Source organism: Heterocephalus glaber, unplaced genomic scaffold, assembly GCF_053883595.1.
Source record: "Heterocephalus glaber isolate CG9 unplaced genomic scaffold, H.glaber_assembly_v1.0 deba00000943, whole genome shotgun sequence".
Classification (NCBI taxonomy): Eukaryota; Metazoa; Chordata; class Mammalia; order Rodentia; family Bathyergidae; genus Heterocephalus; species Heterocephalus glaber.
The window spans coordinates 1,330,766-1,397,343 of record NW_028258175.1 but is presented as its reverse complement, the minus strand read 5'-3'; the positions used below and the strand labels follow the sequence as shown (position 1 = coordinate 1,397,343).

Here is a 66,578-nt window from a genome sequence, read left to right as displayed (position 1 = left end):
ATAGGTAAAGCTCTTGATGACATAGGTACAGGCAAGGACTTTCTGAACAGAACCCCAGTGGCACAGCAGGTAACACCAAGAATCAGCACCTGGGGTTGCATTAGGCTCAAAAGCTTCTGCACAGCAAAGGAGCCACCAACAGAGCGAAGGGACAGCCCATAGAGTGGGGAAAAATTTTCCCAGCTACTCCTCAAAGGACTGATATCTAGAATATGTAAAGAACTAAAAAAAAATCAGACCCCCCCAAATTTAAAGAGCCACTCAAAAAATGGATCTGAAATGAATAGACACTCTTCAGATGAAGTACAAATGGCCAATAAATACATGAAAAAATGTTCAATAACTCCAGCCATTCAAGAAATGCAAATTAAAACAACACTGAGATCCTATCTCACTCCAGAAAGAATGCCCATCACCAAGAAATCAAATCATAATAAATGCTGGTGGGGCTGCAGGGAGGGAGGGGCTTCTACATTGTTGGTGGGAATGTAAATTAGTACAACTGCCATGGAAATCAGTATGGAGATTCCTCAAAAAACTGAAACTAGACAGAAATTCCATTTGACCCAGATATTCCCTTTCCAGGTATCTTCCCAAAAGAATTAAAGACAATATTACAGTGATCCATGCATATCTATGTTTACAGCAGCACAATTCACAATAACTAAGTTTGGAAGCAGCCTATATGTCCATCAACAGATAAATGGACAAAGAAAATGTGGTGTTTACACACAGTGGAGTACTACTCTGCCATAAAGAAGAATAAATTTGAGTCATTTGTAGGAAAGTGGTTGTACCTTAAGACCATAATATCAATGGGCCAGGGATTTAGCTTAGTGGTGCCCCCGCCTGCCTTGAAAGTGCAAGTTCCTGTATTTGATCCCCAGTATCACCCCCAAGAAAGCAGGCCATAATATCAAGTGAAGTAAGTCAGACACACAAGTTTAAATACACCATGGTTTCTCTTATATGAGAAAGCTAATATATAAATAGAGTGCAAAATAAAAGACAGACAGTAAGGAAAAGAGAAAAACATTATTGTAATCCAGCATGACCAATGTATCTAAGAGTGTACCTCGATTTAATGTAATTGTTTTATATGTTTTTTGGCCCGTTAGTCTGGCTGTTAATCTGTGTTTATGATAATTAACTTGATAAAGACTTATAAAATAAATAAATAAATCTGATGCTGCCAAAAGAAAAAAAATTTAAAAACAGGCATGGTGGTGCACACCTGTGACCCCAGCACTTGGGAGGCTGACGCAGGACTGCCTCGAGTTCGCCAGCCTGGAGTACATAGGGAGACCTTGTCTGAAACAAACAAACAAACGAGGGTGGGGAGAATTGGCAAGTGCTGTGTACATGTGGCAATTCCCCACAGTGAATGTCATCATTATGTACTGCAAATATGCACTAATAAAAAAATTTTAAATCATAAAAGATAAATAAAATGGGCTGAGGCTGTAGCTCAGTACAAAAGCCCTGAATTCAATCCCCATTACTTGGCAAGGGGAAGGGAGGCAGGGAGGCAGGGAGGCAGGGAGGTTGCTCAGTGAAAGCCCCTACTTCCTGTCACCTGACCTTCCTGGGGACACACTTCCTGCTGCCCGTGTTTTGGCTGTAAGGCAGGATGGGGAACAGACTCAGAGCTTCCACTCCAGAAGTTCACTTTGAGATGGACCCGCAAGCTGCCCGGGGACCAGGGCGGGAGCAGGGCCAGGGCCACCATCCGGGAGACCAAGAGGAGGCCTGGACAGGCTGATGGAACTCAGGATGGAAGCCTTCAGATGCTGAATTTTTTTTTTGTTTCAATACTGGGGATGGAGCCCTGGAGCCCCAAGCGTGCAAAGCAAGCACTCGACCACGGAGCTGCAACCCAGCCCTTCTCTTTATTCGGCGACAGGGTCTTCTAGGTCAAGTCGCTGAGGGCGGCCTCCATCCTCCGGGCCCAGCCCACTGAGAAGATGGGATCACAGGCGGGCGCCTCCTTGCCCAACCTGCTATCTTCTGAAGGCAAAACGCAGCAGGTTTCGTAACAAGCTGGATGTGGAGGTGAGCGAGAGAGAGGAGGAGGACACTATCAGGCTCACGGCCAGGCGCTGTAAGAGTGAAACTGCTCTTTTCTGATACGGGCGGCCGCAGGGAAGCAGGCTTGAGGGAGCAGATAAAGAGTTCGTCTGGGGCTGTGCTAGGTTCCACAGGCTCCTTAGTTTGGTTTTTGTTCTCTTTGTGATGTTGGGGGCCAAACCCAGGGGCTTGCGAGTGCTGGCAGAGCTGCACCCCAGGGCCCTGAACAACTGACGGAGCCCGAGAATCAGCACAATGGGACGTGAGGGTCGGTGTCGCCGGCTGCTGTCTGAAGCAAAGGTGATGGTGCTGTCCTCCCTAGACTGCTATAAAGTTCAACAAGAAAATATCACTCACCAGGCCTTGCATAGAGCTTAACTTTTCTTTCCTGGCTCAGCCTTCAAGACCTCAGCAAACCCCTCTCAGAAGTCCCGGGTCCCCCCCCCCCCCCCCAGGGTGGCTCGGTCCCAGGGTGGCTCGGTTTGTGTCCCCCCTAGGAAGTAGTTTCCGACAGCACTGCTCGGGGCCGTGTGCTTCCGGGGCCCTTTGGGATTTGTCCCCTCCCAGGCCTCTTCTCTGCCCTGTCACGGCTGATGGAGAATGTCCCCCAAGTCCCTGAGCAGGAAGAGGACCGGACCAAGCCGACTGTGAGCCAAGGAGGCCTGGTCAGAAGCGGCCCCTGCTGGGCCCGACCGGAAGGTTTCTCTCCCTCCGCGGCTCCTCTCTTTGCTCTGCTTCCTGTCTTCAAGCCCGCCGGCCATGGATTGAAACTTCTGAACTGTGAGTCAGAGGAAGCCCCTCTCCTTTGCAGTCGCAGGTGTCACGGACTGTGCCAGCAAGAGGCACGTGACTGCGACGGATCCCTAGCACCACACACATTAGAAAGACAGAAGCCCTGAACGATGAGGTTTCCAGTCGGCGCGGTGAGGCCCCGGGAGAAATCCCCGCAGAGGCTCCGGGGCCGCGGGCACGCAGCTGTTACAGAAGTGTCGGGGCTGAGGCCCAGCACACAGTGGAAGTGGGGGAGATACCGGTTATGCCCATCTCAGGCTCTTTGAATTTGTTTTTTAACAACTGCATTGTTCATTTAAAAAATAAAAATAAAAATCGTTCTAAAAGGTGTTTGCTACTAAAGCCAAGTTCAGAAACAACTGTTTTGAGGAGGAAACTTACGGTTTGCCTGAGGGGGGACCAGTGCATGCAGGGGGCTGCTCTTCACTTACGCAACGCCCCCCTGGGCCGCAGTCCCCTCGTCCCCACCAAGACACGAAGGCCGCTCGCATCTTCCTTCCCGAGGGGAGAAGCTGCACTGAAGGGGGAGACAGAAGGGCGGGCCGCGTAGGGGCTGGAGACCGGCGGCGGAGGCACAGGCGGGCACAGGCGGGCGCAGGCGGGCACAGGTGGCGGGCACAGGCGGCTCCCACCCCGCACGGGGGCAGGAAGAGGCTCGCGGAGACCCCAGAGCCCGAGTCCCTGTGTCCTGGGCCCCCGGCCCGGCTGTGGGTTTCCCTCTGTGTCATCTGTGTGCTGAGATCGTGGGGCTCCTCGCAGCCTGGTCCTGTCTCCTGGCCGCCCGCCACCCCAGCACGTCTGGGCCTTTGAGCACAGAGCACTTCCTCTGTGCTGGGCACCGGGCTCGCTGCCGGATTTCTGTCCGTCCCTGGTCCCCGGTCCCCGTGAAGCACACTGCAGCCACGGGTAGGGAGACGAGGGGCGAAGCGCAGGAGCTATGGGCCCCTAACCAGAGTTCCTACCCGAATGTGGGTCAAAAGAGGCTTCCTGCTGGCCTAGTGGCACACACCCATTATCCCAGCACTTGGAAGGCTGAAGCAGAAGGATCGCCCTGAGTTTCGAGGCCATCCATGGTTACATAGTGAGTTCAAGGCCAGCCTGAACTACACAATTAGACCCCGTCTCAAAACAGGCAAAAAAGGCTTCCTGTCCCAGCACTAAGGGAGGCTGAGGCAGGAGGATCCCAAGTTCAAGGTCAGCATCGGTAACTTAGCAACTTAACAAGACCCTGTCTCAAAATAAAAAGGGCTGGGGATGTAGCTCAGTGTAAAGATCCTGGGTTCAATCTCCAGTACCATAAAAATAAGGAAATTTAAAAAGAAAGTCTTCTGAAGAAAAAGATGCCTATGGTTGCCCCAGAGGGTGAACAGCATCGAGAGAGGACAGAGCACCAGGAGAAGGGAAGCGATTCAGGATGCAGCGCAGGACAGTGGCCAGGGAGCGGGAAGCGGAGGCCTGCAGCCTTGTCAGGAAAGCAGGCTGCAGAGCTGCCGAGCTCAAGCTCGAGCCGGCCAGCTGGGTCTTGGGACACCCACGGAGGGCAGGCCCAGCAGTGACACAAGTACAGTGGCCCGTGTGAATGACTGAGCCATCTCTGTACATCCCTGCTCTCGGTAAACAGCTGCCAGTGCAAGCAACCCCGCCAGGGTCCCCAGCCGAGTCACCCTGGCCACTCCTTCTGGGAAGCCCAGAAGGCCCCATGGTCCACTGTGGAGCACTAGTACTGGCCCCAGAGTTATCACGAGGTCCCGTGTATATACAGTTCAGCCTGGTTAGGGGCCTGGGATGTAGCTCAGTGGCACAGCACCTGCCTGGCAAGCAGGAGGTCCTGAGTTTGATCCCCAGTACCAAAAACCAAAACCAAAAACAGCCTGTTTAGCTGGGGGAGGTAGTACATGGCTGAAATCCCAGCACTGGGGAGGCTGAGGCAGGAGGATCACCATGAGTTCAAGGCCAACCTGGAATACATAGGAGACCCTGTCTCAAAAAATAAAACAAAACCAGGGCCAGGGATTTAGCTCAGTGGTTCTGCCGCCTGCCTCACATGCGCAAGGGCCCAAGTTCGATCCCCCGTACCAAAAAATAAAAAAATAAAAAAAAATAAAACAAAACCAAAGTTTAGCCTGGAGTCTAAGTGCACATTACAGATCCTTAATGAATGTTACGTATTAGCATCAGCAAGGCAATTTCAGGAAGATCAGAGCAGAGCCCGCTGCCCGGAGACGAAGTCCCGTGATCTAAACCTTCCCCGATCCTGCCTCCAGCCCACAGTACAGGACATAGGGAACGGTGCCCCCTGCTGACCACCGCGGGAACTTCAGGGACCTCTGTGGGAAACCGCGGGACCCTCACCCCAGCTCCACGCCCCTGACCCTGGCACTGCGGGGCGGGGGTGGGGGGGGTGGAGCTCAGTGTAAGCAAATGCTCACTGCGGCTTCCACCAGAGTGCAGTGCGGGGCCCAGATATACTCACCTGCGTGAAATAAGTGCCTTTCAAACGCTAGACCAGGCGTGCAGGGCAAGAGAAATAAGCAAGGAGGACCTAGCACTGCTCCACTCACTGCCTCACTTGCTAAATTCTCTACATTGGGCTCGAACTTGGAACCCTCCTGCCTCAGCCTCCCAGAGTGCTGGGTTTATAGGTGTGCACCACCATGCCTAAGTAATATTCTTTTAAATAAGAAGATGCTGAGCGTAGCAGCATACTCCTGTAATCCCAGGACTTGGGAGGCTGAGGCAGGAGAATCTCCACAAGTTCGAGGCCAGCCTGGGGTACACAGTGAGTTCAAGGCCAGCCTGAGCCACACAGTGAGACCCTGTCTCAAAAGCAAGAAGTTTTAAAAAGGGCTGAGTGTTTAGCTCAGTGCTAGAGGACCACTGGGTTCAATGCCAGACACACACACACACAAACACACACACACACACACACTCACACTCAAAGTTTAAATGGCAGGGTGCAGGCTGAGGAGGATTCTAGAGTTGAAAAGTACAATAATGAATTGAAAAACTTAAAGATGGATCAATAGAAACTATCCAATCTGAGAAAAAAAATACAAGAGGGGAAAAGGCAAAGAAAAATAGATAAAGACTTGGAGGCCTGTGGGACAACAATGCAAGTATAACAGGGATCCCAAAAGGGAAAGAAGGAACGAAAAAGGCAGGAGAAACATTTGACAAAGTAATGGCAAAAATCCTTCTAAAAAAAAAAATCCTTCTCAAGGGGAACAGGGAGGAGGGAGGGAGACAGGAAGGAAGTGACAAGAAAAAAAGTGAAAACAGAAGGAAAAAATGGAAACAGCTTTTGTACATAGGAAGGGGAGGGGGCTTGAGGGGGCAGATGGGATAAAATAAAATGTATTTTAAAAATCCTCCCCAGATTTGTGGTTTACATAAGGCAACTTTCAGAGTTTTGGGGAGTAGGAAGGGTTCGCTCTCAGCCGTCATCATTACCTTGCTGAGGACCCTGGTGAAGTCAATCGAATTCCGTCACATTCTCCCCAAATCTGAGGCAATCAATAGAAATACGCAGGGAAAAGCCAAACTTTCCTGTGAAGAAAGCTCCAGATGCTGTTTATTCATTTGTTTCTTTGATGGTCCTGAAGTGTTTCTCAGGTTTGAACTTTGCAGACCTCACTGTCCGGGCCAAGGTGGCGCTGGAGACCGAAGCGCCGGCTGAGAGCTCGGAGTCCCGCCCAGGGCGCCGCGGAAGCAGGCCTCACACCCCGGCTTCTTCCTCGCCCCCACCCGGCTGACCTGACGGCTGGGCTGCCTCCAGGTGGAAGGAAAGAAGCCTTCCTCCCCCTTTCTGTTTGCGAAAGAAACAGTAGCAATTCAGCCGAGCAAGGGGGCGCACACCTGTGATCCCAGCACTGCGGAGGCTGAGGCAGGAGGGTCACAAGTTCATATCCAGCCTCGGCCACTTAGCAACTGAGCAGGACCCTGTCTCAAAATAAAAAGACTGGCATGTAGCTTGGTGTGAAACCCTTGAGTTCAATCTGCAGTACTGAAAAAGAAAAAAAAAGAGGAAAAGAAAGGAAGGACAGAAAAGAAGGGAAAGGAAGAAAGAGAAAAAAGACAATTTAAAAAATGAAGACTGGGCCGGGGATTTAGCTCAGTGGTTCTGCTGCCTGCCTTGCAAGTGCAAGGACCTGAGTTCAATCCCTGGTACCAAAAAAAAAAAAAAAAAAAAAAGGTAGACACAAAAAAATGAAGACAAGTCATTGAGAGAAAATATTTGCAAAAGGCTATCTGATCCAAAAAAGCTTATATCTGAGGTATATAAAAGTCTCTTAAAACTCATTAAGAAGACAATGCAATTTTTTTTTTTTTTTTGGTACCAGGGATCGAACTCAGGTCCTAGTGCTTGGGAGACAGGCAGTGGAACCACTGAGCTAAATCCCCGGCCCAAAAGACAATCCAATTTTTTAAATAGGCAAAAAATATAGATACTTCACCAAAACGTCCATGTCGGAGCCACACAGACCCGGGTTGAACCTGGCCTTCACTACTTCAGGCTGTGCGTCCTTGGGTAGTTTGCATGGGCTCACTTCTCAGCAGGATGGGGGAAACGTGTGACTGGGCAGGAAGAGGAAACCAGGTGTTCTCACCTGATTCGGGTCCTTAATAAATACCAGGACTCCCCTCTTCCCGCTCTATAACGGATGGGTTTGGGTTCTAATCCTAAAAGGCTGGGCCAGGTCAGAGGCAGCAGCTCCCAAAACCTGAGAGCAGATGTGGAGGCATGACTTGGTGGAGACAGAAATGTGTCCAAAACGGGGTGGGCAGCCGAGCATAGTGGCGCACACCTGTAATCCCAGCACTCAGGAGGCTGAGGCAGGAAGACTGCAGCGAGTTTGAGGCCAGCCTGGGCTACATGGGGAGTTCAAGGCCAATCTTAACTACATAGTTACCCGGTCTCAAAACACACGCACGCACGGGCTCACGCGCGCGCGCAGAGAAAGAAAACGACTGGCAGGGCAGCCTGCCGGTGGCCTGGGATGCTGAAGAACCAGGAAAGCAGACCTGTCCAGGGCGATTTCACAGCCTGGCGAGCAGGGCCACGGCTTGTACCCTATCACAGCGGTTCCCGCAGCAGGAGACCCTGCCAGCTGAGGGGCACGGCGGGATGGCCCTGGAGGGGCCTCCCCAGAGCACAGCCAATCTGCTCCCCGGTCCTGGAATCAGGTGAGGCTGGGGCCTCCTGGTGTGGGCGGGGACAGAGTGGAGGCTGCATGGCTCAGCCTCCCCGCTGCCTGGAGCCAGGGTTTGGAGCACCGCTGGCCACTCTGCACGGGAAGGGGCAGCTTGTCCACGGCCCTCTGCCCTCTGCCATGTCTTTCACCTTCCGCTGGTCTTCTCCACCCCGTGTCTCCCCGTGACCCCCCAGACTCCCAGGCCTCAGCCCTGCCTTCCTCTCTCGGCCCCACTCCTCCTCTGGAGTGACCTGGCCAAGGCAAGAAGCTGCATTTCAGAAGGCCAGGTGAGTGGGCCTGGTGACACACACCTATAATGCCAGCATGCTGGGAGGCTGAGGCAGGAGGGCTGCAAGTTCAAACACAGCCTGGGTAATTTACTGACTTAGCAAGAACTTGTCTCAAAATAAAAATTATTAAGGGCTGGAGATGCAGCTCCTTGCATTGTACTGGGTTCAGTCCTCAGCATCCGCCCTCCAAATGCACATAAAGTCAGCTGCAGCCTTGGCTTTGAGCCCTGCCTGGAAATTTACCGTGGCTTGGTGATAAACCCTGGAGTTAGAATGACCCTGATGATCCCTCAGCCCTCCCCTGGAAACACGTATACCACCCTTTCAGGCCACTCAGTGTCCTCTGGTGGGAGGAACAGCCCTGCAAGCCCTCACTCTGTGCTGAGAGCCCTCTTCTCTGGCTGAGAAGTGGCTGTCCCTCGATGCAGGAGCAAGACGCATCGCTTGCGTCCTCACGTGGTCATCAGCACGCCTGTCAGGCTGAGCAGCAGGAGGCGGTGCTGTAGGTGCTGGGTCACATGGCTGGAGGGGCTCCAGAAGCAATGTGGAAGCTGGGAAGTGGGGACCTGGTTTTAAGTAGAAGGCAAAGGACTTCACCTCTGTGGTCGTTCTCCCCAAATCCCAGGTCTAGATCTGAGAAGGGTATTAGACAAACCTAAATTGTAAGAATTTTCTACTATAGACAACAGTGGTACAACCACTGTAGAAATCAGTATGGAGATACCTCAAAAGACTAGGATTAGAGGCCCCATTTGACCCAGCTATCCCCCTGCTGGGTATCTTCCCCAAAGAATTAAAAGAATCATACCACAGTGATATATGTGCACCCGTGTTCACAGCAGCACAGTTTGTAATAGCTAAAGCTTGGAAACAGCCCAAGTGCCCATCAACTGGAGACTGGATAAAGATGTGTGTTTTAAATAAAATAGAGTACTTCTCAGCCATAAAGAATGATAGAGACATCCATAACTAAATGGATGCACATTGAGGCCATACTCTTAAGTGAAATAAATAGGACACACGTGTGTAAATACTGAATAGTTTCTCTGGTGTGAGAAACTGAAAGTGTAAATGAAGATCAAAATGTATAACAGGTAATGTGAAAAAGGAAGTAAAGGTCCAAAGGGGAAGGGGAAGTGGGAGGGGTAGGGGAAAGAAAAGGAAAAAGTGAGAAAAGGAAACAAATCTTTGTAAATAGGGAGGGGTGGAGGGGTTGAAGGGAAGGCAGGGGAAGGGGGAAAAAAACAAGAACCTGGGGCCGGGGATTTAGTTCGGTGGTTTTGCTGCCTGGTGCCCAAGCCCAAGGACCTGAGTTCGATCCCCAGTACCAAAAAAAAAACAGAACAAAAAAACAAGAACCAAGATACATCATGTAAAGGTACAAATTCTCAATGATGAATATCATCATATTGTACCTAAAATATACCAATAAACTTAATGAATTAAAAAAAAAGTTCTATGAAATACCAAACCGACACAAAACTGTTAGGGCCAGCTGGCCATGGTGCCACTCACATGTACCTGTCTGTAACCAGCTACTCAGGAGGCTGGTGAAATAGTATGAAAGTCTGAGGCCAACCTGGGCAACTTATCAAGATGCTGTCTCAATATTAACAATAAAAAGGAGGGCTGGGGATTTAGCTCAGTGGCACCTTGTCTGCCTCAAAAGTGCAAGGTCCTGAGAACAGAAACAAAACTGTTGTGTCTGAGAAACTGTCAGACCAGAGGAAACTAAAGAGGAGTAACAACCGTGTAAGGTGATATTCTAAAACAGAATTAGTAAAATCGAGGAAATAGATTCACTAATTCTAAAACAGAATTAGTAAAATTCTTCTGCAGAAGAATTAGTAAAATCTGGAGTGTGAAATTTAAATGTAATATACTATAGACTATGACTTTAAAAATATAGTGAATACTTACAAATTTTTAAAATTACAGTAAAAGATTCATTGCTGTTAATCCCACTCAAAATGGTCCCACTTTGAACACACTTATTTCATCATCCCTGCCTTTCTAAAGCAGCTCTGGAAGTGCTGTCTCCCCTCAGTTGTGCTGTTGTGGCTGCTTCAACATCCTGCATCAATTCGAAACACTTGACTTTCATGGTCATTTTTGACTCTGAGGAAGAGCTGGAAGTTGCAGGACGCCAAATCCAGTGACTAAGGTGGCTGAGGAGCACCGTGTTTTTACAAGCCTGTCTTCTTTTTGGTACCGGGGATCGAACTTGGGACCTTGCGCTTGCGCAGCAGGTGCTGGAACCACTGAGCTAAATCCCCGGCCCTGTCATTGTATTCTTGATCACCTAAAATCACTCGTGAAAGAGGACTCCAGAACTGCTTCAGGAAGCGGCTAGAGCAAGGGGTAGCACTCTGAGGGGAGCAACAGCAGTGTCTCCTACTGTGAGGGATGTTTTAAACTCACTGTATATTCGTCACCCCATTACACAATACCCTAGAGATGAACCTTCAAAACACCGTACTAAGTGGAAGTAGGCAGACACACAAGATTCCATTCATAAATGAAATGACCGAACAGGCAAACCTAGTGACAGGAAGCAGATAGAGACTTCCAGGGCTGGAGGACTGGGAGGGAAGAGCAACTACTGGTGCAGCAGGTATCTTTTATGGTACAAAACAAACTTCTAAATCTACACTGTAGTGAAAACTGCACAATCTTGTGAACATGCAAAAAGCCACTGCAGTGTTCACTTTAAAATAGACTCTTTTTAGCTCAAAGCAAAACTCTCATTGGCCTGGATGTGCAGCAGCTCAGGGCTAACATTTACTGAGTAAGTACGAGGCCTGCACTACACACACACACACACACACACACACACGCACACAGAATTTTAAAATGACGTTTTTGGGTCTACTCACTGCGGCAAACATACCACTGCTAACAATAAGGAAAACTAAAAGCTGGGTGTGGTGATGCACACTCATAATCTCAGCACTCAGGAGGCTGAGGCAGGAGGATCACAGAGTTCGAGGCTAGCCTGGGCTACATAGTGAGTTTGAGGCTGGCCTAAAATAGTGAGACACTGTCTCAAAAAATAAAATAAAATAAAAAACCACCAAAAAATAAAGGAAACTGAATTCTATACTAGCGTGAACTTTCTATAAACCTAGAAAACGATTCTAAACCATAAGCAGCTCAATGGAGCTGGATGTGGCAGTACATGCACGTAGCCCTCAGGAGGCTGAGGCAGAAAAATAACTAGAGCTGAGGAGTTCAAGACCACCCTGAGCAACATGGCAAGTCTCCACCTCAGAGAGGGGGAAAGAAAGCTTACTCAAGGACCGGGTTGTAGCTCAGTGGTGCTGCTGCCTGCCTCATAAGCATTAAGTTCCCAAGTCAATCCCAGGTATCAAAAAAAAAGAAAGCTTGCTGGGGATTTAGCTTAGTGGTTTTGTCACCTGCTGCGCAAGCGCAAGGACCCAAGTTCGATCCCCGGTACTAAAAAAAAAAAAAGCTTACTCAAATAAAATTACGTATTCTAGATATTAACATGTATTAGCTTTATCTAATACATAAACAAAAACTCAAAGAAATGCTGTTTTTAGGTGTGCTGTGAAGACCACTGCAGCAAGAGGCTGTCACACCAAGCAAGGGGTTAGGGAACAGGCCATGGCCACAGGGAGATGAGCGCGCCTGGGGTCAAGGCGGGGCACTCAGGGCTGTGCGTGTTCCATGCCTACAGGAGCTGTATTGAATGATCACAAACTCAAGAGCCTCGAAACAACACAAATTTATTATCTTACAATTCTTGAGGCCAGAATACAAAATGGCTTTGCTGGCTGGCGTCACGTCGGGGCTTTATGTCTTTGCAGGACCCCATTCCTGCCTTTCCCAGCCTCTCCAGGCCAGCCACACCCCGGCACATGCTGCCCTCCATCTGCATGGCCAGTGGCACAAAGCCCTCCATCCCACTCACTGCCGGGATGAAGCTGGGCCACCTCAGCAACCAGCAGCCTCCCCCTGAACTTTCTCACATCTGCAGGGGCTCCTCTGCCCGGGAAGGCAGCTTTCACAGGCTCTGGGGCTCAGGATGGGGCCTCACTCAGGATGCAGGCGGAGCTGGTCAGCTCTGAGGTGCTTGTGGAGCTGCCTGCGGAGAGACAGCCCCTGGGGCGCTCCAGGTGAACACTGCATTTCACTCCAACAGAGGCCTGCTTCCACCTCTGGGCATTTCTGAGATCAAGTGCATCTTTTAACCCCTGACATCTTAAGAACTCTAACTGGCAGGGTTCTTCTCTGTAAGCCAGGCCCCTTACTTAGCACTGATGGCGTCTTGGAGTGGTGAAGTCAGGTGTGGGCCAGCTCCAGAGTGGGTTTAGTTACAACAGTAATCGGAGGCCTCACAAGAGTGTCAAGAAAGCCCACCTGGCCTGGCCCTCACCTTTCCCAGTTCCCAGCTTGGCTCCAGTGTGCTCAGATCCCTTCGAGGAATGGACTCACCAGAGCCACACACACTCAGCTCTGCTTTCCTGGTGGGACCCAGAAACGTCCTCCCCAGATGTGCCGCAGCCACGGGCGCCGGCCCAGGGGTTCAGCCAGCTGCACACTAGAACACCTGAGGAGCTTGTGAAACACCCATCGCCCTGGCTAGTGGCCAATCACAGCTCTCCAGGAGACCTGGGCAGGCAGGACTGAAGAGCCAGAGAGCCCTCCAAGTTAGTTCGTACAGTAAGACGGCAGGTGGTGGAGGGTGGAGTTAGGCGCAGCTGTCAGCTTACACCTGCTTGCCTCCACGACCCCTCCATCCGACTCAGAATGCTGAAGCGGACCAGCCCAGCTGTCCATTCTCCCAAGGCCCTGGGCCCATGCCAGACACACACGGGAGCTTCAAAGAGCAAACAGAAAAAGCTTTATGCCAAGAGAGGACTGGGCAAGGAGTCCATGGGCCTGGGCCAGCACTGATTCCCTGGCTGACCTGTGCAGCCACTCCCCTTGGTGCTGTTCACAGCACAGTGCCAACACGGCCTCGGATGCCGTCCAAGTGGCAACACTGAGTCTACTTCACCCAAGGTCCGTGGGAACTGCTGCTCAGGACAGGGAGGAACCAGACTGGAAGACACTGGCTCAGGCTGCATGGGACTCTGGAGGACCTTTGCCCACCCATCCCTGCTCACCCTCAACAGGGTACCCAAAAGATATCCCAGCCCTTCCAGATATAAAATCTCCATTTCTGAGGTGCTATACCCCAGGGCCTGCAAGGACAGAGGATCTGAGACCCTAAAAGTCAAATCCTAAGAACAGCACAACAAGAAAACCCAGAGAAGACAGAAGAGGGTGTGAGGGAGGGATTTTTACATAGCCACCGGCATCCAAGCAGAGAGGCCACAAGATACCTGACAGGCCCTGGCTACTCCACTGAGGGTGGAAAAGCAAGGCAAGGCAGCCCAAGATACCCGAGAGAAACTCCAAGAAGGAACTTCATGGCAGTGGAGCCAAAGACTGAGGGCTGTGGAACAGGCCCCTCACTTCTGGCCATCAGCATAGCTAAAGCCCTAACGCATACCCAGGCTTTTATTGGGAAAAGGAAAACTGATTGAAAAGTGGCCTGAGGGCAGCTGGGGCGGCCCCAACCAAAGTCCAGGAAAGTAGGGGCTGCCATATTGGGCATGCAGCAGGCTCAGGTGTAGAGGTCGAAGTCAATGCGTTTGGAGTTGTAGAACTGACCACCAGGAGGGTCCAGCTTCCGGCAATAAACACCATCTGGGAAGTAGCCTTCACTCACCCAGGTCTGCAGGAGGAAAGGGCGGAACAGAGAAGGTGACGGGAGACAGGGAAGGAACGAGGCAGAAGGAAGCAGAAAGGGCCTTACCTGCATCTGGGCGCTGGTGAAGGGCCCATACAGCTCAGCATCCCCCGTGTTCTCCCACTTATACTCCCACATCACATCCACCAGACCATCTCCTGGTGACTCTGCTCCTAAAATAACAGGCAAAGCCATTTGGGCCTCCAGTGCCCTGCTTCCTTCCCAGAGCGCCCCTCCTCCGGCCTCTGTGCTCACCTCCTCTCTGGGCAGGGGTAGGGGTCTCCAGCTCCCCCTCTGATACTTCCTCAGCAAACATATCCAGGGAGGGTGCTGGTGTGGGATCCTGGGGTCCCTGGGTCCGGCAACCCAAACCCTTCAGCCGCATAGCCAACCGTTCCCTGGTCTCCTGGTATACACCAAGGTTGCCTCGGGCCACCATCTGGTCAGCCAACCCAGACAGCCGGTCCAGGCGCTGGGGGGAATTGGGCCGCCTGGGCCCTTTGCTACCCTCTTTGCTTCCTCCTCCTCGGGCCCCCAGACGCCTCAGTGCTCCAGCTACTGTCTCTCTCGGCAACAGCAGCTCCACAAGTCCCTCAAGGAGGGCTTGGGGACTCATTGGTGTCTGGCCCAAGCTGTCCTCCTCCTCTGAAGCCTGGCGCTGATCAGGTGGCCGCTCCTTGATCTTCACCTGCAATGGGAGGACAGGAGAATTACTTCCTTCAAACTGGCACAGGGACCCAGTCCAGCACTTGCCACCCCCAGGCCTCAGCCAGGCCAGCCCCAGGCCACACCCAGTCGATGTTGTCCAGCCAGCTGTCTCGGATCTGAGCATCCCGGTTTAGGAAGTAGTTGCCATCAGCATCAAAGTGGCCTTCCTCCATCTCTTCCTGAAGGTTGAAGGGTGTAATTCGCACACCCCCCTCACTGGGAAGTGTGGCCGCTTCCTGACCTGCAAAGACATGGCTTTCCCCCGGTAGGTATGCACGCAGACCGGAGCTTCCTGAGCTCCACACCCTGAGGGCCCTACCTGCCCCTCCAGCAGAGCAATGCTTGAACGTAGCTCACCTTCCACATCCTCTGAGGCCAGGATGTCGTATTTGCTGGACCCCTCCTCCTCCTCATCATCCTCCTCATCACTGTCCAGAGAGTGTTTGCCTTTGAAGCGGCTCCCTGGACCCCCAGCCACAGAGTCTACCAGCTACGCACAGAAACCAGTACATAAGAAATGCAGATTACTAGCTACTTCCCAAAGTACTCCAGGATGTAGAGCCAAACTAAAAAAGCTTGTCTTTTTGTTTTGTTTTTTGAGTCAGAGTCTTGCTTTGTAATTCAGGCTAGCCTTGAACTCACCAAGATCCTCCTTCCTCAGTCTCCTGAGTGCTGGGACCACAGGGGCACACCACCACACCCAGCACCATACTAAAAATCTTCCAAGCCCATTCCTCAGAAAAAACTAACTCTTTCTTTGCCCCTCCCTTCTTCCTTTAAAGCTTCTAGGTCCTTTCCTCTTACTCGTCCTCAAAATAAAGGAGTCTACCCTCACCTTCTTCTTGGGGACACTGACTTCATCCTCATCAGTCTCATCTCCCACGCCTTGGAAGGTCACTTTCCTCTTTGGCATGATTGGCCAGAGGTGTCTTCCTCAAGCTGAGCCCAGAAAAAGGATGCAGAGAAAGGAAATTGGGTGCCAAGGGACTCATGAGAAAGGGCTGCTGGTACAACAGACTTTCCCTGGTATGTGTCAGGTCCAGTTTGGGAGGGGAGAGAGCACAGGATCGGGGGCTGAAAGGGCAGTTGGCCGCCAGGACATCCCCTGGGCTCGGTCTGGCATCTGAAAGTTAATGACGTGGGGAAAGAGGGGTGGATGCGCGGAGTCCCCCGTGGACACCACCCTGGGGGAAACGCTTCCCCACGTGATCACCCCCTCCCCACACGCGCCGAGGCGACCGGGGTCGGCGGGCTGACACCGCTCCTCAGCTCCCGCGCCCTCAGAACCGCCGGGCAGGGGCGAATCTAGGACCGGACGCCCTGGCCGCGCCGCTCATCCTCGCGCCAAACTCATAATTCAATGTGATGACCCCTTGCCAACTGTCCCGGGCTTCGTGTACAAATTAGGGGGGCAACGGGGGCACGGGGACCTGGGCACTCCTACCCGCGCGCGCTCACCTGGGGATCCAGGAAGAGGCGGGGAAGAAAGCAAAAAAGACGCTTTCGCCAGAGCTACATCCGGGGCATCCGGCCGCCATCACCCGGAAGAGGTCTGACTAAGGCGCCAGGAAAGCCGGAAGCGACTTCACTCCTGCCAGGGGACTAACTTCTATAATGGGTGGAAGTACACGAGAATGCGTGAAGACCGTCTTTCTGGACGGAAGTGACGTAACGCGTGGGCCTACGAAGACCGGAAAGGTGTTGTATGAAGGCGTAGTCGCTGGTGGAGCGCGGAAGTAGTTCTGTTCCCTCGTACTACAGTCAAGGCTTTGGAGGAGGGTGGAGCGCATTGTACTAAAAAGGGGCGCCGGGCTGCGGATTTAGCTCGGTGGTTTGGTCGCCTCCCTGGCAAGTGCAAGGTCCTGAGTCCGATCCCTGGTACAAAAAAGAAAGTTCTCACACATAAAAAGGGGCGCCTAGGGTCGGGATAGAAGGCAGAGTCCGTGCGGGGCCAGTGGTTTTCCTTCCCGCTTTACAGGCAGAGTTGGTCGGCCTACCCCCGGATGGGCCAAGGCCTTTGAGCCTCTCGCCCTTTCGTTAGAAAGCCTGCGTTCCGGCGCCAGACAAGTTGCCAGCCCTCTACTAGCGGAGAAGTGAAGCCTTCCTGATGGCCCGCCGAGAGGATAGGGGACTGACCCGCGAGCGCGCTTTCGAAACTAGCTCTCTCTAGGACCCGGGGACGTCGTCTGCCCAACGCCTATTCCTAGGCTAGTTCCTGTTTTCTGAGGCTGGAGAGGCGGCCCTGGCCCGGGTGCCGCACCCAGACCAGAAAACCCTCGCACCCCGCGATCAGGTAGGCCTGTAAAAGGGCAGCGGCGTGCCCCTCCAACTACAGCTGCAGGCGCCCGCCCCGGTGATGCAGCCTGGCCAGGCAGAGGTGGGGGCCGCCCCGGCTGGGAGCTCCGCCGGCTCCTGAGGACACTTGGAGCCTGAATCCCGCAGGCCGAGACTGCCCAGGCGTCGCCTGCAGAAGCTAAGGGTAGCAGGTGTCCCCCCAGCCCAACCAGACGGACTTCTCTCCCCAGGCTTTCTTCCCGTACGGGACCGCCATGAGACTGCATCGAAAGTCGGTGCTGTTTCTTTCACGGGTACAGAACACAGGCGCCAGACCAGGAGGGCACCCTGCTGAAGAAGGGAGCCCGAAACGGCAGCTACCAGCGCCGCTGGTTCGTCCTTCGGGGAAACCGCCTCTTCTACCTGGAGCACCAGGCGGACCGCACCCCCCTGGGGCTCATTCTGCTGGAGAACTGCCAGGTGGAGCCCTGCCGCAAGGCCACAGCACCCTACGCCTTCACCATCCTGACCGCCCGGCTGGAGGGCACAGGTGGGCGGGCCTACGAGCTGGCTGCGGAGAACCAGGAAGAGCTGAGGACTTGGCTGTGCGCGCTGGCTGGGGTGAGCTGGACGCGGCTGGCTGTGCTGCTGCCCGCCCTGGAAGCCCAGTACCGGGAGCTGTGCCGAGCGGCTGGCCAAGAGCCCAGCCCTCCCCCGAAAGGCTGTGGCTTTCTAGCCACGCTCAGTGCCACATCCAGCTTCCAAGAGTTGCATGAGCGTTTAGGGAAGGAGGTCCGGGTGCTGCTGGCAGTGAATAGAGGGTTCCAGGGGGCCAGTGACCATAGAGGCAGCGGTTCCCAGGCAGAGGGAACAAGAGTTCAACCAGGGATTGTTGATGAGTGACTGAGGGATGGACTGGCCAGTCATGGCGGCACACACCTGTTTTCCTGGCACTCAGGAGGCTGAGGCAGGAGGATCAAGAACTCAAGGCCAGCCAGGACTACAGTTCAGGGCCAGCCTGATCTACATAGCAAGACCCTGTCTCAACCCCCCCCCAAAAAAAGAGGGTAGATGGACCAAGGGCTGAGATCATCTAGCTGCCACAACATCGGACTGGACTGCTTCAACAGAGCCCAGCTCTCTCCCTCCCTAGTTCTTGCTCCCAAATCCCCCTCATCAAATAACAAGGCAGGAGACAGGCCCAGGTACAACAGCAGGTTCTTTTTCTGGTTCCTCAAAGCGCCGCACAGGATGGGGGCTGAGACAAGAGAATGTAAACATCAGATTCCACCCCTGGAGCTCAGGGGAAGACCCCTTACTCAGAGAGGGGCTTGGGGTTGGAAGGGGACAAGATGAACAGTAGGGGAGCTGGTGAGACAAAGCAGAGGAGGCCTGAGAACACAGTGAGATGGATGGGGGGAAGTGGGGCACATTTCCCATTTCAGTGCATGTCCCCTTAAATAAACTGGAGGGCAGGAATACTGGGAAGAGAACCAAAGACACCAAGCCCCCCCCCCCCCCAGGCCAGCCTGGTCCCCTATGTAATTACAACAGAGATGTCCAGAAGTGGCGAGAGGAAAGCCTTTGCCTTCAGAAAGGAGGGGACCAGGAAGGGCCACCGAAGGGAAAAGAACCCAGCTCCACCTGTGGGTAAGGGGACCCATTGGAGTGGAAGAATCTGCAGACTGCCATTGCCAAGAGTCACCTGGTGACAAGAGGGCCAATCAGGACAGCCCTGGGAGGGACCCCAGTTGGGCCTCACAGAGGCAAGAGGCTCCAGACTCAGGCACCACTGCCCCAGGCCCTGTGGCTATCCTGGCCATGTAGGGAGCAGCAGGTGGCAAGGAGATGGGAGATGGAGCCACTTTCCTCAGAGAGGGACAGCCTGCCAGCGGAGCACCTGGGCCGGCCTGCTCTGGGCTGAGGGAAGAGAGGAGGCCATGCACTCCAACCCCAGGCAGAGGTCAGAAGTAAGCGTCCTGCCGGGCCTCAGCTGTCGAGGACCTGTCCCCACCATCATGGGGTGCTGGGGGCCCATCTGCCTTTCGATGTAAGGAAAGCTTCCGGCTTTGGCTCTTCTTCTCCTGCTTCTGCCGCTCTTTCTCCTGTTTCTGCCGCTCCTTCTCCTGCTTCTGCTGTTCTTTCTCTTGCTCTTTCTCCTGCCTCTCCCGCTCTTTTTCCTGCTTCTGCCGCTCTTTCTCCTGTTTCTGCCGCTCCTTCTGCCGCCGGGTCTCCTTGCTGGGACCCAGAGGGGTGCTGTTGCCAGTAGGTGAGGGCAGGGAAGGGTGCAGTCCCTCGGCAGTGACCACAGGCCCTGGAGCAGGACCGGTGCTGGCTCTTCGGGCAGGAGGGGGTGGCGACGGGGCCCCTCCAGCTGCCCGGGAGCTTCGGCTTTTAAGGCCAGGGAGACTGAGGAGGCTGGAGGAGGGGCCCAGGGGTGGCTGCTGCCGCCGTCGCTCCTCATGGATGGCCCGGGAGCCATGCAGTCGCCGTGAGGGCCGATACTGCAGTTCGCCCCGGGTTTCCCGCCATTTCTTCAGCTGGGCTGCATTCTCCCGCTCAATCAGGGCTTCTGTCACTGGCAGGTTGGTCACCTAGATGGAGAGGAAATTGGTACCGAGGTACAGAGCAGAGGAATGGGCTGAGGCAGGTGGGGGTGGCCCAAGGTCTACCTACCTCATGCACCAGGAAGTCCTCCTGCATGCACTGCTGGGGGAGGTTGCGCAGCTGCTCCATGGTCTCATACATGCCTTGGCAGGAACGAAGCTTCTCCACGGACCCCAGTGTGTGTCGCAGCAAGACCAGGGCCACCCGGAAGATGATCTTAACACCTGCGAGGGTGGAAAGGAGAGCATGGGGGGATCAAGCCTGAGACCCTAAGCCTATCCCAGTTAGGTGGAGCCCATAGCCCTTGTCCCTATCTACCGCCAACCAAACAGATGAGGAAACAGACCTTAGGAAGACAAATGAGTTACTGTGGGTTTCAGGTTCCTGGGAGGGAGAGAAGGCTCTAGGCTGGTGGCTGAACTAAGACCAGGCCTGTTTTTCCACCTGTGGGTTGCTGGCAGTGAAGCTCTGGCCCAAGAAATACTTCCTGTCCATGGCCACTGCGGACTCCTTGCCCTTGTGGCCCAGGGGCACAGAATACCTTCACAGAAAAACATGTCCCAGACACGTAGCACCGAGGCCCAGGGCAGGGTGCGGGCGAAGATGCACATGAACCACTCCGTCATGTAGAGCACGGGGTCGATACGCTGTCGCCGCAGGTGCCGATGTGCCAGCGGGGATGCCCGGCGCAGCAGTGCGAAGAAGATCTCTCCATCCAGCTGAATGGCCTCCTGTGGTGGGAAGCACCATAAGAGGCCCGGCTGCTGTGGCCCTCGCAGTAGAATCAGCCCTCACAGGGGACCCTCGCCTCCACGGGGAGAGGCCCAGGGCAGAGGGGCCGGGGTGGGGGGCCGGTACTCCCTGCAGCTTCCAGGAGTCAGTCCCAGTGCACTCGTGCCTCTAGACACTCACCAGCCCTGCGCTGTAGTAACCCGGGAGGTATTTGTCACAGATCTGGACCAGGCACCAAAAGGCTTGCTGAGAAGGGCAAGAACAGGAGGGGCGAGGCCTGAGAAGCAGGGAGCAGGCAGCTCCGCATCTCTGCAGGCCAGGGTCCTCCCACCTCCTCACCCACCCAGGACCGTGTGCTGACCTCAGCAGGCATGTGCATGAGCAGCACTGCAGCCACGGGGGCCTGAGCCTGGCAGTAGCCCTCATCAGGCCGGTAGATGGTGTAGGCCTTCAGGATTCGGTACAGGTCCTGCTGCCTGTGGGGATTACAGAGTTGGGAGTGTGCCACCTCACACCAAATCCACCCCCACAAGCCCAGCCCAGGCCTCGCCTACATCCAGTTCTGAATTAACCCAAGTTTCACCACCACACTCCTCCGTCCATCTTCACAGTCCTGCTTCAAGCTTAAACCAAAGGCTCAGGGCACAATGAAAGCATCAAAGGCCTAGCCTCCAAGCCATTCCCTAGCACAGGCCACACCCTTTCCAGCCTTCACCTGCCATCCCATAAACGTTCAAGGTCATTTTCTCTAAGGAGCTTTCCCCATCTTGAACACTGAACATTACTGCCCCAGAGCAGGGCTCTCCAGGGCAGGGCCTGCCTTATGGGTCTCACTAGATCTCATCAGCCCTGACCGCCACTCCAGTGGGTCCAGGATCAGCCCCACCGCACCTTTCCCTCATCTCTGCCTCCAATCTCTGCCCCAAACCTGCTCTTCTTCCTGCTACTGCTTCCTTGTATCTAGGGGTTCCATCCACTCGGCCCTACATCAGAAAAAGTCTCCCTCATTTCCCGGGGCTGATCCGGTGCATCCTGAATTCCATTCATGTCTGTTCTCTCTCCACCTCCACAGCCACTTCCAGCTCTCACCTCCACCTCTTGCCCAGAAAAACGTAATAACCGCCCAGATCCTCTGCCTGCCTCCAGTCTCACACATATTCCTAACACCGCCTGTAACAGTTTTGCCCCAATCCAATCAAGTGTGGTCATTTGTGTTTTATCTGTATACAACCCCTACTATTATTTCCATAATATTTTTTCTCCACTTTGCAAAAGCATCCTTCAAATGACAGGTTTTTGTTGTGTTTTTTTTGGTACCAGGGATCCAACTCAGGACCTTGTGCTTTTGAGGCAGGCGGCAGAACCACTGAGCTAAATCCCTGGCCCTAAATGACAGGTTTGATATGCTGGTTATTTTACCTAGTACCTTTAAAATAAACATGTAACTTCCACAAGCTCCCATACTACGGCCACTTGCCTGCCTGCATCGTGACCTGCCTTGTCTGTTACTATGGGCGAACCGTCCGAGACCCTGGCAAAGTGGAATTGAGTCCCATGACCACTCGCTAACACAGGTCAGCAACCCAGCAGTCCTGCCTGCCTTCCTGCTCCATCTGCTTTTCTTTCTCTACCAGATCGTTCCCATCAGCACACCAATAACATGCTGTTAATTCTTCTGGTTTAAAAAAAATGTCCCTCGACCCCACACTCTTTTTTTTTTGTACCAGGGATTGAACTCGGGCCCTTTTGCTTTTGAGGCAGGCGCCAGAACCACTGAGCTAAATCCCCGGCCTCCACACTGTTTCTTTTCCTTACCTAATCAGCGAAACAACCCCAAGTAAGCACTTGCTGTCTTAAACAACCTCGTCCCATTCTCTAAGCAGGCTTTTACCCATGCTACACTCCGGTGAAACTGCTGTGTCAATCACTGCTGCCCTTCGCGGGGAAACAGAGGACAATCTCCAGGCCCCTGTACCTGACCCGCACCCTCGATTCCCACCACTGAACTCTGACACCCTTCACCTCGCTCCCAGGACCACTCTCCCTGGGCTTCCTGGACTGCACTAGTGTGTTCCCATCTCCTCCATCAGCTCCTTCTCAGCTTCAGAGTTCCAGGGCTCAATTCTTGGTATCTACACTTGCTGTCTTGGGGAGCTTATCCAGTCCCATGGGTCAAGTCCCTCCATTAAACTTCTGCCCTGAAATTCAGATTTGTGTATAAGGTGCACCCCACATCTCCATCTGGGTGTCCAAAAAGCAATTTATTTTTTTCTTTTTGTTGTTATTGAGACAGAGTTTTGCTATGTAATTCAGGCTGGCCTTGAACTCACTATGTAGACCAGGCAGACCTCAAACTCAAGGTGATCCTCCCCTGCCTCAGCCTCCCAAGAGCTGGAATTGCAAGCATGCGCCACCACACCTGGCCTTAAATTTAGACCGAGCTCTTGATATGCTCCCCAAGACTACCTTTCCCCCAGTCTTCCCCATCCATATCACTAAATAGCAACTCCATTCTTCTAGTTTCTCAGGTCAAAAACTTTGAGTCACCTCTAATTCTTTTTTCACACTTCCCATCTAATCCAAACTTTACCTTTAAAGAGATGGATCCAACTTCTTCTCATACTTCCACTACTACACCATCTTATCTGTCATCACCTCTCCTTGATTTTAGTCTTTTAACTTCTCTGGTTCTTCCCTTTTCTCCCTGTAGCCTGTTTCAACACACCAGGCAGAATAACCCTCTTGAGACATTAAGTCAAGCCAGGCATGGTGGCACATGCCTATGATCCCAGCACTCTGGGAGGCCGACAGGAAGATCACAAACTCGAGCCCAGCTCAGTGTGAAGGCCCTGGGTTCAATGCCCCATACCACAGAGGGGAAACACACACACACACACACACACACACACACACACGAGTCAGATCTGATCACTTATAACCCATCCCATCTCTACTCATATTCTCTATTCTCTTTTCTTGCTTTAAATTCTTCTTTAATACTCACCACCATTTCACACACTAGATACTTTCCTTCTTTATCTGATGTATTACCTGGCCTCACTGAATTAGAATAAACCCCATGAGGACAGGAGTTTCTGTCTTTGTTCACCACTGACGTCTACACTATGCCTGTCGGATAGCAGGTACTCAATAAATATTTGTTTAAAAATGAACCTACTGGGCCGGGGATTTAGCTCAGTGGTTCCGCCGCCTGCCTTGCAAGCGGGAAGTCCTGAGTTTGATCCCCGGTACCAAAAAATAAAAAAATAAAAATGAACGTATCACTGAGAAGGAGAATCACAAGTTTGAGGCCAGCCTGGGCAACTCAGCAAGACGCTATGCCAAAGTAAGTTCAAAGGGCTGGGTAAGTACCTCAGTGGGGGCAGAGCACTTGCCAAGCATGGGAGGCCCAGATTCAGTCCCTAGTCCTGAAGAGAAACAAAGTCCACCTGAACCCCCAGGACCACCTTGCACGCTGCTAGGGAGCAGTGCACACCGCACATCTTGAGGAAACTCACCTGCACAACAGAAATCCAAGTGCCTGGCACAGCATTTAAGAACTCAGCTCCTGATATTCTGGTCCTAAAACTTCCTCTCTGGCTTCAGCTCTGGCCAGTCTCACTGCCCAGACACCACTTCTACAACTGCCCAAGCAGGAAAACCCTGCCCAGCTCCTATCTGTTCTTCAGGCACCAGCTGAAATACAGCCTCTTCATGAACCTCTGATGTGCACATGCAGAAAACCAGATTCAAGCCTCCCTCCCAGGACGCTCAGTCCATTAAAGATCACTCTTCTGCCAGGAATAGTAGTGCACACCTATAATGTCAGCACTTGGAAGGCTGAGGCAGGAGGATCACTGTGAGTTCAAAGGTAGCCTTGAACATACCAAGTTCAAGGCCAGCTTGAACTACACAGCAAGACCTTGTCTCAAAAACCCAAAAGAGGCCGGGGATTTAGCTCAGTGGTTTTGCCGCCTGCTGTGCAAGCGCAAGGACCCGAGTTCGATCCCTGGTACCAAAAAAAAAACCAAAAGAGAGGGCCAGGGATTTAGCTCAGTGGCACCACCATGCCTGCCTCTCAAACTCAAGGTCTGCAGTTTGATCCCTGGTACCAAAAACATGGAAGAAAAAAACCCCACTCTTCTATAGGTCCTGGAGGGCAAGAACTGCTCTCAAACTAGCCTTATATCTACCTGGAACCTTCAAGAAACCTGACTCACAGTCAGGCCACCTTACCCATGCCCTCCTCGAGCAGCAAACATCTCATGGAAAGGGAACTGGCGGTGCAGGTCCTTCTCGATCACATCTAGCCACTTGGGGTCCCCAGGAGCCCGTTCCAGCTCCTGCAGGGGGACAGCAGGAATTATCTCAGGATCTGAAGGAACTGACATCCCTTATATCGATTGGCAAGGCCACAAGTCCCCCCAGCCCGGAATGTCACGCACCTCAAACCTGCCAGGATTTTGCTCCAGAAGCTCCTTGCTATTAGACAGGTACTGCCAGGCCTTGGCTCTGAGGGATGAGGGGATGCCCTTCCGACAGCGCAGCTTCACCTAAGGGACAGTGGCGGCAGCAGGCAGCATCAGGCCTGGCACCCCTCCAGGCTTTCCCCAGCTTCCCTGGCTTCCCTGGGCTGCTCTTTCCACATGCCACACTGGACTCCACTGGACTGGGACCTGGGACCACCCATCCCCAACATGCTCCAGAGGGAAGATCACATCCATCTGTCTCCTGGGCCTCCCTGGCAACATATACCTCCCTCCACCCTCGCACACTGCCCAGTCTGCTGCCCTCTCAAACCTTCTGAAAACGTCGTGACAGCCACTTATCCCAGTTATTGAACATCTCCAGCCACTTGAGCTCCCGCTGTCGAGCCACATCCACCGGAATAGAGCTCTCTCTGCAGGATGGGGGAGCACGGAAAGGGTCAAGAGCAGCAGCACAAAAGCTGGGAGCTGAGGTCCAGAGATTTAGCTCAGTAGTTTCGCTGCCTGCTGCGCAAGCACAAGGACCTGAGTTTGATCCCCGGTACCAAAAAAAAACAACCTGGGAGCTGAGCAAGATATCGTCCCAGGCTCAAAGGACAAAGTGGACATTTTATGAGTTTCCAAACATCAGAATGTCTGCCCTTGGCCCAGGCTCTTTTCGGCTCTATTCACCACCCTGAAAAGGCTTCCTTCCCTGTTGGGTCTCTAAATAGAGGCCATGTTCAAGTCCCACTTCTGATGCTGACGAATCCAAATCTGGGGGTTTTTGGTTTTGAGACAAGGTCTTGCTACACACTTCAGGCTGGCGTACCACTCACGGGATCCTCCTGCCTCACCTTCGCCAGTGCTGGGATTATAGGGGTGTGCACCATACCTGGCTGACACATCCAAATTTGGGAAGCAAGTACAGAATATTTAAAAGCCATATTTTTGTCAAGCATGGTGGTGCACGTCTATAATCCCAGCACTCAGGAGGCTGAGGCAGGAGGATTGTCAGAAGTTCAAGGCCATGGGCCAGGGATTTACCTCAGTGGTTCAGCGCCTGCCCTCGAAAGCGCAAGGTCCCGAGTTCAATCCCCAGTACCAAAAATAAATAAATAAGAAGTTCAAGGCCAGCTTGGGCTCTATGGTGAGTTCAAGGCCAGCCTAGACTACACAGAAAAACTGTCTCAAAAAAGAGCCACATTTTGCACTAGACCTGTGTCCAAGTCCTAGCCTAACCATGTATTCACTGCCTGACTTTGGACAAGTCACTTAATTTTGCTAAGCCTCAATTTCCTTGTTTGTAAGGTGGAAAAAAATGGCAATGTCTACTTGAACACATATGTCAAGGAGTTATATAAAAAACACATAGAAGGGGCTCACTAAATAATAGCAAGTATTATCCATCAAATAAAATACAGAACAAATGTACTTGTCTGTTTCCTTAGGAGCAACTGAGATACTGTGGGCCATCTGGGATTTCTTCTACCACTTCCTCCCTGAACTCTCCCCACATTTGCAGGAAAAGAAGTTCCCCTTGCCCTGTTTGCCCACCATTCTGTCAGAGGTTCACACTCCAGGGTGCCCATCTGTCTCAAAACAGTTACTTGAAGGAGCTAGCACCAGGAAGCACGTAAAATGGAAGAGCTTGGGTTTAGAAATCAGAAAGATCTAAGCTCAAATCCCTGTTATGTCCCTTAAAAGCTGGGGTATCTTAGCAAGTGTGACTTTGAGTCTCTGCCTCACCTATAAGATGGGATAACACCACCCACAAAGTTATGAGGACTTTCGAGAAAATGTATATAAAGGGCTGTTAAATAGAAGGGATTCATTAAATGTCTAGTTTCTTTTGTCTTAAAAGCTCTTTGAAGAGAGAAGCCATCTCTCATTAATCTCTATCATAAGTCAGCTCCAAATTCTACTAACGGCTGAGAAGGCTAAGATTCCTCTCCCACTCTCAAATATGTCACAGCCTATGACGGGAGGTAACTGCAGCCTGGCACAGGAAATCCAATGACAAAGATGCACAGAAGTCTGGGCAAGGTGGCACACGCCCTTAATTCCAGCACTTGAGAGGCTGAGGTAGGAGGATTCTCACGAATTCAAGGCCAACCTAGGCCACACAGTGAGTTCAAGCTCAGCATGAACTATATAGGGGAGTGATGGCAAACCTTTTAGAGCTTTCAATGATAACTGCCACACACATGCCACAGGTTCACCACCACTGATACAGGGAGACTCTTGTCTCAAAAAAAAGAAAAAAAAAAAGCCGGGGATTTAGCTCAGTGGTTCCAGTGACTGCCTTGTAACCGCAAGGACCCAAGTTCGATCCCCGGTACCAAAAAAAAAAAAAAGACGCACATGAGAGGCATATTACTGGAGTGGAGGCAGAGGGGGTCAGAGAAGGCTTCCCGGAAGAGGGGATATTACAGGTAAAACATAAGGACAGAGCAGAAATTAGCAGGCAAAGAAGAGGGAGAAGTGCACTCCTGGCAGGTGGAACAGGCCTCAATAGGAAAGGACAGCAACTACGAGTTCAGCAGGAGAGCAGCACAGAGTGTCTGGCAACAAGTGGCAGGAAATGAGACCAGAGAGGCTGGCAGAGCTGGACAATAAGGACCCTGTGCACAGGCCAATGCGCTTGGACTTTACCCTGTAGACAGCAGGGAGTTGCAAAAAGTCACGGTCAGCCTTGCCGAAAAAGCAGATGCCTCTGGGATGGAAGACAGATTTTAGCGACAAAATTACAAAGTAGAGAAAGAGCACCCAGTACAGCGCCTGAGCACACGAGAAGGACTCTAAATTCTTAGGGCAGTCTGGTACTGAGGAAAAAGCTATTGGCCATACAGATCCAGATTATTTGAGGGAGGCAATTCACTCAACTCTTTCTTCATCTATAAACTGAGGACAACATAACACGAGAAAGCCCCAGGAAGGCACCTGGGTCAAAGTGGGGTTCCTTCCCCACATCAGACCATGAATGCTGGTGCTCAATCAAGTTCTCTGAGCAGGGCATGGCTGCACACACTGGTAAGCCTGGCACTCTGGGAGGCTGAGGCAGAAGGATCCCAAGCTCCAGCCTAGGCTGGGCAAGACACTGTCTCAAAAAATTAAAAAGGACTGCTGATGTAGCTCAGTGTGAAATCCCTGGGTTCAATCCCCAGTACCACAAGAATAAAAGTTTTCTGTTTCTTGTTAGCTTACAAACTCTGCGTGTAATACCCTCCCACAGGCCTGCCCCTCATCCCAAATACACAGCCATGACTAAACCCCATTCATTTTTCAAAGTTTAGATCAACTTCAGCTGCACTGCCACACAGGATAATGGTCCCTTTCCAGGTCCTCACAAAGCCCTGTGATGATCTCCAAGCTTAATCAATGCTGCACTAACACCAGCTGTGAAGTATCCATGTCTCCCTCCAGAGGAACTGCTTGAAGGATTACTTTCCCCTTATCAGGCATGCAGGCCTGGCACCGGTGTGCTCAGGCAATGCTGCACTGACTAGCAGGTTAAGGGGGCACAGGAAATGGCCAGGATCCAGAGAGGGAAGGAAAAAGGCAGAGGTGATCACACCCCACCTCAGCAGTGACTCAGGCCCTGGAGGGAACTAGGAAAGAGTAAGCTGGGCTGGGAGACAAGGAGATGGGGAAGCAGCCTCCCATCCCCTTTCCTCCAGTGAAAACTCAAGACTGCCTGTCTTTCACGGAGGGGACCTGCTTTGAGGCCTCCCCTGCATCACCAGACCTGTCCACTGTACCACTCCCTCGGACCTACCACTGTGCCAGGAAAGGTGCCAGCCCCTCTCCCAGACTCTGCCCCTTAAAGGCTCTCCCAAAACCCCTGCCCAATCAACCTGCCAGAATTCTTGGTCTGTAGCTGGAGTTTAATATATCGGGAGTTGAGATAACCTTAGGTATCATCTCATTCAACCCTTTACGGGGGAAGAAACTGAGGCACAAAAATGGGGACACCACTAGCTCAAGGACACACAGTGCACCAAAGGCAAGGTCTTAGGCTTACACCCAGATGTCCTGATCCCTGGCCCCAAACTCTCACAGAAACCCCAGCATGCTCCAGGCCACCGCTCCCACTACTCACCCCGGGACCCTGGAAGGTGGCCGGGCAGGTAAGGCGGCCAGGTGCACCCTTCCCCTCCCCCGGCCTCACTCGGCCCCGGGTACTCACAGGCTGCCCGAGTACTGGCTGCCCCCCAGGAAGCCGTACTTGTCCGTCTTGCGCAGGGCCAGCCCGTTTATCTCCGAGTCTGAGCCCATGGAGCTCACATCGTCCGCCAACGACTCCAAGGTTCCAGACATGAGGCTCACGGAGTCCAAGTAGCTCAGGGTGTCTGGGGCCTGCCCGCGAGGCCCGGAGATGCCAGGTCCCAGGCTGGACGTGGAGCCCAGGTCTTGGGAGTTCTCAGCAGGCTCCGGGGCTGGGGTCACCGTCACTACAGCTACGGGAGCCTCACTCATCCCTGAAGCTCCCGTGCCAGGCCCCGCGGGGTCCTCGGGCGCCTGTGCCGCGGATGGCGAGGAGGCCGTGGCAGCTCCGTGTCCGCCTGTCACCTGTCCTGCTGCAGCCCGGGCAGTGACTCCCGAGGCCGCCGTGGCCCCCGGCTTGGGGGCGAGCGGGGGTTTGGCGGCCAGGGCCCCAGGCACCGTTCTGGAAGGGGTCCTGGTGGGGGTCCCGGCCGTGCCAGGCCCCGGGGCTGGGGAGGTTCGCGCCCCCTCGGTCTTCACAGACTCTGCCCGTGAGGCCACCGCAGCCGGAGCGAGAGGCTCCGGGCCAGGGGCGACCTGCGTCGTCGGGGCTTCGGACGAGGTGTCCAGGGACGTCAAGTCGGTGTCGCCCGTGACGGCCGGGCCCGGGGCCAAGGTCTGGACCGGCCCCGAACCCAAGGCCGCCCGCGCCTCCCCCGGGGCTGCCAGGGTGACGGGGGTCGAGATGGCCGTGGTCACCGGCGGTCCTGGAGCCACCACCACCATGGGCCCGGCCCGGGAACTCCGGGGGGGCGGCGACGGGGCCGCAGGGGCGCCATGACGGCGTGGCGGGGCCACCAGGGGCGCCGGGCCCGTCTCCATGGCCGCGGACGGCTCCTTACATCCCCCTGCCGGGAGGCCGCAAAAGGCACCGCCCCTCAGGCGCTCAGAGCCGCGCGCGGAAGGGGAGAGGGCGAAGGGCGCGGCTCTGCAGGCGCCGGGGGCGGGGCGGGACGGGGCGGCGCGGGCGGGGGGGGGAGCGGTGCAAGGGCGGCCGCTGGCCTGGGTCGCTGCGCCTCGCGCCGGGGTCTCGCTGGCGCCTCTCACTCTCTCCCTCCCGCTTACGGCGAGCTGCGGACGTCGCGCCTGCGCACACGCAACGGAGCAGCGGAGAGGCCCGCGTCTCGCCGTTCTGCGCCTGCGCGAGGCCTGGCTCGTCGCGCCCCTTTTTTTCTCCCGCCTTATCTGAGGATTTGGACGAGTAATAGGAGAGAGGGAACTAGGTTCCTGCCAATCGAAGGAAGGGTGGGAGGGGCTGGCGGCGGGAGGGGTGGGTCATTTGGAAAGAGGAAACAGAGAAGGCGGAGGGCTATGAGACCAATCAGCGGGTGAGTGAGGGCAGAAGGCGGGACAAGGGAGGTAACTAATAAAGAAGCGGGAGCCTGAACTTCCTGTCCAATGAGTACAGCTGAAGAGTAAATGACAGCGGAAGGGCGGGGAAGAAGACAGGTACTGTGTAGTAGAAGGCGGGGCCTTGCAGCCTCCTGGCCAATAGAAACGCTAGAAAAGGAACCAATGAGAAAGGGAGTAGGCGAGCAGTGACAGACAATATCTATAGTCAATAGAAAGAGCGAAGGAATTCTTGGATCTCCCAAGATGGTTAGAAGGAATGACAGCTGGGGGAAGCGGGCCAAATTTGCGATTAATTTGCCTAGTCAGCCAATGATTGCTTTCTTCCTCTTTGGCACCAGGGTAGAAAGATAGCTAGCCGTCTCCACCAATGGTAGCAATCAGGAGTAGGGATGCTGCCAGCAGGCGGGGTCAGCCCAGGGATAGTCGGTGACAACCGGAGACAAGCACGAGGAGGGGATGACAGTTGGTGAGAGCGCAGGAGGAGCTGTGGACCTTGAGCTGTGCCCTGGTCCTATACTGTCGACCTCACTCTGCAATCCCACCCTACTCAGAGCCTCCAAATCCTCTAAGTTACCCATCTCCCTTGATCTGCCATTTCCTGCAGGAATTTCAAGCCCCAAATCTTCTCCTCACCACCCCCCATCTATCTAAGCTCCTCTCCAGAACCCAAACTCCAGTTCCACAGACCTCGTGCCTCCACGTGCTCCCCTTTGGTGGGAAATCCCAAAACCCAAACCCATGAGTCACTAATACCATGAACTCCCCCTCTTATTCTTTGAGGGACCAGAGACCCTAGCCCTATCAGTGCCTCTCCCCTCATTGCCACGTCTCTCTGTGCTGCTCATTCTCTTAAGAACCTAGACCTCACTCTCATGAGCCTCCAACTTGTCCTTACTGCACAAACATGAAGACCTGATCTTATGATCCCCAACCTTCCAGCTTCTAAAGGTCCCCCTCTGACCCCCATTCTCCTGAGCCCCAGGGTTAGAGGGTTCTGACTTCCATACAGCATTGCCATCCTGAAATTTCAGTCTGACCTAGCTTGCAGCTTCCAGCTCCTCCTTGGTTTCTGAGTTCTCTGAGAGTCTTCACTCCCAACTCAGACCACACCCTATGAATGCCCACAGTGTCTGATCTCCTTCTCCACTTTCCACCTGACTCAAGCTTCCTGAACACACCTCCATCCCCCCTTTTGGAGTCCTTTTCCCCTCCCAGAATCCAGTAATGAGTGGGCTCCTCCCTGGCCTGGACCCCCACAGTAACCATATAAGGTAAGGCAGCTGCCATCTGAGGCAGGGAGGGCCAGTGCAGGAGGCCAAGGCAGCTGCTAAGTTTAGGGTGGCTCCTTCACCCTTCTTAGAGACAACAGGTGGCTGGGCCCCAGTGCCCAGAAAAGAAAATGTCTTAGAGGCATTGGCATGGAGCTGGAGGAGGGGGAAGGGAGGAGGCACCTTTCTCAGGACATCAGGTCCTAGAGGAGCAGGAAGAGGAGATGGGTGTCCTTGCTCACTTGGGGCTTCCACTGCATGGAGGGCACTGGAGCACTGAGGCCCAGAGGCTTAGAAGGGGGTGCCTCAAAGTCACACAATCAGCTAAACTAGTTCTTTCCCAGAATGAAGAGAGAGGCTATCACAGCCACGAGGGAAGAGGTGCCATCTAGCTGCCTCTTGGTGTCTGCCTTGCCTCCCTAGGGCCCAGCTTCCACACCAGCACGCAGGAAACAATCTAGACTGACACTAGGTCATGCCTTTCTCCTGCTTTAAACCTTTTCAAGCTCCCTGGGTCTCCACCTTCCACCCTCAGTGTCTGGTTACCAGCACCTTGCATCCTCTGCTTCAGCTGCACAATTCTGGCAACCTGGACACATGATCTTTCTCTGTCCAAGCCTTTGCCCACGTATGCATGCTCTTGGTCTAAGGCTAGATCCTAGCCTCTCCACCTTCACCCGACTTGCTCCCACTGGCCTTCTCTAGGCCAAGCCTATACCCTGCACAGGGCTGCTGAGCCCTCTACTTCTGGGCTCCTGACCAGCTGATACATCATTTCAGCATTTATTCCTGTCTCTACCCCTGGACTATAAGTTCCACCAAGGGGGGGCCTGATTGTTAATTCTAATGCAAGTTCTGTGGGATAAAGATTATTTCCAGAAGCAAGGCTCAGGGGTTAAAGTAGAAAGGGTGAGACCATAGAGCTATCTTTCCTCACCCCCCTCCTTGAAGGGGTATAGGAGTCCCTGATCCTCCAGCTTCCACAGGTGGCTTTCTCCCATCTTTAGGCTCTGCCACCACGGAGACACACACTCTTGACTATGAATGCCACCAAGGGGGCGGTTGTGTGCAGGGACTGTGTTTGTCAGAGTGCACCCACAGAGCTATGCACACTGCCTGACACACTAGGTGCTCAATAAATGCCTCTGGGTGCAGATTCAATCTCAATCTCAATCTCTCTCTCTCCCTCTCTCTCTCTCGGCTTAGGCTCCCTCAGACCTCTGGCACACACTTCAGACACACTTCTCCCCTTTTGGGAGAAAGAACATCTTTTCCTGCCTAGGTCCTAAGGAGACAAGCGTCCCGAGACCCACTCCCTCCTCCTCCCTGGGCTCCAGCTGCTGTGGGGCTCCAAGAAAGGAGAGGCCCCGAGCTGGGCTATTTTGGTATCTGGGGTGGGCACCCGAGGGCTAAGGTTACCCTGGTATGTTACAGGCTCCCTGGGGCAGGGCTATATAACCCCAGAGGGCTGCACCAGGCTGACTCTACTTCTCTCCAGCCAGAGCCACTGCCTTGCTCCAGGAGACCTCAGACATGGTGAGTGAGAATCCCCACCCCAGAGCCAAATCCCTTAGCTTTGGGGAGCCTCACCCTGTGAAAGAAAGTAGCTGTTTCCCAGTCCACTGACTGGGAAAAAGATGACTCCTGACTGTTTTGATGTCACTAGAGGGAAACAGCAACAGCTTAAAGGATGCAAGGATAATTTGCCGACACTCCACTCACAGGCTCTGGTCCCCCTCAGCCTGCATGCATCCCTTCCCTAGCGTCCTCTGAGACCAGCCACAGGACCCCACCCCTTCTCTAAAGGAAAAAGTAGAGATTTAGACAGCTGAAGTGAGTGGACTGGAGTCACACAGGAAGCCAGCCTGGGGCTCCAAGGAGCAGGCTAAGGTGTGGAAAGGGAAGGATGGAGACAGGGTAGGAGATGGACGTTTGGAGGATGCAACCAAAACAGTCCCTTCAAGAGATGCTTGAGAGGTCCCAAGGAGGGCGGGAGTCATTTTACAGAAAGGGATTCAAAGGGCTCTGTATCCGGCTGGGTGCCGAGGCTCAGGCCGAGTCCCTGCTACTTGAAAGACCAAGGTGAGGGATCACTTAAACCCAGGAGCTCAAGATCAGCCTGGGAAACACAGCGAGACCCTGTCTCAAAAAACCAGACAAAAACAGAGAACCCGGGTCTGACTGACCACCTCCTGAGAGGGGTGCGGCCGGCCCAAGCAGCTCTCCGCCTTGCTCCCCAGGCACCCAAAAAGGCCAAGAGGAGGGCAGCAGCAGAAGGTGGCAGCTCCAACGTCTTCTCCATGTTCGACCAGACTCAGATCCAGGAGTTCAAGGAGGTGAGTGAGGGCCGGAGCGGCTGAGCCAAGGCAGCCCCCTTCCACCCCACCACGGCCCTGGAACGCGCACCTGCTGGGGCAGGGTTTAGAATCCCTTCCTCCCCTTTCTGCTGGGGTGGAAGAGGACAGCTGGCCTGGGCCCAGAGTCGATCTCCCTGGGGTGGGGATCTGGAAGAGGTCACCCGGGAGGGAGGGCGGTGGGGACCTCCCCCTCCCCTGGCGCTGTCCCACAGGCTTTCACAGTGATAGACCAGAACCGCGATGGTATTATTGACAAGGAGGATCTTCGGGACACCTTCGCAGCCATGGGTGAGTCCTGTGTGAGGCTGCGTGCCAATGGGGTGAGGGTGGGTTCAGTTCCACCCTGTCCCACCTGAAAAGTGGATCGGATACTCTAAATTGGGGAAGCAGAGCCTTTGCCCCAGGACTCAGCTCCACTGCTCCACTCCCCCCAGGCCGCCTGAACGTGAAGAACGAGGAGCTGGAAGCCATGATGAAGGAAGCCAGTGGTCCCATCAACTTCACCGTCTTCCTGACCATGTTCGGGGAGAAGCTCAAAGGTGAGTAGGGTGCTCTTCGGCCCTCCCAGACTGCTGGGAGCTCGGCACTCGGTGCCCTCTGACCCGCAGGTGCCGACCCCGAGGACGTGATCACCGGAGCTTTCAAGGTCCTGGACCCAGAGGGCAAGGGCACCATCAAGAAGCAGTTGTAAGTGGCCCCCGGCTGCTCCCACGCAGGAAGCTCACTTGGCCCCTGCGCTGCTAGCACTGCCCGTAGGGTCACCCCTGGGAGGACCTGGGGCGGCCGAGAGGAGGGAGAGGCGTGCGCAGGAGTCTGGGCCTCTCAAGCGCCTGACTCTCCGCAGCCTGGAGGAGCTGCTCACCACGCAGTGTGATCGCTTCACCCCGGAGGAGGTAAATGGGGAGGCCTGGGAGCGAGGCGGGACGGGAGCGCGGCGGGATGGGAGCGCAGGCGCTGCTCTCAGCCGCCTGCGTCCCCAGATCAAGAACATGTGGGCAGCCTTCCCCCCGGATGTGGGCGGCAACGTGGACTACAAGAACATCTGCTACGTCATCACGCACGGTGACGCCAAGGACCAGGAGTAGAGGCCCCTCTCGGCCTCTGGCTGCCAACAACCCCAGCTTCCACCCCCGACTCCCAATAAAATTCGACTGGTCTTGTTTCTTATTGGTGACGCCTTAAGTATGATATTTTTTTTCTATACTGGGGATCGAACCCGGGCTTCACACTGAACTACATCCCCACGTTTCTTTCTTTATTTTTGTCTTTTGAGACAGGCTCTCGCTATGTAGTTCAGGCCGGCCTCGAACTCACTATGTAGCCCAGGCTGGCGTCGAACTCGTGGCGATCCTCCTGCCTCAGCCTCTTACAGGCGTGCGCCACCTTCAGATGTGAGGGGACTCAGGTGTAAGGCTGGGCCGCAGCAATGCCCAACAGGCAGGGAGGGCCGGCCGAGTAGGAGTACTGACCTCACAACCCGAGAGAGGCGGCTCCACCGCCCGGAAGGAGGCACGCGGCCGGCGGGAAGCTGTTTTGATTGATGAGACGAGGGGCGGGGCGGCGATCCTGCTCACTGCGCATCCGCATCCTCGCCAGCACCTCCTGCACGCGGCGCAGCTGTGGGGGGAGCGCGGGCTCCGGGCGAGGGGACGCGAGGGGACGCGAGGGGACGCGAGGGGACGCGAGCGCCGCTCACCTCCTCGTCCTTCTCACGGATCAGCTTCGCCTCGGCCAGGGGCATTGCGGGCAGCGGGCTCTCGGTGGCGCTCTGGCGGGCGAGCTTGCTGGGGAGCGGGGGAGCGGGAATCGGGGTGAGGGCCTGGGCGAGCTGGGAATCGAAGGGCCCAGCCTCGTCCGCAGGGGAAGCCCGGAGACCCAGGGCTCACGCCTGTCACCCAGCATTCTGGGGGCCGAGGCAGGAGGGTCTCGAGTGCGAGTCCCTCCTGGGCAAGTTAGTGAGACCTTGCCTCGATGTAAGAAGGGCTGTTTTTCGTGGCGGGCGAAGGGCCCCCCCCCACCCCGCTCAGTCCCCACCCGGGCGTGGGCGCTGAGGTCTGGGTGGGGCGCGAAGTCGCGGGCGGGCGGCTGGCCTGGAAGGCCAGCTCCGGAGGGCCTCGGAAGCTCGGAAGCTCCGGAGCAGCGGCCGCGGCCCTCACCTGCGGCTGGGGCGGTCCCGCGCCCCGGGGCGGGCCAGGCTCTGCAGGCAGCGGGTCCAGTAGCCTTCGCAGAGCAGCTCGTGCGTCACCTCCTTCAAGTCGTGCCCTGGGTGTCTGCACCAGCGTGCACCTCGGGGCCAAGAAGTCGCATTGGTGCGGGTTCTGCACTAGGGGGCGGGCGGCGGGGAGCTCGGTCTGTCCGCCCGGAGCCCTGGGCTGTGCTCGCCAGCCAGGCTGCCCGAGGTCCCGCAGTGTACACCCCAAGAGCCCCTCTTTTGGCTGCAGGCAATCCCCAAGCCGAGAGCCCACCCAGGCTTCACTGCTGAGCGCAGCCTGGCTCCCCGCGCCTGGCCTTACCCTCCACGGTGCCCCAGGGATAGTAGTGTCCCCTCACTGGCCTCTTCCCACCGTCCCTCACCACCTCGCAGGAGCCCACGACTGCGAAAGGGACGCTCCCCTAGGGGCAGGGAGCAGGGGTCACACTGGCCCTGGCGCAGAAACCTGTCAACTCGCCCCGCCCCTGCCTCACACCTTCATCTCGGCATCCTGCCGCTTGAACTGTTCATCCTCATCCGGAGTCACATTCTGGGAACTGGTAGACGTTGATCTCCTCCTCCTTCAACTGGTCCCGGATCTCAGAGGGGACACATGCGGAGAGAGGGAAAAACAGCACACACCTGTGATCTCAGCACTCCGGGAGGGTGAAGCAGGAGGATCTCAAGTTCAAGTCCCTGTCTCAAACTTAGCAAGCGAGACCTTGTCTCAAAATAAAGTCTAGGAAGGTAGCTCAGTGTGAAGGCCCTGGGTTCAATCCCAGTACTGCCAAAAAAGGCCAAAGCCACAGACATGCAGAGGGCAGCATGGGCGAGACAGGTGGGCGGGCAGAGCAACCAGAAGACACAGATGTGAGAAACCAGGGAGTGTCTCAGATGGGACAGGCGTAAAGAGACCCGGAGAGACAGAAGCAAAGCAAGAGGAGAGGGCCTCAGAGGTGCTGGGGTGGGCTTCTCAGCACCATGGGGACAGAGGGGGCCAGGCCTCAGAGCATCGAAGCATTTGCCCTGGGTCAGATGTCCATCCTGTTCTCTTTTTGTTGTTTTTTGTTTTTTTGGAAAGGGTCTCACTATGTAGTTTGGGCTGGCCTGGAATTTGAGGTGATCCTCCCTCCTCAGCCTCCTGAGTGCTGGGATAACAGGCGTGCACCACCTCACCTGACATATCCATCCTGTTCTACGCCTTTAGGGACATGGCTACTTTTGGCAGCTTCCTGCCTACCTTCCTCAGAAACTTTCTTCAGGCTAGCCTGACACTTCACACTCTAAAAAGGCCACCCCAAAACCTGGACTTGGTAGCACATGCTGTAATCCCAGCAACCCAGAGGCTGAGGCAGGAGGACTGAAGGTTCAGGCTAGCCTGGACTGCACAGCAAAAAAATAAAAAGCCACTCCAGGATGGAAGAAGTCAAAGCTGAGGCTGGCCTGGTCTCGACTTTAGGGTTCATTAGGGCCAAGGTCAGAGGTCACCGCCACACCATCTGCTTGAGAGCCTGGGTTTCCTTGGGTGTCAGGGCGTCTGCTTTGCCGACTATGGGGATGAGGTTGACTTTCTCATGCACGGCCCGGAGGAAGGCCACGTCCACCAGGGGTTGGTCAGGGCCTAGTCCGAGTGCAGCGGCCCCCAGTCCCTCCCTGCGCCCTCCCTGGGGTTCCATCCCACACCCTGGCCGAAGGGCAAGATGAAACAGAGGCAGCAGTGCACTCGGGAATCCTGGATGTTCTTCCCATTCAAGCTGCTCTCATCCCGGCGATACTGCTCAAATTGTTCCTCAATGAAGCGAACCTCTGGCAACCAGCTAGGGCATGGGGAGAGGCCATGGTTGGAGAGTGGAGGCCACAGGGTGGAGAGGGGTACAAGGCTAGCCAGGGCCATGGGAGCCAGAAGTAGTTCCTTTGGCTCCAAAGACATGGAGGGAAAGCGATGGGAACACAGGTGTCATAAAGCACATTTTGGGTCAGGTGGCTTCCGACTGGCTCCTTTGGGTCAGGGAGCGGGGACAGCCCAGCCCTGCGACAGCCCGAGGCACACACAGCAAGGCCTCGAGGTGCTCAGGCTCCTTCCCATCCTCCTCACCAGTCTGCGCAGTCCGCAGCGTCCCCAAAGCCGGGCGTGTCCGCCAAGGTCAGCTTCACCTTCATTCCCTCTATCTCCGCACCGTGCTGCTCGACAGTCAGCGGTCAGCGTTTGAGTCCAGTGAGCTATGGGGAGGGGGAGAGGGAGAGGTCGGGAAGCCCACGGGGCTAAGGCAGGACAGTTTCTTTTCCCAGTATGGCAGTTGCCCCCACCCATTCTTCTGGGGAGGAAGCGTCCTCAAGAAAACAGTGGCCCCTGGGTTCCTAGAGAGAAAGGAAATGGGTGGAGTGCAGCTGGGGCCAGGACATGGCTGGGGGCGCAGCCCCTGAGAGGGCAGAGCACTCACCGCTGGGCCCTGGCACCTGTCGGTCCTCACAGAGGCTGTTGAGGGTGGATTTTCCCAGCCCTGCCTCCCCTGTGGCCAGGACAGGCCAGGTGAGGGGACAGCCAGCGTCTCCTGGGACACCCCTACTCCCGCCCCTCCCAAAGCCCCCTGACCTGCCACCGTGAGTGTGAAGTCAAACACTTTCTTGACAGACCTGTGGTGCAGCTGGTGGGGGAGGGCCTCGAAACCCAGGAAACCACATATTCCTTGTCCTGCTGGCGGGGTAAGGGGACCTCGTGAGGCTCCAGGGCGTGGCAGGCAATGCTTCTCATCGCCTGAGTCTGAGAGCAAGGACCCCAACTTCTGGTCAGCCTGGGCCAGGGACCTTGAGGGAAGTGGGCTGGGGCTGAGATGTGGGGTTCCTGGCCATAGGACTTACCATAGCCCTGGGAGTGCCTGCTGCACCTGTGGTCACTGCTCACTTCCTCTGGCAGGGCAGGAGGTTGAATTCAGCAAACAAGGCGCAGGCAGTGGCAGGCTGAGATGCTCGAACTGTGGAAGCCACACCAAGACTATCTGGGGCTTCTGCCTCCCAGACAGCTTGCCCGTCACCCCCTGTTGGCAGCTTCAACCCCTCCACACTCCACATAACTTTATTTCAGGTCCCCAAGTGGCCCTGTCACCATGGTGGGAGGTGGGATAGGGCCAGAGAGGAAGCAAGCCTACTGCTATCTTTAGCAGGTGTGACAAAAGCTTTACCAATATGGTAAAAAAGTTCCCGGGGTCTGGGTGGACCCAAAGCCATAATAGGATTCTAGGCAGGAAAAACTGCTAATTTTCCAGGTTATGCAATGGATTTTTTTTTCCTGTGCGGGGTCCACTGCTTTTCTGGGATTTCAGGCATTCGCCACCACACTCACCCCCATTTTCCTTTTTTTTTTTTTTGGTTCTGGAGATCAACCTCAGGGCCTTGCACGTGTGAGGCAGGCGTGGCACCACTGAGCTAAATCCCTGGCAACCCCCATTTTCTTTCTCCATTTGTTTTGGTTTTATTATTTTCGTTTAGCTTCTGCTGTGGACTGAATCGTCGTCCCCTACCCCCCACATTCAATGTGTTGCAGCTCTAATCCCCAGTGTGACTGTAGGAGACAGGGCCTTTAAGGAGGTAACTAAGGTTAAATAAATGTGTTGCCCTAATCCAATAGGACTAGTGTCACTCTAAGAAAAAGAAGCTTGCCCTGGTAGTGCACACTGTGATCCCAGCACTCAGGGGGGCTGAGGCAGGAGGATCACAAGTTCAAGCCCATACTGGGCAACTTAGTGACTTAGCAAGACCTTGTCCCAAAATAAAAAGAAGAAAAAGGCCCAGGGATGTAGTTCAGTGAGAAGGCCCTGGATTCAACCCCTAGTACTGCCAGAAAGAAGGAAAGCAAGCAAGCAAGCAAGCAAGCAAGCAAGCAGAAACATAGGGGCACCATCCATGCGTGCACGCGCACTTCTGTGCAGACAGGGCCCAGGGAGAGCACAGCAGCAAGAGCACCTCTGCAATCCCCAAAGCCCAGTCATTGGGCCCCACCTGCTGGCACCGGATCTCCCATCTATCATTCTTCGACAGCCCGAGAGGTGAGCCACCGCCACAAGGCCATTATTCTCTCTCTCTCTCATTCTCCTTCCTTCCTTCTCAGAACTGAGGACCAAACCCAGGGGTACTTTACCATGTAACTCTATCATTGAGTTACATCCCTACTCCTTTCTATTTTTTATTTTGAGATGATCTCTCTAAATTGCCCAGGCTACCTTCAAACTTGGGGTACTCCTACTTCAGCTTCCCAAGAAGCTAGGACTACAGGTGCATGCACTGCCTGCCTGCCTCACAAGTGCAAGGTCCTGAATTCAATCCCCAGTACCAAAAAAAAAAAAAGGATACTGTTAATAATTTATTTCTAAAAAAAACCCCAAACAAATAATTTCTTTTTTTTTTTTTTTTGGTACCGGGAATCGAACTTGGGACCTTGCTTTTGCGAGGGAGGCAGCGGAACCACTGAGCTAAATCCCTGGCCCAATACCATTAATAATTTCCCACCAATAATAATAATAATAATAATAATAATAATAATTTCTCACCAGGTCCCATGGCACACCCCTGTGATCCTAGCACTTAGGAGGCTGAGGCAGGAGGATTGCCAACTTTGAAGTTAGCCTGGGCTACATAGTGAGTTCAAGACCAGCCTGAACTACATAGTGAGACCCTTTCTAAAATACTACTACTACTAATAATTCTTTCTCATATCCATGCATAGGGGCCTATTCAGAAGACTGAGGCAGAAAGACTACAATTTTGATCAAAGCTTGGACAACTTATCAAGATCCTGTCTCAAAATAAAAACTAAAAAAAAGGGGCCAAGGATGTAGTCAGTGGTATAGCACCTCTGGGTTCAATACCCAGTACCTCAAAAACAAACAAACAAACAAACAAACACGAGGCGTTCCAATATGTAGATCTGAAATAATCTTAAAATTTATTGTGTGAATGGTGAGATCTCATGCTCTTGGATGCTAAGAACTCCCCTGGGGAGACGGTTCTCTCTGTTAGCTCTGTAGAAGTCAGTGCAGCCGGCCACAGGGCACGGCCTACAATCCCAGCTGCGCTGGAGGTGAGGCAGAGGGACTGCAAATTCGAGGGCAGCACAGGCCATTTATTGAGATCATGTCTCCAAAAAGAGCGGGGAATGAAGGACTCGACTGCCGCCCCCGATCAGAGACGCCTCTCTCCGCCCTCCCAGCGCCGGCACCTGGGGACTCCCAAATGCCAGCCCCGCTCCGGACCGGACCGCCCGCCGCTCCCTGCGTCCCAAGCCTGGGGCTTGGCAGTGTCACCGCGTGCTCGCCCAGGCCTTGTTCTTGGCCGGGAGCCACGGCCCCTCTGGCTGAACCCCTCTCCCAGACCCTGCAAAAGATCGCGGAGCCTGTAGGAGAGCGGCGGCTCTGGTCTCCAGCGCGAGCCGTCCCTCGGGTTTGTTCTGCAGTAAACCTGTCCCTGCTCTGTTCTTTTTCCTAACAGGGGATGTACTTAGGGCTCCGTGAGTTCAACAGCCCTCCCCCCGCCCCGCCCCGCCCCGCCCTGGGAGAAGGAGGAGGGGAGGGGAGGGGGAGGGGAGGGGGAGGGGGAGATCTCCCCATAAGGCCTGATAAGGTTTCAGCGTGTAAAGCCAGCTGGTTAGTGTCCTGACGGGAGCTGAGCCCGCAGGGAGGCTGAGGATCCAGACCTGGTGGATTAAGTCACCTTCGGAGTTTTCCCGAGAGAAGCCGTGGGGAAGCGCAGCCCGCAGCATGCAGGGCTGCGTGGGCTGGGGAGGGCACTTGGATATCAGCAAAGGGAAGGGAGGATTCCACCCCAGCCAGCCACCCAGCGGCCCTTCCTCCTGTTAGAACTAGGGCATGGAATGTAGCTCAGAGTAGAGCGTTTGCCTGACCTGCAGGTCTTACCCACCCATCAGAATAACCGGTCCCCTGTCCCCACTCTCTACCCCACCGCCCTGCCCTGGGTTCCCACTCCGAGGAGCTCTTCTGTGAACCCAGAGATTTTGATAAATGACAGCCGGCCACGGCAGCGCATGCCTGTAATCTCAGCACTCTGAGAGGCTGACTCAGGAAAACTGCTTTGAGCCCAGCGCATGAAGCTTAGCAATTTAGTGAGAAGGTCTTGGGGATGTAGCTCAATGCAAAAGACCTGGGTTCAACATCCAGTGCCACCACCAAAAAAAAAAAAGGAAAGAAGAAAAAAGCATGCATGCTCTCATTTATGTATTGTACAACCAACACATGTTCTCACAGAAAAACACTAGAAAATGCAAATGATTAGAAAAAATTTCAATCTAATACCACTACCCTGACCTAATCCATTTTCATGTTCAGCTTTCTAGGGTTTTTTTCCTATAACTTTGTTTGAAAACCTGTTTTGTCACTTCCTATGTCCCCCGCCCCCGTTTTGGGGGTGGGAGGTACCCGGGATCCAACTCAGGACCTTGCACTTGCAAGGCAGGCACGGTGCCACTGAGCTACATCCCTGGCCCTCTCTCATTTTTTTTTTTTGGTACCAGAGATCGAACTCAGGACTTTGTGCTTAGCAAGGCAGGCACCAGAACCACTGAGCTAAATCCCTGGCCCCTCTCATTTATTTATTTATTTATTTATTTATTTATTTTTTCAGTACCGAGGATGGAACTCGGGTCCTTGTGCTTGCAAGGCAGGCTGCGGAACCACTAAGCTAAATCCCCGGCCCTCCCTCAGGGATCGAACTTGGGACCTTGTGCTTGTGAGGCAGGTGCTGGAACCACTGAGCTAAATCCCCGGCCCAATTTTTTTTTGTTTTTGTTTTTTTGGTACCAGGGATCGAACTCAAGACCTTGCGCTTGCAAGGCAGGCGCCAGAACCACTGAGCTAAATCCCCGGCCCTCTCATTTATTTTTGAGACAGGATTTCCCTACGCAGTTCAGGCTGGCCTTGAATTCACAGCAATCCTGCTTCAAGTTCCTGTGTGCTAGAATCACAGACCTGCCCCACCATGTCCAGAAATTTTTATAGAATCAATCAATCTTTCTTTCTTTCTTTTTCTTTTTTTCTCTTTCCTCCTCTCCTCTCCTTTCCTTCCTAGACAGGATTTCACTAAACTGTTCAGGCTGTCCTTGAACTCACTAGGTAGCCCAGGCTGGCCTGGAACTCGCATCAATCCTCCTGCCTCAGGCTCCTGAGTGCTGGAATTACAGGTGTGTGCTACCACGCCCAGCTCAAATGATGTATTTTTAACCTGTAGTTAAAATTATTATGTGTCCAATTCAGTGTTCAATTATGTGTTCAGTATTATGTGTTCAATTTTCTGCAAAATGTATTTGGCTGAATGGACAAAACCAACTTTATTGGTAACACCTTGGAGTTAGCTTTCAGAAGCCTGGTCACATCCAGTTGTAAATCTGTCATGATGGTTTGGGGATTCAACTGAACAGGTACACGATTGTGGTGGCCGGGGAAGCCCCAGGACAGCCCATCTGCAGAATCGCAGGTGCCGGGAGTGGCTCAGCCCAGTCCCAAGCCTTCCCTGGAAGCAGGGAAGCCAATAATGTAAAAATCAGCTTCCAGTTGAAGCCTTGGCTGGAAGGAGAGGTGGTTTACACTGGCATAAACCCTGGAGCTCAATGTCCAGCCAGCCTGGAATGCTGATGTCCCAGGCACCAGGAAACTGTCCCAGTTGTCTTGCCGGCTGGAGGCAAATCACTGCCTTATACATCTGTTCTTTTGGGTCCTCGGGCTACTGGGGGTGTCAGCCCTCAATCTTCCCCACTTAGTGCACTTGGGCTTTCACAGCAATCCCTGACAACTCTCAGATACAGCCCAATAATCCCTTATTAGGTTCTAGGTTACTAGGTTCTTTGTTGTTGTTGTTCCTCCTCTCTACTGGACACTGAAGATTGAAGGGTCTTTGCACTGAGCTATGTACTCAGCCTTTTTAAATTTTTGAGACAAAATTGGTAAATTGTCCAGGTTGGGTTCGAGCTTACAATCCTCCTGCCTCCGTCTCCCGGAGTGCTGGGATTACAGGCATTCATTACTCTGCCGGGCATGTTCCCTCTGTCCAACAAAGTGCAACTATGCTACACACAACCAAAAACATGCTATTCTCAAACTGGGTGAGGCGATGTATACCCACAGTCCCAGCAACTAGGTAGGATGAGGCAGGAGGATTGGATCCTTTGAGCCCAGTTCTGGACCCTCATGTCTCAAAAGAAAAGACAGTATCTAGGCATGGTGGGGCAAGCCTGTAATCCCAAGACTCGGGTATGGAGGCAGGAAGATCATCAGTTTGAGCACAGCCTGGGGAATCTAGCGATTTAGGGATAATTTGTCTCAAAATAAAAAATAAAAAATTGGGCTAGGACATATAGCTCATTGCGAAGGCCTTGATTTCAATCTCCCGTACCACAAACAAAAAACATTAATCTCTTCCCCAGAATTTGCTTTTCTACTCCTTTTTCAATTGGAATTATAGTTTTGGTAATTCTTACTATGATTTCAATATCTGAGATTTTATTTTCAGAGTTTTCTATATTAGGGATTTTGGTCTTTTAAGATTTCTTTTTCTTATTTATTTATTTATTTTGGTATTGAGGATCGAACTCGGGTCCTTGCGCTTGGAAGGCAGGCGGCAGAACCACTGAGCTAAATACCTGGCCCTTCTTTTCTTTTTTGGGAGGCAGGGTCTTGCTATGTAGGCCAGACTGGCCTCGAACTCTCGGCAGTCCTCCTGCCTCAGCCTCCCAAGAAGCTGGGATTATAGGCATGTGGACTGCCCCCGGTTCCATGTATCAATTTTATCACAAACTCCTGTCTTGGCACTAAGGTGCTAATTCATTAAAACTAATATAGAAAACAAGGTCAACCCTCTCCACTGCCAGAGGAACTGAAGAGGCCGCAAAAGCGAGCCTGCCAAGATCCTGGCATCCTGCTGCGGGGGTGGGGTGGGGGGTGGGTCCCAAGGTCACAGCCCCAGTCAGGGTCCCACCAGGATGCAAACAGGGTTTAATTCTTTTTTTTTTTTTTTTTTAGGGTTTAATTCTTCAGCCTTCCCAGGGGTTGGCCTTTGTGGGCTGCGGAGCTGTCCCTAGAATTTCTGGCAGCCTCTTTGTGCCCGCCTCTTTGTCTCTGCTTGTTTCACCGACTGCTCTGTCTTTTGTTCCCCAGTGTCTGGGCCGGTTTCCCTCTAGGTTGCCCGCCTCTTTCCTACTGCTCCTGCCACTCCGCTTCAAAGACTTTGTATCTAACTCTTCTGTTTCTACATCTCGGTCTCCGGTGGCCAAGCTCCTGTAGCTGTGTCTCACCCGCCGTCCCTCGTCTTTCTGCCCCAGGGTCCTCCGACCCGGGTTCTTTCATCAGGACTGCTCTGCCTGGCTCGGGGGCTCCTTTGCCGGGGCTGTCTGATTCCCCCGCCCGCCTTTCCCCAGAGCCTTCACCTGGCGGCCCGGCCCAGCCCAGCCCCAACCGCCGGCCTCGGCCCCTCAGACCGCTGGCTTTGTTTCCCCGATCTGGCGCCCCGCCCCGTCTGGGTCCCCGCCGTCCTTTGTCTGCCGGGTCTCTCCCCCACCCCTTTCCCATCGCCTCCGGATCAGTCTTTCTTTGTCTCTCCGGGCCCGCGGCCGGCCAGCCCCGGGGTCTGCGGGGGAGCCAGAGACGCCACGAGGATCAGGACTCCTGGGCCCCCGCCGCCCAGCTGCAGCCCAGGAAGCACACGGTTAATACCACCGAGTTCGCGCCGCCGTCCTCGGCTCAGAGCGGACCTCCCGGCGCCCGCCGGTCACCGAGCTCCTGCAGCACGGGCGACCCCACGGGCGCGCGGGTCCTCCCGCGTCCTAGAGCGGCCCCGCACCGCGCTTCCGCTTCCGCCCCCGCCCCGGCGCCCCCTCCCCCGGCGCCTGCCCCCCCCCCCCCAGTTGGAGCAGAGCCCGCGCCCCGGAGCCGCTGGTGGCTCGGAGACCCGCGCCCCGGGGAGAAGCTCCGGAGAGCGCGGTGTGGTGGGGCCGGAGACCGCCGACGAAGTGCGCACGGCCGGCCCCGCGAGGCGAGGAGCAGCAGGTGCAGCGGCGGCCGGCGGGTCACATGGCTGCGTGACCGCGGAGTATGCGGCTGTCCCCTTGCCCCGGGCGGCGTGCGGGCGATGGAGCGCGCCGTGGAGCCGTGGGGCTCAGATCTCCATGGTCCGGAGCGGAGGGAGCCGCTGGGAGGCGCCCGCACAGGTGAGGGCCGCGCGGCCGGGGCAGGCAATGCTGGGTGGGGACGCCGAGGTTGGCCCCTGCCTGAAGGAAACCCAGGAGAAATAGGACGCAGGCTGTGCCCGGTGGACAGAGCCCCGCTCCTCAGCACCTACCGCGCCAGGCTGAGGGGCGTTCTCAAGGCCTCTCCTCCCTCCCCCGCAGTCTTCGCTGCCCTCTGCCTCTGCCCTACTGGAGGCCTCATTGTGTCTGAGCGATTGCAATTGCTACAGCTTCCCCTCTGGCGTTGTTCCCCAGTGATGATTCTGGAGCCACATGGATCCAAGTGCAGATCTAATTTTGTCTTCTCAAAAACCTACCCTAATTCCCGTGCAACTACTAATTAAAAGCTTTACTTTTATCAAGCCGGGCACCTAGTGAATGGCTGCAATCCCAGCACTCTGTGAGGCTGAGGCAGGAGGATGTCAAGTTTTTGAAACCAGCCTGGGCAACATAGTGATCTAGTGAAACCTTGTCTCTCAATTTTAAAAAATTTAAAAAGGACTAGGGAATGTAGTTCAGTGTGAAGGCCCTAGGTTTAATCCTTAGTACAGAAAACAAAACAAAAACCTGTCTTACTTAGCCTACTATTGAGCCCAAACCTTGCATGCTGAGACTAGTTGCAATATCCTTTTCCAGCTTTATCTTTCATTCTTCTCAATGATTTTTCTCTTTGCTCTGCTGCAAATGCCTATCTTATCTCCTAATCTTTTTTTTTTTTTTGTACCAGGGATCAAACTCAGGACCTTGGGCTTGCCAGGCAGGTGCAGCGCCACTGAGTTAAATCCCAGGCCCAATTATTGATACTTTATCATATCTCTCCTACCACCCCTAGACATTGAGGGGTGGATTTGAGTGCATTCAGATAAACACAGGATGACAGATAAATACGGAACAGGCTGATATAACAATAGAGCAAATACTGGGTTTTCCAGATAAGGGTGATATAATGAAGTGGTTAACACAGCTTTGGGTATCAGACAGACCTGAGTTAGAAATCTGACTTTGCTACCTTCTAACTATTAGAATTTTGAGCACATGACCTAAACTCTGCATCTCCATAACTGTAAAATGAGGATAATAATAGTGCTTTCCCCTACAAGTATTTGTGAGGACCCAGTATTGCTTAGTGATTGGTATATATTAAGGGCATAGTAAAATGAAGTTGTCATTAGTATTATTTTTGAGAGATATTCACAGTAAGTGAACGAGGGATCAAACAACGAGGGATCCTTGAGGTCACACGTTTTGCAAGGAAGTCTCCCTTATTATCAAAGACAGAGGCTGAAGAGGTGAAGCTGGGGTTGTAGCCCAGTGGTAGGGCACTTGCCTAGGGTGTGCTAGGCCCTGGATTTGATTCCTGGCACCAAATATACATCAAAAGATCCCAGGTGTGGTGATGCACACCTGTAATCCCAGCACTCAGGAGGCTGAGGCAGGAGGATGGCGAGAGTTTGAGGCCAGCCTGGACTACATCTTGAGACCCTGTCTCAACTAAAAAACAAATATATATCAAAAAAAAGAGAAAAAGGCTGAACCAAAGGTAGAGGTCTATAATCCCGTTTTCTTTCCCCAGGTCTAGGAAGTGAGAATGTGGAGATTTCTCAGCCCAGTGAGTTTGAACAAACCCCACCGGATGAGGATGACTTGGGGTTCAAGGAGGAGGAAGATCTGGCCCCAGGTCACGAAGTAGGAAGTGGTTCTCTCAAACCTGAAGGCATCCAGACCTGGGATGACTTATGGGTCCAGAGAGAGGGGCTGGGAAAGCCTCAGCCACGGGACCGAGGGCCCCGGGTCCTGGGAGAACCTCGCTGGGGCCAGGCCAGCACTGACCGGACTGCAGTGTGCGGGGAGTGTGGCAAGAGCTTCCGGCAGATGTCAGACCTGGCGAAACACCAGCGGACACACACCGGGGAGAAGCCCTACAAGTGTGGGGTTTGTGGCAAGGGCTTCGGGGATAGCTCAGCCCGCATTAAACACCAGCGAACTCACAGTGGGGAGAAGCCCTACAGAGCCCGGCCACCAGCCCAGGGGCCCCCAAAGATTCCTCGACCCCGGATCCCTGCTGGTGAACGCCCCACTATCTGTGGCGAATGTGGCAAGAGCTTCCGGCAGAGTTCTGACCTGGTGAAACACCAGCGGACACACACCGGGGAGAAGCCCTACAAATGCGGCATCTGTGGCAAGGGCTTCGGCGACAGTTCTGCCCGCATAAAGCACCAACGGACACACCGAGGGGAGCAGCCTCCCCGGCCAGTGGTGCCCCGAAGGCAGCCCTCTCGGGCAGCCACAGCGACTGCCCAGGCACCCAAGGCCCAGGACAAGCCATACATCTGCACTGATTGTGGCAAAAGGTTTGTGCTCAGCTGCAGCCTCCTGAGCCACCAGCGCAGTCACCTCGGGCCCAAACCCTTTGGCTGTGACGTGTGTGGGAAGGAGTTTGCCCGGGGCTCTGACCTGGTGAAGCACCTGCGGGTGCACACCGGGGAGAAGCCCTACCTGTGTCCTGAGTGCGGCAAGGGCTTCGCCGACAGCTCCGCCCGGGTCAAGCACCTGCGCACCCACAGTGGGCAGCGGCCACATGCCTGCCCCGAGTGCGACCGAACCTTCAGCCTCAGCTCCACCCTTCTCCGCCACCGGCTCACCCACATGGAGTCCCAGGCCTTCAGCTTCCCCAGCCACCCTGTCACCCTCCTGATCCCCAGCCCACCGCCACCTCCTCTTGCCACCAGCCCCCCACTGACCCCTCGGAGCCCTTCACGCTCGGGAGACGGGCCTTTTGGCCTGCCTGGCTTGGAGCCAGAGCCTGGGGGCCCACAGGCCGGTGAGCCCCCCCCTCCACTGATGGCCGGAGACAAGCCCCACAAGTGTCCTGAGTGTGGCAAGGGCTTCCGCCGCAGCTCTGACCTGGTGAAGCACCACCGTGTGCACACTGGGGAGAAGCCCTACCTCTGCCCTGAGTGTGGCAAGGGCTTCGCCGACAGCTCCGCCCGGGTCAAGCACCTGCGCACTCACCGCGGTGAACGTGCTCGGCCGCCACCACCTTCTCTCCTGCGGCCACACAACCCCCCTGGTCTGGTACCCACGGCCCCTCGGCCCCTAGTGCGAGCCCAGCCCTCTGGACCCAGCCAGCCCCACACGTGTGGCTTCTGTGGGAAGGAGTTCCCCCGCAGCTCAGACCTGGCCAAACACAGGCGCACACACACCGGGGAGAAGCCATACAAGTGTGCAGAGTGTGGCAAGGGCTTTGGCGACAGCTCTGCCCGTATCAAGCACCAGCGTGGGCACCTGGTCCTGAGGCCCTCTGGGATAGGAGATGGTCAGGCAAGGGCCCGCAAGGAGGAGCCACCAGCAGGACTGGAATGATGGGGTTCCGGGGGCAGAGGCCCACGAGACCAAAGGGAGATCTGCTGGCCAAGCAGAAAAGAAAGGGCTTGGGAGTGGTGGGGGGAGGAGGAGGGGAAGAAGCATGGAGAGAGGAGTGACTGGATAGAAATAGACCAGAGACCACACCCCACACTCAGAAAACCATCCTGGCTAGGGGTCAGGGCCTTGCTGCTGTAGGCTGAATCCCTAGCTTCAGAACATGGCCTGGCACACAGTAGACACTCAATAAATACTTGTTGACAGAAACTGCCCTTAGCCTGAGGACCCTTAAAATACTATATTCGTAAAAAAAAAAAAAATACTATATTCCTGTTACCTCTTATTAAGAACTGACCCGCTGGGTGCACTGGTGGACATATGTAATCCCAGCACTTGGGAGGCTGAGGCGGGAGGATTGCTTCAAGTTCAAGGCCACCCTGGGCTATATAGCAAGACTCTGTCTCAGAAAGGCAAAACAAAACAAAAACCTGAACCCTTGGTGAGGGGGATGGCTCACATCTGAAATCCCAGCTACTCAAGAGGCTGAAGCAGGAATATGTTTAAGGCCAGCCTGGGCAACTTCCTGTCTCAGAAAGGGCTAGGATGTAGCTCAGTGTTCTCTGGGTTCAATCCTCAGTACAGAGAAGAAAAAAGACTTCCAACCCTGCCCCAGAGACCAGGGTTGGACCTGATAGTTGCAGCAAAGGAATTTGTGGAATCTGAGGTGTCAAAATGAGGGCAGGGTGTCTTGATCACAGTGGGGGAGGTGGAGTGGACAGTCCCATTCAACCTCCATCCGCAGGTCGTAATCTCAGCCGCTGGCGGACAGCGGCACAGACCCACTGACTGCCCCCGGGGAGCAGAACTAGAAGCCCCGTTTCCATGCGTCTCCTTACTAATAAACGGTTTCTTGTTTCAAGTTTGAATTCTGTGCAGGGGTGAGTGTGAGTGTGTACCAACTTACACGTGGGGCAGGGATCAGAAATGGTGTGAAGGGTCACCGCCATCGAGGGCAAAGCCCTCAAGACATCCGTAAACTTGTGTGGATCCCTGCCTTCTCTGGCCCATTAAATAAAGTCTTGGCGCGGTCAGCAGCTTTATAGCTCTAACCTCTGGTTTTAAGACGTCCATCAACTGACGTCTAAGGTGGGGCTTCCTGCAGGCACCATCTTCGCAGTACCTCAGAGCGCCACACATAAAAGGAAAAGCGGGGCGGGGATTTAGCTCAGCGGTTTCGCCGCCTGCTGCGCAAGCTCATGGACCCGAGTTCGATCCCCGGTACGGAGGAAAAAAAAAAAGGAAAAGTGGGCCCAGTGTCGGGGAGGGCGGCACACCGCCTGGGGGACAAGGGAAACCCGCACCCCCACCCCCACCCCGAGGCCCTGGCGTCCTCCGGAGGAACATGCTGTCTGGCCCTGCTGTCGCAATAGGGAGGGGGGACCAAGCCTGCCCGACCAGGGACAAAAAGCACTTGGACGCGTCCACCCATGGCTGTCCACTTCCCAGTCCCCAGGTCTCAGTGGTCGCGCGGGAATAATCTTGGCTAGAGGTTCACGCGAGAGCGAAGCCATCCGCTGGCTTCCCTAAGACGCTAGCAGCGCTTACTATAGCGCGGGCGCGGCCCCGAAATCCTTCCGCCCCTGCCAAGCTGAGCATCACTGAGCGCTCAGAGCTTCGCCTTCAGGCCTGGCTCCCACCGGCTTCCGTCCGGAAGTGCGCAGCCGCGCCGTCGGTTTGGCCTGCCGGTGGACTGCAGTCAATCTCGGCCTTGTCTCCCCCCTCCCCCCGCCCCCCGCCGCACTTCCCCGTGCGCTCTCTGCAAAGTGAAACTCCTCATTCAGCCTGCAGGCCTTCACCTGGGGTGGTTTTAACGCCGTGCTTCTTAAATTTTGTTTTGGGGCAAGGGATGCAGTTCAGTGGTAGACCGTGTGCTTAGCACGAAGGATCCGGGGCCCCAGCCCCAGCACACCCACAAATATTAAGTTCTTGATTCTGGGGAAGCTCCCTTTTTTTTTTTTTTGAGATGGTCTCACCATATAGTCCACTCTGGCCTCTAACCCCAGGCTGGCCTCGAACTCGGTTATCCTCCTGCCTCAGCCTCTCCACTGCTGGAATTATGAGCGTGCACCACCACACTTGTCAGCTTCCAGTTTCTGAACTGTTCGGGTGGCAGGGGTCTGCAGTCCAGGGGCGATTAGGGGAGGAGGGTCGCTAGATCTCAGGAATCCAAGATCGGCCTGAGCAACCGAGGGGGACACAGTTCAAAACAAAAAAAGGACTGGTGGCACTCACCTGTAATCACAGCATTCAGAGAGGCTGAAGCAGGAGGCTCAAAAGATCCACCCCACCCTGGGCAATTTAGTGATTTACCAAGACCTTGTCTCAAACTAAACTAAACTATATATATGGCCGGGGATTTAGCTCAGTGGTTCCGCTGCCTGCCTCACAAGTGCAAGGTCCTGAGTTCGATCCCCAGTAAACCGCCCCCCCCATAATAATAATAATAGGCCTGGGGATACAGTTCAGTGGAAAGCCCCTGGGTACAATCTTCAGTACCAAAAAAAAAAGATGCTGAGCACAAGGACCCGAGTTCGATCCCCGGTACCAAAAGAAAAAAGAAAAAAAAGATGCTGAGATATAAGATGAGTGTCTTTTTTTTTTTTTTTGGTACTAGGGATCGAACTCTGGTCTTTGTGCTTTTGAGGCAGGCGGCAGAACCAGCGAGCTAAATCCCAGGCCCTAAAATGAATGTTTTAAGCAGAATAAAGAACATGCACCAAATTCTCAGGGATTAAACAACAAGGTAAAATTCCAGGAGGCCCACTGAGGATTTAGCTTAGCTGCCTGGCAAAGTCCTGAGTTTGATTCCTGGTACCAAACAAACAATTCAACAAGGCTGAAGGCAAATAATGAAAGGCAGAATAATGAGGAGGAAGATGTCAACTTTTCCAAATTCAATTTTCTACTCCCAGTCCTAACAGGGGCCTGAAACCCATAGACCTCACTAAATGGTTTTGTGAAGGTGTTCTTGAAATATGATCTGCTTGTCACAGGAGTTTATGAGCCCATAAACTTTGTCAGTCTGGCAAACGCCCGCTCCTCTTTTTTTTTGGTACCAGGGATCGAACTTGGGACCTTTCGAAGCAGGCGGTGGAACCACTGAGCTAAATCCCTGGCCCAACCCCCCTCCACTTTTTTAAGCCCTTTCATAGCTTATCTCCTCAGCAAGGCCTGCACCCAATACCCAATGTCCAGCCCTCACAAGGGAGTTCCACACTCCAAGATTCCTCTGCCAGAACACCTATTGTTCCCTCCACCTCCCTGTTCCAAGGATGGAGCCCAGGAGTGCTCCACCACAGAGTTACATCCCCAGACCTTTTTATGTTTTTATTTTGACACAAGGTATCACTAGGTTGCCCAGGATGACCTTGAATTTGTGACACTCCTGCCTCAGCTTCCTGGGATTACAGTGTGCGACACTACACCCAGCTTGTTCTTTTCATATACAAAATTCATAACGTATATTACTTTTTGCAGTACTGAGGATCAGACCCATATCCTTGCACACACTAAGTGTACATGCTTTACCATGGAGCCACATCCCTAGCTCAGTATGTCACATTTTATCACGATCTTACTAGACTATGAGATTGTCAAGACCAGGAACTAGATGGGGTTGCAAGTAGGATACCCATTTTTGTACAGCAAGTTAATAGAGCCTTTCCCTTCTCTTGACAAGCACCTGTTGGCAGCAGCAGGAAGCTCCTTGTGCTGGGCACTTTCACTGCCCCCAAAGGATGATCCTGCAGTGAGTCTCCTCAGGGTCTCCTGAGACAAGGAGAGCAAGCTTTGCTTTTGCTAGAGATGGGTTCCAGCCATAATCTGGCCCCTGCATACATTTGCCACATCTCCCCTAATAGATTTCCCCTTGTTAGCTCATTTGGACCCAGCTGCAAACCTGCTTCCTCCCTCCCTTCCTCCCAGTGGGGTCCTGCTTACTCCAACCTAGCTGGGACTGTTGTAAAGAGACAGCCCAGAGACTAAACTCTTACTGCCTGTTGTTTCTTCTTTCTAAATCTTAGTTGCCATTCATAAACTGGGAGAATTCAGTATCCGTTTATTCAAGAAAATGGGAAATACAGATTTCTATATGTTTATTGTATTTTTTTTTTTTGGTACTGGGGATCAAACTCAGGACGTTGCACCTGGGAGTCAGGCAGCGATACCACTGAGCTAAATCCTGGCCCCAGATTTCTGTATGTAATATTCCAATTTTTCTTTTCTTTTCTTCTGTTCGTTTTTTTGTTTGTTTTTGGTACCAGGGATCAAACTCGGGTCCTTGCACTTGTGAGGCAGGCGCCAGAACCACTGAGTTAAATCCCTGGTCCTCTGTATGGTTTTGAGATGGGATCTCACCATGTAGTCCAGGATGGCATTGAACTTGCCTCAGCCTCAAAGGACTGGGATTGTGGGCATGCACTATGGTGCCTCTTTTCTTTCCTTCCTTCTTTCCTTTCCTTTCCCTCTTTTCTCTCTCCCTTCCTTGTCTCCCTTTCTCCCTCCCCCTCCATTTCTCTTCTTTTTGCTCTTTACGAAGATGGGAATCAAACTCAGGGCCTCACATGTTAGGCAAGTGTGCTACCACTGGACTGCATCCTCAGCCTATGTCTCAATTTTCTAATGTTGAAAATTTAAATTTGTGAAAGATTTCTTTTGTTTTTTTGTTTTGTCTTGTTTTGTTTTTTTCAGACAGGGTCTTACTGTGTAGTTGAGGTTAGCCTTGAACTCACTATGTAAACTAGGCTGGCCTCACACTTGCAGTAATCCTCCTGCCTCAGCCTCCTGAGTGCTGGGACTACAGGCCTGCGCCACCACTCCTCGCTTCTCTTCTGTTTTGAAACTTTTTTTTTTTTTGGTGACGGTGGCAGTGCTGGGAATTGAAGCCAGGGGCTCATACATGTTTTTTTTTCTTTCTGTTTTTTGAGATTGGGTCTCACCCTGTAATTCTGACTTTCCTCCAACTCTCGGCAATCCTCCTACCTCAGCCTCCCAAATGCCAGGATTACAGGCGTGCACCACCACGCCCGGCACACACATATATTCTGAAACTTAAAAAAAAAAGAAAATGTAAAAGTCCTGAGGGCCAAACAAGATATTCCTGTAGACTGGATCTGGCGCTGGGCTGCTAATTTCCACCGCGACTTACAGGTTGTTAGGAATGTTGACACCCTTAAGGGTAATCCAGACAGTTTACTTCTCTGCAGCAAGGCCCTGGGTCCTCCTCATGCAGTGTCAACTCCGCGTACGCCGCACAGTAGGCACACTCAGGACCAGGACGGCGGGAGTCTGGATATCTTCTAGGAAAGAGCTAAACCCACAGGCCCGGAGGCCCCGGAAGGAAAAAGCAGCAAAGAAGACAGGAAAAACAGAGGGAAAGAGTCCGAGGCAGCAAGGCCCGCCCTCCAGGCGGGGCGCCCGCAAGAGGCTCGGCGGGGCGGGAGCGCACGTGGCCTCCTGGGGGCGGAGCTGACGCGCTCGGGCGCGCCGAGAGCTCGGAGCCTGCCAGGGAGGCCAGCCCGCGGCAGGTGAGGTCCCGCGCGGCAGCTCGAGCGCGGGCTGCGGCGCCTCCTAGCGCTTAGGGGGCCGGGAGGGAGGTGGGTCAGACGCCTGGGTCCCTTGGGCACCGCCCCGGGGCGGTGCGCGGCCTTCGGACCAATGAGCGCCCGCTCGGGCACCGCCCCCGCCCCGCCCCCTAAGCCGCGGCCTCGCCGAGCGGCCAGCAACCCGGCGCGTAGGCCCGGGGCCCCTGGGGCGCCGAGCCATCGCCTGGTGAGTGCGCGCCCCTCACGGGGTCTCCGCCCCATCCCGCCTCCAGCCGGTCCCCGAGCGCTCCGATCTCCAACCCGGCACCCGGGAGTGACTCAGCGCGCGGAGGGCGGCGGCTCACCGGGCTGCGGATTCGAACCGGCCGAGGGCCTTGAGTGCCGGGACGAGTGCCGTGCCCAGTGTCTCCGGAGCTGGACCCCAGCAGTGCCGGAGCGTGGGGCCGGGCAGAGGTGGACGGGGAGGGCCGGACTCCGAGGCCAGGGCCGGGCGGGAGAGGCCGGGCTCACCGCCAGGCTGGGCCGGGACCACGGTGGGGAGGCGGGTCCTGAGCCTCTGACCCAGCTCCCTCCCCAGGACGCCAGGATGCCGGGCGAGCAGCAGGCGGAGGAGGAGGAGGAGGAGGAGGAGGAGGAGGAGATGCAGGAGGAGATGGTGCTGCTGGTGAAGGGTGAGGAAGAAGAGGGCGAGCAGAAGTACGAGGTGGTGAAGCTCAAGATCCCCGTGGACACCAAGGAGGTAGGTGGCGCGCGCCTCTGCCCTGGGCTCGTCACCCGGCTCCTCCGGGGTCCCCGCGGTACCCCAGGCCCCGGAGCCGCGGTCCGGGCTGTGCGCGGGCGGCCGGGCGACGGCGGGGTCGGGTCGGCCTCGGCAGAACCGCCCGAGAGCCGGCGCTGCTTCCAGGCCCCCATGCGTGCTGCAGGGAGTGTGCACTCCATTTTTCAGGGGAAACTGAGGCCCAGAGCCTCTTGGCAGCTGACACGAGGCCTCACAGCAGAAGGGTGCCTGAGAGCGGTGGGCTCGGGACGGCGCGCGGAGTGGCCGGCCGGGGCCCGAGCGCCTCAGGGCCTCAGGGCGCCTCGGCTCCCACGCCAGACCCGCGGCTTCTAGGTCTCCCGCTCCCGACCCGCGGCCCCGGAGCCGCTCTGCCATGTTGGATACGTCCCGAGAAGGCCGCTCTGCTGCCCCCTAGCGGGCTCGGCGCAGCGGCTGGCGGCCTCCTCCCGCGCGGCGGGCCCGGCCCGGCCTCCTGTCTCCCGCAGGCCTGTACGCAAGTGCACAGACTCGGGGCGTAGGGTGGGCACCCGGCTCCATGCCGTCCCACCTGTGTGAGCGTGGGCCAGCTTCCAAACCGTGGGAGTCGGCCTCGCACTTTCCTAGAGCTGTGAGGAGTGCCGGATGCGTATGTAGAGCTGGAACTGATGCTGGCACGTAACGAACATGATGTAAACAGTTCACCTTCTCCCTGAAGTTCAGGACCTTGGACCAAGTCGTCCTTCTGGAGATTTGGCAGCTCATATTTACCAAAGGCCATTTTGGGGCGGACCCCTGAGGACTGGGACTAAGCAGAGAAAGCAAGCGGAGGCCTGGACAGGACCGAGGGCAAACTAATCCAGGGAGGACGGGTGGCCTTCAAGGCTGTGGGGCTGACAGATGGAGGAGGAAAGAACCGAAGCCAAGGCTAGAGATGAGACTAGAAAGGTAGGTGGGGCTGGAGCATAACAGGTCCGAAACCTTCAGTCAGGAGACCGGTGTGACTGGGATAGCAGGTCAGGGCCGGCCAGCCAGCTGCCTGGAGTAGAGGCAGCAGCAAAGGAGCAGGGAGACTCGCCTCAGCTGGACTGGCGCAGCCGGGTGGAGGGCGGCCTGCAGTGAGAGCCAAAGGGACTACAGGCCCTGCCTGTAAATCACCATGTAGCAGTCAAATCTTAGCTCTACCGTTTACCAACTCTGCCTCAGCTTCTTCGTCTGTAAAAGTGGATAATGATACAAATCTTTGAGTGCCAGCCTGAGAAGTGCCACTTGGGTAAGTGGATATGGAATAAGGACGGTGGAACTGAGGATTCACATGTGCTGTGACCACTTAGCACTCTGCCCACAAGACAACTCGGCAATTTTTGATTTGCTGTGTGGCCTTTGAGTTTCATTTCTCTATATAAATTAGTGATCTCAGAAGTTCCTTCCCACTCTGACATTCTGTGACTGTTGCTGTCACCCAGTCCCCTGACCTTCACCTTCCAGTACAGGCCTTACTTGTGCTTCATTCACTGGGGCTGGAGTGCTTGCTTCCTGCCCATCAACCCACTTCTCTTCTCCTCTGTCCCCTGTACTGGGGATGGAGCCCAGGGCCGCTCCACCGATGAGGTGCATCACCAGCCATTTGTTTGTTTACTTAGTGATTTGGGGTTTTGAGTCACAGTGTAGCCCAGACTGGCCTCCAGCGAAAGGAGCTCTTGGGAGCCTCCCAGGTGGCTGGGTCATGGCTCTGCCACTCTCCCCAGCTCAGTCTGTTTCCTCTGAAGGCTCTGTGCACATCCACACCTGACCCCGGGGTTTAAGTGGAGCGGTTTTCTGTTTCCTTGGAAGTCTCAGCTCCTAGGACCAGCCTCCAAAGCTCTTCACCTTCTGATCGCAGGTCCCCCTGCTGGACACTAATCCCTGAGGCCAGTCCTGTGCTCAGCTGCAAACACACCCTCCCCTCCAGGCCCTCAGGCTGGAAGACCTGCTCTCTTCTAGGTCAGGAGCCTTCTTTTGTGCGTGCGTGCGTGTGTGTGTGTGTGTGTGTGTGTGTGTGTGTGTGTGTGCAGGGTCTCACTGTGTAGGTCAGGCTGGCCTCAAACTTCTGATCCTCCTAAGTAGCTGGGATTACAGGAGTGTGGGCAGGTTGCTTCATTTTTAACATGCATATAAATCACCTGTAGATTTTGTTAAAATGGAGATTTTTTGTTTGTTTGTTTTTGCAGACTGAACCCAAGGCCTTGCATGTGGTAGGCAAGTGCTCTACTACTGCATACCCAGCCTAAAGTGAAGATTCTTTTTTTTTTTTTTTGGTATGGGGATCGAACTCAGGACCTTGCACTTGCGAGGCAGGCCTGGCACCACTGAGCTAAATCCCCAGCCCTAAAGTGAAGATTTTGATTCTGTAAATCTGGGGTGGGGTTTGAGAATTAGTATTTCTCACAAGTTCCGGGTGATGCTTAGTGTATCTAGTCTGTGGACCACACTGCTTATAGCAAGGGGCTAGAGAAAGGGGTTGTTTTATACTTTCTACCAGATAGCAAGATGGTTCCAACTACTGAAGGGTCCAGGGAAGGGAGAAAACCAGTGTAGGTGACCTCAAACTTTAGTCAGTGAGATTAGAATTGGCTGGTGGTTAAGAAAATAGGTGTTTTTGACAATGACAAATTTCCATTTCACACCCTGGTTCTGCCACTTAGGCCTTGGGTGATCCCTGAACTTCTGCATCTTAAGAAAATAGCTAATGTGCCTAACCCAAAGTATGGGGTAATTCAAAATGAGAACAGGAGGCCCTGGGTTTGACCCCCAGCTCTGTAAAGACAGAAAATGGTAGTTATTATCATTAATTAGTTGTAATTAGTAATCTTCTAATTATTAACAATTAGAAAAGTAACTACTGAGGAGGAAACTGGGATGTTTGCCCTAGTTAAAAATTTAAGGGCAACGGGCCGGGGATTTAGCTCAGTAGTTCCACTGCCTGCCTCGAAAACACAAGGTCCCAAGTTCGATCCCCAGTACAAAAAAAAAAAAAAAAAAATTAAGGGGCTGGAAAAAAAAAAAGACAAAAATGTAAGGGGCTAGGAGTGTAGCTCAATGGTAGAGCCCTTGCTTAGCAGGCATGGGACCCAGGTTTAATTCCCAGCACACCCCCCCCCCCAACAATAGATATATGGAAAGAGAGAGAGAGGACACCAGAAGATAAAAAAATCATTAATTTCAGCCAGATACAGTGGCACATATCTGTAATCCCGGCACTAGGAGAGGCTCAGGCAGGAGGATTATGAGGAGTTCGAGGCCAGCCTGAACTACATAGTGAGACCCTGTCTCAAAAATGAAACAAAAAAAGATCATTACTTTCAAATGCATGGATTATTATATTAGTCCATAGTACCTGCTTACTACAGTGAAAATATTATTCTAATTTTTAATTTTTTTTTCGGTACTGGGGATCGAACTCTGGTCCTTGGGATTGTGAGGCAGCCAGTGGAACCACTGAACTAAATCCCCAGCCCTTCTAATTGTTAAATTTAGTAGTTGTAGAGTTTAAGATTCATGAGCCTTTAATGAGCTGGGTGTGGTGGCACTTGCTTGTGGAGTGGTACCTTGGTATCTGTCATTAATTAGGGACCGTGATGGCGAACCTTTTAGAGCCTTCATTGATTTCTTTCTTTTTTTTTTTTTTTTTGGTACCGGAGATCGAACTCAGGTCCTTGGGCTTGCGAGGCAGGCACCAGAACCACTGAGCTAAATTCCCAGTCCTTAGAGCCTTCATTGATAACAAACAGCTGTGCCATAGGCTTGCCACGACTGTGCATGCCAAAAGTGATGAGTACTAAACAAACTGTTTTGGCTGCAAAGGGTAACAAGTCACAAGGCAACTGACACGGACAAGCTGTAGTTTGCTCTGTCACAAATGACAAGTACCTGGACAAAATTTTCTCATCAAAATGTGTCAAGTAGCAAATTTGACGAGTTTCAAAGTTGAGTACAGGGCCAGGGATTTAGCTCAGTGGTTCTGCCGCCTGCCTCACAAGCGCTGAGTCCTGACTTCAATCCCCGGTACCCCCCACCACCCCCCACCCCCAAAAAGTGGAGTACAAAAGTATGGCTGTAATTCTAGTGCTCCAGGAGGCTGAGAAAAGAGGATCATGAATTCAAGCCCAGGCTGGGCACCTTAGTGACTGAGACCCTATCTCAAGAGACTGGAGCTATTGCTCAGTGGCTGGGCCCTGAGTTTAATCTCCAGTTCTGCAGAAAAAAAGAAAGCAAGAGGAAAAAAAAGAGCCTTTAGTGACTGCCCAGTCTGGTATTTGCCAAGTTCTGGTTACGGGTCTATCACTCATATATCATACGCACCTTATTTACTAACGCTTTTCTTAAATTCACAGTGTTTTGTTAAATAAATTTACCCATCTGAATAATAATATTGATGAAATGGTGGGTTGCATGTGATCCATTGTTTTTCTATGTCCATAAAATGAACACACGAGACGACGTGCCCACCCCCGTGGTGTGCACACCCCAAGCTGGGAAACTTTGATCTCACCCGATCTACTTGGCCTTGTTTGGCACACTGAGGTAGGGAAGGGGTGACTTGTCCAGGGTGTCAGTGAGGTGGACACAGCCCCTCACCAAGCTTCTTCTTTGGGAATCCACCCCTCCTCTTCTTGGGCTGGAGACAATGAGAATGCTCATGTGAACAATTCCTGTTTCATAAAGCAGTGAAGCTAGCATGAGGAACTCCTCACTCTGGCCAGAGGCATCTTTGTTTGTGTTTTGTTTTGTTGGGGACAAGGTCTCACTCTGTAGCCCAGACTGACCACAAATTCACTATATAGTCTGGACTGGCCTTGAACTGGGAATATTCCTGCCTCAGCCTCCTAAGTGCTAGAACTATAGGTGTGCCTCACTATACCTGGCTTCAAAGTCCCCATAATGAAGGGTGTCAAGGAAAATGAAAGGCGAGAAAAATGCAGATGTAAAGAGAAATGTTCTCTCCACAATGGCCAATATGTGGAAATAAACCCAAGAAGTGTCCAGGGGAAGACTGGAAAGTGTGTCCTTGAATTCAGACTGTCAGACCTGCTGTGGGGAGTTTCTTGACTTAAATGTATCAAGTTATATTTTAACCTTGTGGGCCTGGGATATGGCTCAGTGGCACCAGACCTGCCTGGCAAGCACTAGGTCCTGAGTTAGATCCCCAGTACCGAAAAAAAAATTTTAACCTTGAATCCTCTTGGAGAAAACCAGGGACCTGCTGGGTATGGTGGTGTGTGCCTGTAATCCTAGCACTTGGGCTGAGACAGGAGAATCATCTTGAGTTTGAGGCCAGCCTGGGGTCCATAGTGAGTCCAGGGCCAGCCTGAACTACGTAATGAGACCTTGTCTCAAAGAGTGAAAAAAAAAAAAAGAAGAAATGAAAACCAGGGTCTTGGAATCCAGCTTATCTCTTTTTCTTTTTCTTTTTTTGAGACAGGGTATCACTATACAGTTCAGGCTGGCCTTGAATCTGCAGCAATCCTGCCTCAGCCTCCTGAGTGCTGGGATTACAAGTGTGCACCACCATGTTTAGCTACATATTATATATATATATATAATTTAGACACACTGCCTTTTTTTTTTTTTTTTTTTTTTGGTACCGGGGATCGAACTTGGGACCTTGCACTTGCAAGGCAGGCACTGGAACCGAGCTAAATCCCCAGCCCTATATTTATTTATTTAAAGCAGAGTTCCCTTGGCTGGTTTCTAATTTTCCAAACTGTCCGGTTTTCCATTTTGAGTTCAAAGTCACACTCTTGACAAAGGATTTTTTTTTGTTTTGTTTTCTTTTTGGTACTGGGGATTGAACCCTGGACCTTGTGCTTTGAAGGCAGGCACAGTACCACTGAGCTAAATCCCCGGCCTACAGGCTGGCTTTGAACTCTACCAAGATCCTCCTGCCTCAGTCTCCCCAAGTGCTGGGATTACCAGTGTGCACCACCACACTTGGCTTTGACAAAGGATTTTAAAGGTCTTGAATTGCCTCCTGCAGCTTCAGGAAGAAGTCTGGACTCCTCTCCAGATGTCATTTGCCCTCTCTTAAACTGTTTTCTCATTTTTAAAAAATGAGGATAATGGGGCTGAGGATTTAGCTCAAGTGGTTCAGGTGCCTGCCTCCAAAGTGCCAGGTCTCGAGTTCAATCCCTGGTACCCCCCCCCCAAAATGAAGATAATGATAGATTGAATGTGGAAAAAGTTAACATTGTCTTGTCCTTAGTATGTGCCAGGCATTTCCTTTGATTGTGAATTATTTTTTCCCCTTGTTTTTGTTTTGTTTTTGGTACTGGGGATTGAACTTGGGACCTTGCGCTTGTGAGGCAGGCAGCGGAACCACTGAGCCAAATCCCCGGCCCTTTTTCCCCTTGTTAATGGGGATTGGAACTAGGGCCTCAAGGATTCTAGGCAAGTGCTCTACCACTGAGCTACATCCTTAACCCTTTTAAGTTTTATTCTGAGACAGACTCTCACTAAATTGCCCAGGCTAACCTTGAACTTGTGATCCTCCTGCCTCAGCCTCCTGAGTGCCGGAATCACAGGCGTGTACAACCCCACCTGGCTCTGAACAGGTTTTTAAAGAGCCTGGACCTGGTCTTGGCCCAGCTGCCCAGGTCACCCTGCTGGCTCTCTTCTCCCACTGGCTGCTCCTGGTCTTGAGGTCCGGGTTCTCTGCCCCTCTGGGCATCTCTCAGTCTCAAGGCTTGAAATACCACCTGAAGTGTGACGCGTCCGGAGCTCCAGATGTGTCAAGCGGGGATCTGGCCGCAAACAGACTCTCCTCTCCAACATGCTCCTCTCTGGCAAGGGCACTCCAGCTTTGCAGTTCTGAGTCTGAAACCTCAGTCATTTTATCGTCTTTTCTTCCATCCTTGATGTGGGGTTAAGTCTGTGGCCTGGGGCTGTAAAATGCGCGTGTCCAGAAACAGGCCACTTCTCCCCACCTCCACTTTCTTTTTCTGTTTTCTGAGGCTAAGCCACGGCTTTCTCTTGCCAGACGACCACGGAAGCATCCTCACTGAGCTCCTGCTTCTGCCCCCCCCCCCCCCTCATGGGACCCCAGCTGTCTGAGGAAGCCTTTTAAATACGTGGCACCGAGTCCCTTTCCTGTGCGAACCCCTTATTCAACCCAGCGGCCCCTCTCCTTTAGTTAAGCCGAAGCGCTTTCTGCCCTCCTGGTCCCCCTCATCCTGGTCCCCCTCTGAGGTCGGCAGCCGGTTTGCTTGCGTTGCCGCATTCCTCCATCCCAGCCTTGGCCCTTTGCCCTTAAGACAGAATTTTTAAACCGCACTATATTTAATGCTGAACCTCCAGCGCCTAGACCAGTCTAGCACATTCGCATTTGAATAACGAGCCACCAGCAGACATCTAGGTTTGTGTCTCAGTTCTACCCCGCGTAAAGGGCACCATCATCCGCGAGCAGCCACGTGGCTCTTCCCATTTCACGGACGAGAAACTGAGGCTCAGGCTGCGCGCACCGGACCGGGTCCCGGCCCCTTGGGCAGGGCTGACATGTCGCCCTTCTCCCTGCAGGTCCCGGGCGAGACGCCGGCGCCGGCGCCGTCGGCCGACCCCGCGCGCCCCCACGCGTGCCCCGACTGCGGCCGCGCCTTCGCGCGCCGCTCCACGCTGTCCAAGCACGCGCGCACGCACACGGGCGAGCGGCCCTTCGCGTGCACGGAGTGCGGCCGGCGCTTCTCGCAGAAGTCGGCGCTGACCAAGCACGGCCGCACGCACACGGGCGAGCGGCCCTATGAGTGCCCCGAGTGCGACAAACGCTTCTCCGCCGCCTCGAACCTCCGGCAGCACCGACGGCGTCACACGGGCGAGAAGCCGTACGCGTGCGCGCACTGTGGCCGGCGCTTCGCGCAAAGCTCCAACTACGCGCAGCACCTGCGCGTGCACACGGGCGAGAAGCCGTACGCGTGCCCGGACTGCGGCCGCGCTTTCGGCGGAAGCTCGTGCCTGGCGCGCCACCGACGCACGCACACGGGCGAGCGGCCGTACGCGTGCGCCGACTGTGGCACGCGCTTCGCGCAGAGCTCAGCGCTGGCCAAGCACCGACGCGTGCACACCGGCGAGAAGCCGCACCGCTGCGCGGTGTGCGGCCGGCGCTTCGGCCACCGCTCCAACCTGGCGGAGCACGCGCGCACGCACACAGGCGAGCGACCCTACCCCTGTCCGGAGTGTGGCCGCTGCTTCCGCCTCAGCTCGCACTTCATCCGCCACCGCCGCGCGCACCTGCGGCGCCGCCTCTACATCTGCGCCGGCTGCGGCCGGGACTTCAAGCTGCCCGCGGGTGCCACGGCCACCGAGCGCTGCCCAGAGTGCGAAGGCAGCTGAGCCGCGGCGGGACGGGGAGGCCGGAGAGGGGCGCATCGGGGTCAGCCTGGTTGCGACAACCGGATGGCTCCTCTCCCGCCCCCCCCTCCACCTGGGCTGGGAACCGGTGGGCCGGGGACCGAAAGTGGCCTCCTGGGGTCCCTGGAAACCGTGCCCACCCCCTCGCTACCCCACTTTGGCCTGTGTTAGTGAATAAAGTACTACCCTCTCCCCACTCGTGCCTGTGAGTGGGGTGGGTGGGGAGAGAGGGAGGTTGGGGTGTTCTCCAGGCAGCGCAGGCGTCCCCACCCGGGACCGTGGGTTACGTCCTGGTAGCCTCAGCGGCTTCAAGACCAAACAGCCCCACACTCGGCAGAGCATGAGTGAGCAAGGAGTGGCCCTAGGGGCGTCAGTACAGTGAAGCAGAGAAACCAGCACTGTGCTAAAGATTTAAGTGCTTCATTATGTAAATGCTGTATTTTACCTCATTTAGTTTTTTTTGTAGCACTAGGGATTGAACCAGGGGCACTAAGCCCCATCTCCAGCCCATAAATATTTTTATTTTGAGGCAGGGTCTAAGTTACCCAGGCCAGGCTGGAGCTTTCCACCCTCCTGCTTCAGCCTCCCGAGTAGCTGGGATGGCAGGCATGCTTCACTGCAGCTGTCCCGTATCTCTGCTTCTGTAGACCAAAAATACAAACCCGACCAGTGAACATCGGGGAAGGGACAAGTAAACAGGCAGTTGCAATCCAGTGTCAACTGAAATTACGATGGAAGTCGGACAGGAAGAATCTCCAAGTACAGTCTTAAGAGTTTAGAGATGCTTTTGTCAGAGAAGGGGTTGTTTTGTTTGTTGGGAGTACTGGGGATTAAATCCAGACCTCTTGCATGCTACACAAGTGCTCTACCACTGAGTTTACAACCTTAGCCCTTGTTTTACTCTGAGACAGGGTCTCCCTAACTGCTCAGTCTGGCCTTGAACTCGCCTCGGTGTCATTTTTAGGCGGGGTCTTCAAGGTCAAGACAAAGTTGGAATTGAGGAATTAAGGACAGAACCCCTAAAACTTCATGCCAGTCTCATTAGACAGTCCCTGGGACGCAGTGTGGGGACAGGAGCTTTGGCCAAAGGCCACAAGGGACCCTGGAACCCAGGTGAAAGGATCTGAGGCAGCAGGAACCCTGGGGGGATCAGAGGGGAAGGAGCTAGAATTACAGGAGTCAGAAGGTGCCTGGGGGTGAGGGAAAGGGCAAGTGGGACCAAGCTCACTCAGCTTGGGTGACTTCGGGGCATCAACACTGCACAGGGGGTCAGGATGGGGACAGGAGCTGGGCTGGGGGTGCAGGGAGGAGGTTGGAAATACCAGACACTGGCTCAGGAGTCTGACACCATGTCCAGAAGGTACCCAAGAGGACTCTGAAGACTAGAAGTCTCATCTGGGAAATCCAGGCAGTTTTCCAAGAGGGAGAGCTCAGCTGCAGGTACTTCCCTGGTGTCAGCCACAGATTTGGGGTCAAGGACTTAACATCCAAGGACAGAGTGGGGCACACATGGAGAGCGGAAGCTGAGGGGTGAGTGCAGACAGCCCTTCCTGGAGGCTCTGCTGTGAGAAGCCAGGGAAGTGCTGGAGGTTGGTTTTCTTTTGTTAACACAGAAAAGACTGAAATGTGCTTTAGGCACTGTTGGGTAGGGCTAGTAAGAGAGAAATTAGCTGGGCACAGTGGTGAGCTGTGGCCCCAGCTGCTCAGGAGATTGAGGAAGGAGGATAGCATGAGCCCAAAAATTCAAGGCCAGCCCAGGCAAAATATCAAGATCTTGTCATTCAATAAAAAGCTTGGCTGCCTGTGATCCCAGCACCCAGGCAGCTGAGGAAGGAGGATCATCGAGACTTTGAGGCCAGTCTGGGCTACATATTACGATTAAGACCAGCCTGACCACACACACAGTGAGACCCTGTCTCAAAATTTTAAAAAA

The 66,578-nt window shown here is 54.1% G+C and overlaps 6 protein-coding genes and 2 long non-coding RNA genes across 17 annotated transcripts; 5 read left to right on the top strand and 3 right to left on the bottom strand.

The window, feature by feature from the left end:
* Positions 1-1,586: 1,586 nt before the first annotated feature.
* Positions 1,587-3,189, top strand: LOC110344225 (uncharacterized). The gene is made up of 3 exons (XR_015450427.1): positions 1,587-2,052; positions 2,253-2,367; positions 2,635-3,189. It is a non-coding gene; the product is annotated as an uncharacterized LOC110344225 (long non-coding RNA).
* An 8,884-nt stretch (positions 3,190-12,073) lies between these two features.
* On the bottom strand, positions 12,074-16,493 carry Cd2bp2 (CD2 cytoplasmic tail binding protein 2). 6 transcript variants are annotated; one of them, XM_013076401.3, is made up of 7 exons: positions 16,269-16,477; positions 15,646-15,749; positions 15,168-15,300; positions 14,894-15,051; positions 14,358-14,790; positions 14,169-14,275; positions 12,074-14,087 (listed from the first exon to the last, which is right to left on the bottom strand). In XM_013076401.3, the coding sequence occupies exons 2-7, from the start codon at positions 15,721-15,723 to the stop codon at positions 13,977-13,979; spliced, it is 1,020 nt and encodes a 339-aa protein (XP_012931855.1). In that variant the 5' UTR covers positions 15,724-15,749; positions 16,269-16,477; the 3' UTR covers positions 12,074-13,976. The 6 variants fall into 6 exon arrangements, with proteins under 6 accessions (XP_012931855.1, XP_021093118.1, XP_021093120.1 ...); XM_021237459.2 differs by having other exon boundaries at positions 15,646-15,933; positions 16,269-16,283; XM_021237461.2 differs by lacking the exon at positions 15,168-15,300 and having other exon boundaries at positions 14,894-14,989; positions 16,269-16,493.
* Positions 16,494-16,514: 21 nt separating this feature from the next.
* Positions 16,515-18,297, top strand: LOC101719643 (uncharacterized). Its single transcript, XR_001184194.3, has 2 exons — positions 16,515-17,103; positions 17,336-18,297. It is a non-coding gene; the product is annotated as an uncharacterized LOC101719643 (long non-coding RNA).
* On the bottom strand, positions 18,286-30,352 carry Tbc1d10b (TBC1 domain family member 10B). 2 transcript variants are annotated; one of them, XM_087208806.1, is made up of 9 exons: positions 29,079-30,330; positions 25,224-25,323; positions 24,869-24,976; positions 24,660-24,766; positions 20,785-20,899; positions 20,604-20,669; positions 20,233-20,422; positions 19,761-19,915; positions 18,286-19,678 (listed from the first exon to the last, which is right to left on the bottom strand). In XM_087208806.1, exons 1-9 carry the CDS (start codon positions 29,975-29,977, stop codon positions 19,049-19,051), a joined length of 2,370 nt encoding a protein of 789 aa, XP_087064932.1. In that variant the 5' UTR covers positions 29,978-30,330; the 3' UTR covers positions 18,286-19,048. The 2 variants fall into 2 exon arrangements, with proteins under 2 accessions (XP_087064932.1, XP_087064933.1); XM_087208807.1 differs by lacking the exons at positions 24,660-24,766; positions 24,869-24,976; positions 25,224-25,323 and having other exon boundaries at positions 29,079-30,352.
* Positions 30,353-33,127: 2,775 nt separating this feature from the next.
* On the top strand, positions 33,128-35,300 carry Myl11 (myosin light chain 11). 2 transcript variants are annotated; one of them, XM_021237462.2, is made up of 7 exons: positions 33,130-33,312; positions 34,017-34,112; positions 34,346-34,421; positions 34,568-34,672; positions 34,742-34,820; positions 34,978-35,026; positions 35,114-35,300. In XM_021237462.2, the coding sequence occupies exons 1-7, from the start codon at positions 33,310-33,312 to the stop codon at positions 35,216-35,218; spliced, it is 513 nt and encodes a 170-aa protein (XP_021093121.1). In that variant the 5' UTR covers positions 33,130-33,309; the 3' UTR covers positions 35,219-35,300. The 2 variants fall into 2 exon arrangements, with proteins under 2 accessions (XP_087064945.1, XP_021093121.1); XM_087208819.1 differs by having other exon boundaries at positions 33,128-33,312; positions 34,978-35,300.
* On the bottom strand, positions 34,359-39,084 carry Septin1 (septin 1). Its single transcript, XM_087208825.1, is given in 14 exon segments — positions 34,359-35,735; positions 35,830-35,917; positions 36,290-36,393; positions 36,395-36,456; positions 36,647-36,746; positions 36,821-36,862; positions 36,864-36,923; positions 37,821-37,945; positions 38,008-38,141; positions 38,420-38,526; positions 38,528-38,544; positions 38,766-38,834; positions 38,918-38,999; positions 39,002-39,084. Coding segments are annotated over 14 exon segments (1,197 nt in total). The 5' UTR covers positions 39,077-39,084; the 3' UTR covers positions 34,359-35,603.
* Positions 39,085-46,210: 7,126 nt separating this feature from the next.
* On the top strand, positions 46,211-50,835 carry Znf48 (zinc finger protein 48). The gene is made up of 2 exons (XM_004856159.4): positions 46,211-46,528; positions 48,120-50,835. The coding sequence occupies exons 1-2, from the start codon at positions 46,450-46,452 to the stop codon at positions 49,907-49,909; spliced, it is 1,869 nt and encodes a 622-aa protein (XP_004856216.1). The 5' UTR covers positions 46,211-46,449; the 3' UTR covers positions 49,910-50,835.
* A 4,638-nt stretch (positions 50,836-55,473) lies between these two features.
* Znf771 (zinc finger protein 771) lies at positions 55,474-64,841 on the top strand. 3 transcript variants are annotated; one of them, XM_021237457.2, is made up of 3 exons: positions 55,474-55,494; positions 56,090-56,251; positions 63,818-64,841. In XM_021237457.2, the coding sequence occupies exons 2-3, from the start codon at positions 56,099-56,101 to the stop codon at positions 64,625-64,627; spliced, it is 963 nt and encodes a 320-aa protein (XP_021093116.1). In that variant the 5' UTR covers positions 55,474-55,494; positions 56,090-56,098; the 3' UTR covers positions 64,628-64,841. The 3 variants fall into 3 exon arrangements, with proteins under 3 accessions (XP_021093116.1, XP_004856217.3, XP_004856218.1); XM_004856160.3 differs by lacking the exon at positions 55,474-55,494 and adding an exon at positions 55,633-55,738; XM_004856161.4 differs by lacking the exon at positions 55,474-55,494 and adding an exon at positions 55,778-55,965.
* Positions 64,842-66,578: the final 1,737 nt, after the last annotated feature.

What these genes read in the sequence shown, in the direction of transcription:
- Cd2bp2 (XM_087208815.1), bottom strand. Translation starts at nt 15,723, where the DNA reads ATGCCAAAGAGGAAAGTGACCTTCCAAGGCGTGGGAGATGAGACTGAT. An exon ending in GGCTGGACAACATCGACTGG is followed by an intron (nt 14,791 to 14,893) that starts GTGTGGCCTGGG and finishes CTCCCATTGCAG; the next exon opens with GTGAAGATCAAGGAGCGGCC. An exon ending in TACCCCTGCCCAGAGAGGAG is followed by an intron (nt 14,276 to 14,357) that starts GTGAGCACAGAG and finishes CTGTTATTTTAG; the next exon opens with GAGCAGAGTCACCAGGAGAT.
- Znf48 (XM_004856159.4), top strand. Translation starts at nt 46,450, where the DNA reads ATGGAGCGCGCCGTGGAGCCGTGGGGCTCAGATCTCCATGGTCCGGAG. An exon ending in GCTGGGAGGCGCCCGCACAG is followed by an intron (nt 46,529 to 48,119) that starts GTGAGGGCCGCG and finishes TTCTTTCCCCAG; the next exon opens with GTCTAGGAAGTGAGAATGTG.
- Tbc1d10b (XM_087208806.1), bottom strand. Translation starts at nt 29,977, where the DNA reads ATGGAGACGGGCCCGGCGCCCCTGGTGGCCCCGCCACGCCGTCATGGC. An exon ending in TCATGCACATGCCTGCTGAG is followed by an intron (nt 20,670 to 20,784) that starts GTCAGCACACGG and finishes TGCCCTTCTCAG; the next exon opens with CAAGCCTTTTGGTGCCTGGT. An exon ending in GTTACTACAGCGCAGGGCTG is followed by an intron (nt 20,423 to 20,603) that starts GTGAGTGTCTAG and finishes TTCCCACCACAG; the next exon opens with GAGGCCATTCAGCTGGATGG.
- Znf771 (XM_021237457.2), top strand. Translation starts at nt 56,099, where the DNA reads ATGCCGGGCGAGCAGCAGGCGGAGGAGGAGGAGGAGGAGGAGGAGGAG. An exon ending in TCCCCGTGGACACCAAGGAG is followed by an intron (nt 56,252 to 63,817) that starts GTAGGTGGCGCG and finishes TTCTCCCTGCAG; the next exon opens with GTCCCGGGCGAGACGCCGGC.
- Myl11 (XM_087208819.1), top strand. An exon ending in GGACACCTTCGCAGCCATGG is followed by an intron (nt 34,422 to 34,567) that starts GTGAGTCCTGTG and finishes CACTCCCCCCAG; the next exon opens with GCCGCCTGAACGTGAAGAAC. An exon ending in GTTCGGGGAGAAGCTCAAAG is followed by an intron (nt 34,673 to 34,741) that starts GTGAGTAGGGTG and finishes TCTGACCCGCAG; the next exon opens with GTGCCGACCCCGAGGACGTG.